The sequence below is a fragment of the Moschus berezovskii genome, chromosome 12, assembly GCF_049115385.1.
Source record: "Moschus berezovskii isolate FMDL1 chromosome 12, NW_MosBer_1.0, whole genome shotgun sequence".
Lineage (NCBI taxonomy): Eukaryota > Metazoa > Chordata > Mammalia > Artiodactyla > Moschidae > Moschus > Moschus berezovskii.
In genome coordinates this window covers 86559349-86631437 of record NC_142471.1, presented here as the reverse complement: position 1 = coordinate 86631437, position 72089 = coordinate 86559349, and positions in this window count along the sequence as shown.

Below are 72089 nucleotides of genomic sequence, written 5' to 3'. Positions count from 1 at the left end.
CATCTTTGCATGAAATGTTCCCTTGATATCTCTAATTTTCTTGAAGAGATCTCTTGTCTTTCCTATTCTGTTGTTTTCCTCTATTTCTTTGCATTGATCTCTGAGAAAGGCTTTCTTATCTCTCCTTGCTATTCTTTGGAACTCTGCATTCAGATGCTTATATCTTTCCTTTTCTCCTTTGCTTTTCGCTTCTCTTCTTTCCACAGCTATTTGTAAGGCCTCCTCAGACAGCCATTTTGCTTTTTTGCAGTTCTTTTCCATGTGGATGGTCTTGATCCCTGTCTCCTGTACAATGTCACGAACCTCCATCCAGAGTTCATCAGGCACTCTATCAATCAGATCTAGTCCCTTAAATCTATTTCTCACTTCCACTGTATAATCATAAGGGATTTGATTTAGGTCATATCTGAATGGTCTAGTGGTTTTCCCTACTTTCTTCAATTTAAGTCTGAATTTGGCAATAAGGAGTTCATGATCTGAGCCACAGTCAGCTCCTGGTCTTGTTTTTGCTAACTGTATAGAGCTTCTCCATCTTTGGCTACAAAGAACATAATCAATCTGATTTTGGTGTTGACCATCTGGTGATGTCCATGTGTAGAGTCTTCTCTTGTGTTGTTGGAAGAGGGTGTTTGCTATGACCAGTGCGTTCTCTTGGCAAAACTCTATTAGCCTTTGCCCTGCTTCATTCCGTGCTCCAAGGCCAAATTTGCCTGTCACTCCAGGTGTTTCTTGACTTCCTACTTTTGCATTCCAGTCCCCTATAATGAAAAGGACATCTTTTTTTGGGTGTTAGTTCTCAAAGGTCTTGTAGGTCTTCATAGAACCGTTCAACTTCAGCTTCTTCAGCGTTACTGGTTGGGGCACAGGCCTGGATTACTGTAATATTGAATGGTTTCACAGCTGCCTACCATGTAATTCCCTTGAGTCTCATCTAATAGGACTCAGACCTGATTCAGCTGTGTACCTCTTCCCAAATAATCCATAAACGTCAGGAGACGCTGCCTTCACTTCCCTTGACTGTAAGCTGGGCCTGATTGGTTCAAGTGAGTCCTCATCCTCTTTATCAGTGGTTGTTTCAGGAATTGACATGAAATATGCTTCTGCCTAGGCTTCCCATGTGACTCAGTGGTAAAGAACGCACTTGCCAATGCAGGAGACGCAAGATATGCAGGCTTGATCCCTGGGTCAGGAAGATCCCCTAGAGGAGGAAATGGTAAGCCACTCTAGTATTCTTGCCTGGAAAATACCGTGGACAGAGGAACCTGGCAGGCTATAGTCTATGGGGTCACAAAGAGTCCAGTATGAACAACTGAGCACACACACACGTACACTTCTGGCTAGTAAAGTATGAGAAGTGTTTTGCTGGAGATTTCTGAGAACATTCTTCCTTGGTCCTCGGAAAGACTTTGAGAAACACCTCTCCGTTTCTCCTCTTGGATATGAACAAGGGAGAATTAGTCCTAGTTACCGCTAAAGCCACCCTATGAGCAGGAGGAAAACCCAATTTAGGATACGACTGACTCTGGACATCAGAGGAGAGTCATGGAAAGAGTTTGGGGTCCAGTTATATCCTGAGCCTGATGTCAGGTACCCTAAGGCTCACCCTATCTTCAGACTTTCTCTTGTGTAAGTGGCTTTTCAGTTAAATCCAGAGTGAGTTGGTTTTGTGTTCAGTTCAGTTCAGTCACTCTTGTGTCCGACTCTCTGCGACCCCATGAATCACAGCTCACCAGGCCTCCCTGTCCATCACCAACTCCCGGAGTACACTCAAACTCATGTCCATCGAGTCGGTGATGCCATCCAGCCATCTCATTCTCTGTTGTCCCCTTCTCCTCCCACCCTCAATCCCTCCCAGCATCACACTCTTTTCCAGTGAGTCAACTCGTCGCATGAGGTGGCCAAAGTATTGGAGTGAAGCCTAAAACACCTAAAGGCTGACATCTTTTGACACTGAAAATAATACATACTCCAAAAGTTAAATCACAGCAATAGAATATTGGTGCAAGCAGTGTCTGAAAGCGTTCTTTGATAAGAGCCGATGAGCAGTCCACCCTCCCCATCAGGGATGTCACTAAATGCAGAAGGTACACACTGCCTCCTATCAGGAACCATCGAGCTCCTGTGAAAGCAATTCCTGCTCCTGTAGCATCTGAGTCTGGCAGACCCCATTTTGACCAACATTTCAGCCACTCAGCTATCGTCTGGACACTTAGCCTTGAGTTGTGCCATTGATTTTCTTAAGATCGCTTTCAGCTCTCCATTTCTCCACTACTATCCTAACAGGCCCAGGAGGGCAGCAATCACTTACGCTGAGAAGCATTTTCATTTATATTCATGATTAATTTGTGGGGAGCCAGCCGAGAGGCAGCAATAGAAAAGCTGTTGCCTGGGAAACAAGATTCTTCTTGGAATTTTTTGAGAAACGTGGGGTCCTTGATGCTTTACAAAACACTCAACTTCCTCTAATAGCTGAGCCACCAAGGTAACCCTGCCAATCCATTTTAGAATGCAGAACTCCAGAGCCTGAAGTCATGGCTGACGTTTTGCTCTGCCTGAGTGTGGCATCACTGACTCAAGGGACATGAGTTTGAGCAAACTCAGGGAGACAGTGAAGGACAGGAAAGCCTGGCCTGCTGCAGTTCATGTGGTTGCAAAGAGTCACACATGACTTAGCAGCTGAACAACAACAATAAAATGTGTCCAAACCTCCTGGAGGAGCACTTTGTACTTCCTACTCAGAAAGTTAAATCTATTCTGTAATAAACTCCACAACCTATAGGCATAACTGAAGATAACACATTCGGAGGCACTCCAGCCTGTTCTGTATTTTACCTGCTAGGCTGATGGTGATGAGTTCTTTGTCAGACACTCATGGCGAAGATAGCTTTTGGCCCTGGAGATGGAGGATTATACACCCCTGAGGAACTGCCAGTTTTCCCTGGAGGTAATAGCATGTTGCAACAGAAGCTGAAATTCAAGGGTAGCATGCTAGCAGATTTAATAAAATATTAAAAACCATGCCATCCCACCAAGGTGGACTAGGGTTCCAATTTCTCCACATTCTTGCCAACATTTACTGTCTTTTTTATTTTTTAAAAAAGAGACATCCTAGTAAGAGATGTGAGATGTGAGAATTGGACCATAAAGAAAGCTCAGCGCTGAAAAATTGATGCTTTTGAACTGTGGTGTTGGAGAAGACGCTTGAGAGTCACTTGGACTGTAAGGAGATCAAACCAGTGAATCCTAAAGCAAATCAGTCCTGAATATTCATTGGAAGGACTGATGCTGAAACTGAAACTCCAATACTTTGGCCACCCAATGCAAAGAACTGACTTATTGGAAAAGATCCTGATACTGGGAAAGGTTGAAGGCAGGAGGAGAAGGGGACGCCAGAGTATGAGATGGTTGGATGGCATCACCAACTTGATGGACATGAGTTTGAGCAAGCTCCAGGAGTTGGTGATGGACAGGGAAGCCTGGAGTGCTGCAATCCATGGGGTCGCAAAGAGTCAGACATAACTGAGTGACTGAACTGAACTGATCCTAGTAAGTGTGAGATGATACCTTACTGTGGTTTTGATGTGCAGCTCCTTGATGATGAATATTAGTGGCTGTAAACATGAGTTTGAGTGAACTCCGGGAGTTGGTGATGGACAGGGAGGCCTGGCGTGCTGTGATTCATGGGGTCGCGGAGAGTCAGACACAACTGAGCAACTGAACTGAACTGAACTGAACTGAAGCATATTTTCATGTACTTGGCCATTTAAAAATTTTACATATTTATTTATAAATAAAGACCTGCATCAGGTCTTAGTTGGCTCACGCAGGATCTTCATTGTGTCATGCAGATCATTCGTTTCAGCACCAGCCTCCCTGTGTGGTGCATGGGCTTAGTTGCTCCGCGGTAAGTGAGATCTCAGTTCCAAAACCAGGGATCAAACACCCATCCCCTGCATTGCAAGGTGGAGTCAACCACTGGACCACCGGGAAAGTCCCCATATACTTGGCTATTCGTATGTCTTTTTTGGAGAAATGTCTATTCAAGTCTTTTGTCCATTTAAAAAATCAATTTATTAGGGTTTTTTGTTATTTCTCTTGAGTTATAGGAGTTCCTTATATATTTTAGAGATGAAGTCCTTATCAGATATATGGTTTGCAACCATTTTATTCCATTCCAAAGTGACCTTTTCCACTCTATTGACTGTTTCCTTTGCTGTGTAGAATCTTTCTAGTTTGGTATAGTTCCACTATATTTTTGCTTTTGTTATCTGTGTTTTTTATGTCGTATCCAAGAAATCAGTGCCCAGATCAATGTCAAGAAGGTTTTCCCCTGTTTTCTTCTAGGAGTTTTACAATCTCAGGTCTTATCTTTAAGTCTTTATTCATTTTGAATTCCATTTTTTGATGGAATAAGATATAAGGCTCAATTTCATTGTTTTGCAAAGGGATATACAGTTTTCCCAAAATTATTTGTTGAAGAGCCTATCCTTTCTCTGTTGTGTATTCTTGACACCTGTTTCGGAGATCAGTTGAAAACACATTGTGAAAGTGAGACTGTCAGTCACTTAGTTGTGTCCTACTTTTTGCCACCCCAGGCACAGGCTCCTCTGTCCATGGAATTCTCCAGGGAAGAATACTGGAGCAGGTTACAATTTTCTCCTCCAGGAGATCTTCCTGACCCAGGGATCGAACCCTCATCTCCTGCATTGGTAGGCAAGTTTTTTTTTTAACCACTTAACCACCAGGGAAGCCCATGTTGTATACTTAGATATCTGTTAAGAGTTAGATATTATTTTAAATGTCCTTATCATAATAAAATAAAATGTAAAAATAAAAACCCGTACAAAGAAACAACCATGCCATCCCCAATAAACATGAGGGATGTTTGGATCAAATAAAAATGATGCTCCAAATCAGGAATTTTGGTTGCAAAGGACAGAAATTCAAGTCAAACTTGCTTTGGCCAAAAGAAAATTCTTTGGCTTATAAACCCAAAGAAAGGAAATACCTAAACTCTTAAGGAGGAGAATGGTGCAGGCAGGCATCTGGTGGAACTGAATTAGAAAGTCAAGTACTGGCTAGACTCAGCACCCTCCCTGCATCTTTGCTTTCTGCTTCTCTCTCTGTTGGCTTTTTTCTTTCTCTCGTTGCAGCCCCTTTTCCTACCAGACTGCTGGCAAGATGGCTGTCAGCAGCTTTGAGCTAAGTTTCATTGCTTCCTGAGGCTCTTTTTCAATTCCAGAACAACTTATAGAGATGAACTTTGTTTTGCTTTTTCTTTTGTTTTGACTGGAGATGGACTTTGATTTCCCTGTTTGGGTCAGGTGCTTGGAAGAATCCCCGCTGGCCAGGGGAAGCCAGGCTGTGTAAAAATGTAAGGGACCCCAGACAGTTGTGTGTATGGGGGAGATGTTTCTGGAAAAAAGGAGAAGTTTCATGCAAACGATCTCTGGAAGTTTCACTCTACAGAGCCTTAGCTATGAAGGCAGCAAATGACAGAGCTGGGAGGCAGCCTGGGGACAAGCTGGTCCAAGTAACCAGGAACCAGATTGCCCAAGGGGGCTTATCAGGGATCACACAGACAATGAGAGGTAAGAAAAAAAATTGAGTCTAATTCTCCTGGGAAGATCCTACTTCTCAGCTTCTTAGAACCCTACATCAAACAGGAATGTGTAGCCTGTGACAGTCTGTTATTGCTGTTTAAAGAGGAATTAAGAATCATTTCCTTCCTCTGTGTTAGAAAAGAGGAAAGGGGTGGGGACAGCCTGCAGGGGCCAGACGCTGCCTTGCTGTGTTCAGTGCTTCACGTTCCTGGCTTCATTCAGTCCTCAGAGCACACCCTGAGGAAGCATCCGCAACTTGCAGACGAGAAAACTGAGGCCCAGTGGAACAGGAGAACTGCCTAAGATCTCCTAGTAAGGAAGGGATGGAGTTTGCTGGCAGGTAGCAGGTTAGAGACCCTCTCCGTGGATCACCCTTGGGAGAAGGGGTGAGGATGGTGGTAGCTGGCTGAGAATCTGCTCAGCCCTGATATGGTGAAAATATAGTTCTTTCATCCATCCTCACAAAGGACTCTTTTTTTTTTTTTTAAATAATAGTTTGTCTGCTGTGGCTGAATCCCTTCACTGTTCACCTGAGACTGTCTGAACCTTGTTAATTGGCTATACCCCAATACAAATGTTTTTGGTGTTAAAAAAAAATAAAAACATAAATTAAAAAAAAAATAACTTGTATACATTCTTTAAAATTTTTTATTTAGTTAGGTAGTTGTTAGGATTTTTTTATTTTGGCCGTGCCGGGTCTTCATTGCTGCTCGAGCTTTTCTCTAGTTGCAGTGAGCAGGGACTAAGTACTCTTCATTGCAGACCATGGGGTGGCTTCAGTAGTTGTGGCTCCCGGGTTCGAGAGCTCAAGCTTAGTATTTGTGGTCCATGGACTTAGCTACTCCGCAGTATGTGGGATCTTCCTGGACCAGGGATCGAACCTGTGTCTCCTGCATTGGCAGGCAGATTCTTTACCACTGAGCTCCCAAGGAAGCCCTGAAAAGGATTCTCAATGAATTTATGGGGGATTTTTAGAGCTTAGGGATTACTTGCCCCCTATCTTCCCTGGCCCACTGGGTCAGGTCTGGATGGAGCATAAATACCCTTGCTTCCTACTTTGTTGTCCAGGTAACTAGAAGCCACCTCCGGCACCAGGCCCCAGAATCTGCCTGAGAGGGCTCTAACCCAGCCCCCCACACTACCTGGGCCTTGAGGTCAGCTGTACCTATATAAATCCTTGTTTGGAAATTGTCATGTATATTTTCTCTCTTAAAATGAGTAGGACTATTTCATTGATTTTTCAGAGATTTGAATTTCAACCATAAGCACATCATAATGAAAGGAGCAGATTATCCAGGCTGGACCTTATTGCAGTGTCTTCCAAATTATATTAAAATATTTATTTATACCCTGGATAGTCCACGGGGCTGCTAATTCCTCTCATAATGTCACCTCATGCCAAGGCTGACAAAACTAATGAAATAATCTTCTCCACTGCCCCCTCCCACAAAGCTATCATTTCTTATCATCGAATCTCAGAAACTGTGCAAACAAAACCCTTTGAAGTAGTTTTGGGGACTGTATTATAGAGATGGATTTCTGCTATGAGAGTGAAATTCAATTTAAATATTTTCAGCAGGCTGTCCAGGTATGAGAAGGCTTTCCCAGTGTTTAATGGAGCCATTTGTCTGTAGAAATAAGCACTAATGCAATGTGACATGTATAGACCCAGAGTTCTGCCTGTTTTTTTCCCCCCTCTGGCTTGAGCCGCCAGTGGGGGAAAGAAAGGCCCTAGTATCAGTGAGAATCACAAAAGGCTGCTTTTTCCTTGAAAAAAAAGGGGCCTGCAAGAATATCCAGGGGCCTGCAAGAATATCCTAGAAAAGTGGAACCTTATTTCCCCCATCAGGAATCAAACCCTGCATCTTGCAAGGCAGATTCTTAACCCCTGAACCACCAGGTGGTGAAGTCCCAGGAATGCCTGGAATTTAGACCTAGGAGAAAGGCTGGCCAGGAATATGGCTCCATCCTAGCAATCTTACAGCAATTATTGAGGCTGTGATGGTCACTTCAGTCTCATGTAGAAATTGGCAACATGCTTTGTAATCATTTTATGCCAAAAGTCAAGAGCTGACTCCGTTCCGTTCAGTCGCTCAGTCGTGTCCGACTCTTTGCGACCCCGTGGACTGTAGCCTACCAGGCTTCTCCGTCCATGGGGTTCTCCAGGCAAGAATACTGGAGTGGGTTACCATTTCCTTCTCCAGGGGATCTTCCCGACCCAGGGATCAAACCCAGGTCTCCCGCATTGGAGGCAGGCGCTTTAACCTCTGAGCCACCAGGGAAGCCCAAGAGCTGACTAGGATTTGCTAAAAAGCATTCCAAAGTTGCTGACAACTAAGGAAAGATCCACTCTGGTGAGGAAGTAAGTAGCTGGCACTCATTACAGAAATTTAAGAGCAGATGATATGTGCAGATGATAATAACACAGCACTGTGCTAGCTTTGCTCTATCATTTACCTCATGTGAGCCTTATCACTTCCTGCGGGGGCAGGTATGGGGAACCTAAGGCACAGAGACTAATTCAAGGTCACCCAGCTGCTTATTCAATCTCTTTTGTTTTCGCCTAGTTAACCTCCATTGCTGCTTTTGGTAACAATACTCCATCTGCCCTTGGGGGGCCACCCGCCCACCCCTGCTCTCACTGCCTGCGGTTTGCTTGAGGTTGCCGACTAATCCCAGTCCCGCCCTCCCCCTCCCCACCCCCCAGTGAGTGGGATGAGTGGGTATGTGACTCAGGCTCAAGGCAATCAGCAAACTCCACCTCCGCCAACAATGCCCGATTCAGGAAAGAGGGCCACGGGACCAGTCAAGTCCTGAAAACTTCTCTGCAATGTTAAGAGAACCCATCTTTGGGCTTGAGGCAGAGCACAGAGCAGGGAGGATGTGTAAACCTGGGGCTGCAGGAATCGCACCGCACCCCGCCCCACCCACCCCCGCCCAGTGAAAGGTGGTCTATCTACGTATGGAACCACCCACCCAAAGCAGAGCAGAGCTACAGAAGGAAAGTGATGGGGCTGACGGATACCGTGGAGGCCCCGTGCATCCTGCCATTTCTAAAGTCTGCACTGGGCTTGTCCCATCTTTCCTTTTTTTTTTTTAAATTCAGAGGGTTTTTTTTTTTTTTTTTTTTAACATTTGCAAGATTGTGCAGCCATCATCACTATCTAACTCCAAAAGTTTCATCAGTCCCAAAAGAAACTCATTAGCGGTCACTGCCCCCCTGCCCACCCCAGCAGCTTTTTGCAGTCATGAATCAGTGCTCCAGTCCTCATGCAGTTTGCAGGTTGGAACCATTGTTCACTTGGGCTTCAGGGCTTCCTCTCTCTGGCTTCCATCCCAGCCCAGCGAGAGCGTTGGTCTTCATGAGGATGTCTGCTGGGGATAATTCACACCAGGGATGCCTTCTCTGTTATACATAAGCACATTAGGAAGTAGAGAATCCACTGTGAAAGTGACAAGCAGAGAAGAAGGGAGATAGGGTATTTGTGACATGTGACTCTGATGCTGGGTAGGACCACGCCACCCTTTGTTGTTTGGATAAGATAGTCACTGAATCCCCAAATTTAGAGCCTTCCCAACCATTACCCCGAGTCACTGATGGTGCAGGGTCTCCAGGCCACCACCCTGGTGCCGGATCCTCCTTTTAGACCGTGTTACTGACTTGGCATCACTGGTGTCAAGCTTGAACTTGGCTCTTGTTCGGTTTCTTTTTCACTTAAACTCCACTTGCACAAAATTTGCTAGTAGAATCAACTTTAGGATAAATTGAGAGAGAAATAAAGTGATTTTGGGGCCCCACAAATAACTCCCAAATAAGCATCAAGCCCTCAAGCCAATCATAAGGTCTTCCCAAGACCAGTTGAACACTGAGCTGTGAGGCAGGGACACATGACTTCAGTGGGCCCTCAGCACTTTTACTTTCATGGGCCACCTCATTCATTTATCTATCTTTATATATATTGTATTTATATATATGTAATTATATTTATGACTGGGATTTTCCTGATGGCCCAGAGGTGAAGAATCTGCCTGCAATGTAGAGACACAGGAGACGCAAGTTCACTCCCTGGATCAGAAAGATCCCCGGAGAGAGAAACAGCAGCGCACTCCAGTGTTCTTGCCCGGAGAATTCTGTGGACAGAGGGGCCTAGCAGGCTACAGTCCAAAGGGTTGCAAGGAGCACAACACGACTGAGCACAGATATTTATGACTATGTTGGTATAAGAAAAATGTAATTTTAGCTGTATTGTATTTTTTTTAAGTTTTGACTTTAAGAAAAATTAAAACTTGCTAAGGAGATCTTCCCTTGTGGCTCAGACAGTAAAGAATCTGCGTGCAATGCAGGAGACCTGGGTTTGATCCCTAGGTTGGAAAGATCCCCTGGAGAAGGGAATGGCAACCCACTCCAGTATTCTTTCCTGGAGAATTCCATGGACAGAGGAGCCTGGTGGGCTACAGTTCATGGGGTTGCAAAGCGTCAGACACAACTGAGCAACTAACACACACACATGGGTCCTTGAAAGTTCCATGGGCCCTGGGCACCTGCCTGCCATTCCTATTGGCTAAGTTGGCCCTGCCATTAGGACAATACCTTCTTCTTCCTGCTTTATATCTGAGTGAGGTGGGATCTTCAATCAGTGGAGAGGGGTCGCCCACCTGCAAGGCCTCTCTCACAAATTGGCCTCCTTGGTGCTCAGGCTGGAGCTGTGGTGAACCTCGCCCTGCTGCCCCTTTTCTCTCTGCTCTGCCACTCACCTTGGAAAGGACAAGGAAGCTCAATCTAGGCAACCCAGCGTCCCCCAAAATGCCTCACTGAGGGTGTTAAAGGAGCATGAACCAAAGGGTGAGGGAAGGAGTGGGAGGGACACAGCAGGCACTGGTCAGCATTGCTTCATTTCACACCCAAGAGCATCTGAGAGGCAGATAGGCAACACGTATGTGTAAGGTCTTTAATGTATGTAGGCACCATGCCAATGAGCTTATTTAATATTCGCAGTCACCTGAGAATTAGGCATTTTCTGTCTTTATTTTACAGGTGAAGATGTCAATGTTCAGAGAGGGTTAAGTAAACATTTATAAGCACAGCCAGGTATAAAGGCAAAGTGCACAATTGGTCATGATAAGCTGAGTTTCAGGGGCTCTGCTAGGACCACAAATGGCTCACGCCCTCTTGGCATATCCCAGTCTGGAGCAGACTTCAATACGGAAAGACTGTCACCTGGAGCATGAGTCATTGTGTGTGACAGAGGGTTGACAGTTTCGTCCTGGCCTCAGGGTCTCAGTGACTGTCTCCCTGGTTGACCTTAGGCTAGATTTTGGGAGAGGTAGGGTTGTGCCATGGGGGCCAGGCTAAATTGAAGCTTATGCATCATGAGTCTCATGAATCGTTTAATACAATAAACATGTACCCACTTGTTCACCAAATCAGATACCTGGAAAGCCTACTATTTAATGTATAATTATTTTTCTTTCAAAGGGCCTATTCCTAAGAAAAATTGCCTTGTCCACAGTACCTTCCAGAATACAGCAGCCCATTCAGCCATCATATGACTGTCCAATGTCTAATAGAGCTTCCCAGGTGGCACTAGTGGTAAAGAACCCGGCTGTCAATGCAAGAGACGCAAGAGACGTGGGTTTGATCCTTGGGTTGGGAAGGTCCCCGGGAGCAGGGCATGGCAACCCAGTCCAGTATTTTTGCCTGTAGAATCCCAGGGACAGAGGAGCCTGGCAGGCTACAGTCCATGGGGTTGCAAAGACTCGGACATGACTAAAGCAACTTAACAGCCACACAATGTCTAATAACAATAACAATTAACAGCCACCATCATCATGGTTACAATATTATTGGGTTAAAATGCTTTGTATGTCATATCTCTTTTAATCCTCCTAAGTACCTTGGGAGATAGAAATTTTTTTAAAAAATCTATTTACATATGAGAAAACTAAGACTGAGAAGGGTTGAGTAATTTACACAAGGCTACATAGTAAGTAGTTCAGTTCAGTTCAGTTCAGTCGCTCAGTCGTGTCCGACTCTCCGCGACCCCGAGCCACATCAAATCCAGCACTGTCTGATTCTGAATCTTGAGTTCAAGATTCTTCTAAACCCTAAAGGTAAGTGTTTCTCATCCTCTGTTTGTGTGCTAGGTTGTGTCCAGCCCTTTGTGGCCCCATGGACTGTAGCCCACCAGGCTCCTTTGTCCATGAGATTTCCCAGGCAAGAATACTGGAGTATTCCATTACTGGAGTATGCCATTTCCTTCTCCAAGGTATCTTCCTGACCCAGGGATCAAACCTGAGTTTCTTGCATCTCCTGTAGCAGCAGCAGGTAGATTCTTTACCACTAGCGCCACATGGGAAGCCCCTCTGAAGTCAGTCCCTTCATCCCCTAAAGTCAGGTGCTATTTCAGATAGCCATGACTATCTGAGGCTTGACTCTACTCAAATTTGTACATGAAATCCTATTGTAAGGATCTTCATGTCAATGGTTTTCAAACGGGGGTGACTTTACCTCCCCAGTGGCTTTGACAATGTCTGCAGATATTCTTGGCCATCACAAATGGAGCAGGGGAGGAAAGCACTACTGATAGCTAACAAGAAGAGGCCAGGGATGCAGCTTAATATCTGTAGTGCACAAGACAGACCCCACAGCAAATAATTTTTATCCAGCTCCAAATGTCAACAGTGCTGAGGCTGAGAACTCCTGCACTTCTACATAAAATAGCACTTGACTCTAAAATATACAAATCATCCTATTTTGTCCCTCTTAATACAGTGTGTCATTTGCCAGTAGTGCAAAGTACAGTCTTCGAAGCATCCATCAGATATGACTCTTAAATGAATGTTTTTTCAAGAGTCCCACTGGGTAGGATGACCAGATATGTTATCCTGCTAATCAGGACACTGACTATGAAAGAAGATCCTATTTACAGTTACTCCATGATATCAGGTGTATACCTGGACAAATGGCCCCCTTACTATTGAGTTCACTATTAAAACATGCTTGTGGCCGAAGTCAGTGCAGCAGTAAAGATGAAATGCTGCCTCACATGTTTTGGCAATAACTTCAGACCTTCACCTCCCAACTTAAAGGTGCATTTTCCTCCAAGATCTTCAGAATCCTTCAGACACCTAGAGGCCATTCTGGGTCCCTCTGTCACCCATACAAGTGGCATTCAGCACCATCCATTGTTTTTTTCAGACACCACTCAAAAGCTTTTGCTCTGCAGCCAGTTTTCTTGCTAGTTTCGAAAGCCCATCACTTGAACTTTGGCAACTGTGTATCTTCTACAGGTCATTTTCTTTTGGCAAAGCACCCTGTGAGGGAGGTCATGTGATATGGTCACCTTTAAGAAATGTAAAGTGAGGCACAGAGAGCTTGGTGGTTCTGGGGAGCAAAGCAAGTCCCCGTCCAGTAACTGTCATAAGACAGGAGACAGATGGCGTCATACTCTAAATGCACCCCTGTGGGTTTACCTGGACTCTGAGAAAAACCTAAAAAGCTTCTTTACAACAACCCTATCTAACTACCATCTTTGTTGACAGGTGTCAGTAAAGACATGTCCTGAGCCGAGGTGATGGAAGGGCCCTGACTCTTTTCCCTTCCACTCAACAGCACATATCAGAATGTGAGTGAAAGCAATTTCTTTGGGAGGATAACCTTGACTGCATTCTGTTTTGTTAGAAAAAAGATTTAGTCATAAGCTTTAATTTGTCACAGGAATTGCCTATGACCCATCTCACGCTCAGCCGTGCCTCACCGGTGCACTGGGCTCTGTGCTCCGGCTTGGGGCTCTCTTCCACTGCGCTCCATCTCTGGGGAAGTGAACTTAAGAAGCAAGCAATAAAATAAAACACTATCATTAGTTGAGTTCTTATCTTAGAACCGTTTCATCTCGATTTCTCTTTTGAATCCAAGATCAAATCCCCTGGTTAAAGCTTGTGGGTTTGGGGAGAAGATAACAGTAGATAATTTGAGGCATAGTGTCTGTGTTAAGACTCTTAATGGATAGAACATAGCCATGAAAGGTAAAGAAGCTACAATTCAAGGTGAGGTCTTGTGAAAAGAAGTGGACTCCCCCACCCCAATGGGGAGGACGTGATATTGATGAGGTAAAAAAATTAGTTTATGAGATTCATGTAGAGCTTTATCACACATCCTTTTAATTCTGCAATTAAAAGAGGGAAATATGTGTGCTGTATTTCTTTCTCCTTCAGAGACACGATGGAAGCTGGGGGCAGAGATGCCCACTGACAACCAGAAGAGGAAGATGGATGATCCCAGCTCCTTGGAGAGGTCGTAATGGAGTTTTCTCCTCCACTGCATTCCATTTTTCCTTGCCACACATCCTGAGTTCTCCCTGTCCCCAGCTGAAATACAGTCCCTTCTGTTTGCAGATGGCAAATGTGACAGTGCAGTGAGCTGTGGGCCATCATCCAGTCTGACAGGCACCCAAGTCTGTGAGGGGAAGCCAGAAATAGGAAGGTAACACAGATCATGGAGTTGAGATGGCCTCACGGAGTGCTAGAGAGGCCCTGGAGAATGCTGGAGGGTGGCTAGGCAAATCATCTTTCTTCTTCTTGCCTTCCATTTTGGGGGGGCTTCTTTTCCATCTCCCATCTGCCCTTCCCAGGCTATTCTCTCCCAGTGATTCGGAGCAGAGCTGTAGCACTTCAAGAATCACCTAAATTAACTTCTGTCTGGGATTTATGGGAAGAAGTGTGTCTTTCCATAGAACTCGCAGGGTCAGCAGAGGCAAGGTAGCTGGGAGAAGAATGCGCCTGGGAACTTCAGCCTGCTGGAACTCCGTGTGCAAGAGCTGAAAGCACAACTTGTTTGCATCAGTGAATGTGCGGTGGGTTTGAATGTTACCCTCCATCTGTGCACATAAGAAATGTTGCTGCTGCTGCTGCTAAGTCACTTCAGTCGTGTCCGACTCTGTGTGACCCCATAGACGGAAGCCCACCAGGCTCCCCCATCCCTGGGATTCTCCAGGCAAGAACACTGGAGTGGGTTGCCATTTCCTTCTCCAATGTGTGAAAGTGAAAAGCGAAAGTGAAGTTGCTCAGTCATGTCTGACTCTTAGCGACCCCACGGACTGCAGTCTACCAGGCTCCTCCATCCATGGGATTTTCTAGGCAAGAGTTCTCCTACATCAACTTTAATTGGCACTGAGCTCCCACCAACCAGACTGGCAGGAAATTCAGTCTTGCTCATGGGACAGGGGTCCTCATTTCCCTCCTCTGGGTTGTACCCAGCCTTGGAAGGCATGGAAGAGTCCAGAACATTCATCGAAGGTGTCTTTGGCCTTTGGATCATATTCCTTATTTAAGGGGTTCACTGAGGTGCCTTTGAGGACAGAGTTTCCTTGTGGAGCTTAGTTCAGAGAGCTTTGCTGGGACCAGGAGGCTTACTTCTGATTCATTCCCATGGGAAGTCCTGCCTAAGCCCCACCCACAACCCCAAACCCAATGTGCTACATGGGAACAGGATTCAGGATCCAAGTGCCCATTCAGTCCTCCAAAGCCCCACCTCCTCTCAGAGCCTAGGGAAGCTCTAAGTGATCTTGTTCCTTCTCTGTGTCTTCACCAACCTGAGTCCTCAAATTCTACCCCATCCCTTCCCTTGTCTGCAACCATCCACCATGACTGCAACATGAACCCAGACTTTTGCCAAAGACCAAGCTGTCATCAGGTTTGATTTCTTTTGAGGGCTGGAATAGAGAATCTGCTCCAGGCCCCTCTCCCAGCTTTCAGTGGGTAACTAGCTAGCTTTGACTGTCTTGACACTTGCTGATGCCAGCTTTCTCAGCCTTCATCTTCACATGGTTCTCTGTGTGCTTCCTTGTCTCCAAATTTCCCCCCTTTATAGCAACACTAGCCACATTGGACTAGGAGCACTACTCAAGGATGAACTTCTCTAATTACTATTAACTAATTGCAACTGCAATGACCTTATTTCTTAAAAGGTCATCTTCTGAGATACAGGGAATTAGTGTTTCAACATATGAATTTTGGGGGTACAGAACTGAACCATAAGAGTGACTAGTTTGCCTCAGTTTTCCTGAGATTGTCCTGCTTTTAAAGTTCCAGGCTGGACTTCTCCGGTGGTACAGTGAATAAGAATCTGCCCACCAGTGCAGGGAACACGGGTCCAATCCCTGGTCTGGGAATATCACATGCCGTGAAGCAACTAAGCCCGTGCATTACAACTCATGAGCCCAGGTACCCTAGAGCCTGCGCTCCACAAGAGAAGCCACAGCATGAGAAACCCACACACGGCAACTGGAGAGCAGCCCCCAGTCTCCTCAACTAGAGAAAGACTGTGTGCAGCAATGAAGATCCAGTGAGACCAAAAATAAAATCAAGAAATAAAGCAAATTATAAAAAAAGAATACAGTTCCCAGTCCTGGAAACTTCCTCAGTCCCAGGCAAATCAGAAGATCTGGTCCCCTTATTTAGAGACAATGCCAAATTAGTAACAAAAAGTGTCCAACAGTTGGTCATTTCCTGGAATCTATTTTTTGGGAGCTGCAAAGCAAAGACCAGTTCAGTTCAGTTCAGTCTCTCAGTCATGTCTGACTCTTTGCGACCCCATGAATCACAGCACGCCAGGCCTTCCTGTCCATCACCAACTCCCAGAGTTCACTCAAACTCATGTCCATCGAGTCGGGATGCCATCTAGAAGCAGATGGATACTAAATTTGGATAGTCCTAGATTCCTTGGATGACTGTCACTTCTTTAACTGTTGACATATAGCAGATATTGATTAAGTGTTGATGAAGCGTGAAGGAGAGGTGCAGAGAGAGCTGGGCCAATGGCCTAATGTGTGTGAACAAGGAGGGGGTGGAAGCTGAAGGATGGTGGAGAGATTACCCTTGAAGAAGACGAGTCTGGATAGTTGAGGTGTCTGTTTGAGATGCTAGGGTGCAGAGAGGAGGGCCTGTGGGGTATGGACACCTGAGCCCGCCCCTCACCTTGTTGAGAGTGAGCCATCGTGCCAAGGAAGCCCACTATCCAGTGGCTCTAATCTTCGCCATGTTTTCTAGTTGCTGCAGAGGAGTGGGAGCAACTTTTTAATTCTCCCATAAATTGAAGGTGATGAGGGTCACCTCTTAGAAGGTTCTGGTCATGCTTAGAACACATATGTGGTTTGCAAGTTACCATCCAGGACTGATTACAGAAAAGAAGGAGAATTCAACTTTAAGAAGGAAATCCATTTTATTTTTTAAATTTTGTTTATTTATTTTGGCTGCATTGGGTCTACATTGCATTTCACAGGCCTTCTCTAGCTGTGGTACATGGGCTTCGCTTATGGCATCGTGCAGGTTTAGTTGCCCCGTGGCAGGTGGGATCTTTGTTCTCCAACCAGGGACCACATCTGCATCCCCTACATTGACAGGTAGATTCTTAACCACTGGACCACCAGGGAAGTCCTTCAGGAAACCCACTTTAGAAGAGCAGAAACTGCATCGTGATAAGAGGAGGGTCCCCCACCCCCAACCTGCTCCCACAGTGGTCGGCTGTTACTGCTGTTTACAAGTTAGGTTTTAGGAAGCTTATGTGAATGCCTCCCAAAGGATCTGTGTGTTATCTGACATGATATTGAAATAATCCCCACAAAATAAGTTTTCTGATTACTGATCCAGCTTATAGAGAAACAAAAATGAACTCTCTTTTGTAAAAACTGCTATCATGGATATGCAAAGGTGTCCTGAGCACATAATTTCAGAAAAAGGTATGATTTTGACAAATCAGCAACTGCTCTTGTTAGATAATCATTCTCCTTTCATAAGACCAAAAATAAGTCACAGCTCAAGAGAGGCACAGTTGATTAGAGAAGGATATGTTCTTGTTTACAGCCATCAATAATACTATAATCAAGCAACTATTAGGTACAGAGCAAAAATTTTAAGGATTCCAAATATTTGGCCTGGAATAGAGTTTCCCTACATTATCAGAAATTTATGCCACTTTCCACATTATTAATGACTCAGTCCTAAAAGAGAGTCTCCCTGGTTTAATGAAAATAGCTTCAAAATTGCCCTGGCCAACCCAGAAACCTATTTTACAGATGGAAACACTGAGGTACTTTGTACCTTATACAAGTATGACTAGAGAATCGACAGAAACAGAGTCATCTCTAAACTGAGCCTCAGAGTTCTGGGGACTCTACACCCCACTAATGCTGGGAGGGGTGTCTGGACAGTGTCTGTGGGTCTTGGCTTCAGAGGGGTTCACCCCATGCCATCTGGTCATTAGTTTTGGGGTTAGCACAGCACGCTCCCCTTTCTGATTAGCAACCATCACCTGCTGTTGGAAGTCAACCCGAAGACTCTGGCTGCTGTTCTGTGGCAATCTGTCACATGGCCTGACAGAAACACCTGCAGCATTGTAAGAGTTCTCCAGGCGACAACCTCACCCTGCCCACCCTTCCCTTGTCTCTCCTCCATGCCAGAAAGGGTCACAGGGGGAACCCCAAGAAAGGGGAGGAACAGGGATGACCAACAGCTGCCCTGTGGGAGGCACATGTGCAACTTAGAGGCACCAGGTTTCTCATGGCTTTTGCTGCATCACATGAAGGGCGCTTGGGCCTTGGGTTTTACATATTTATCTGTCATCTGTCTGTCATCTATTTTTATTGAGCTATGAAAATGAAAGTTGCTCAGTTGTGTCCAACTCTTTGCGACCCCATGGAATTCTCCAGGCCAGAACACTGGAGTGGATAGCCTTTCCCTTCTCAGGGGATCTTCCCAACCCAGGGATCGAACCCAGGTCTCCCTCATTGCAGGCAGATACAAGTCAGTGGGTTTTAGCATATTCACAGAGTCACTAATTCCAGAATACTTTGATCACGCAAAAGAGAAACTCCATACCCAACAGCAGTCACTCTGCACTGCTGCTGCTGCTGCTAAGTCACTTCAGTCGTGTCCGACTCTGTGTGACCCCATAGACGGAAGCCCACCAGGCTCCCCTGTCCCTGGGATTCTCCAGGCAAGAACACTGGAGTGGGTTGCCATTTCCTTCTCCAATGTATGAAAGTGAAAAATGAAAGTGAAGTCGCTCAGTCGTGTCCGACCCTTAGCGACCCCACGGACTGCAGCCTACCAGGCTCCTCCATCCATGGGATTTTCTAGGCAAGAGTACTGGAGTGGCTTACCATTGCCTTCTAGTTTCCCCCAAACCCTGGCAGCCGTTAACCTACCTTCTATGGCATGGATTTGAACATTTTGTTATTAAAGTCCTGCTGACAGGGTCCTTGGTACCTGCCCATTAACAGCCAAGAAAGGGAAAGATTAAGACCCACGATAAAGGATGGAAGGCCACTTTCCATGAGCTTTCTTCTTGACTTCTGAAAGTAGCAACACCCCACTCTTCCCTTCACTAGTGGGTCATGTCTTTTGTATCCACTGCCTGCACCCCACGGTGCTGTCTGGGGTTCAGCCCTACTCTGGGCATCAATGTGTCACACCCTTCTTCCCTGTCATCCACTCCATCCATTTCTGTGGCTTCAACCATCCCTCATGGCCATGATTGCACTGCTGGTCCCTCTGAGCCCAGTCCCTCCTCTGAGCTTTGGTTTCACCAGACACACTCATGGGTGCTTGAATTAATTTCCTCTTGCTGTAACAAATAACCACAAACTTGCTGGTGATGGACAGGGAGGCCTGGCGTGCTGTGATTCATGGGGTCGCAAAGAGCGACTGCACTGAACTGAACTGATACCTAAAGAGGAGAGCACGACACATATTCCCTCTAAACCCAAACCTGAACTGTTTCAGCTGCTGTTTCTATTCTACTATGTATTAGCGTCGAGGCAGTAAAATAAAATAAGAAAAACAAAATGTGTAAGAATTACGAAGGCAGAAACAAAATTGCCATTATTTGCATTATTATTAGCTTCTCTGGAGCTGCAGAGAAGCTACAAGACCCAGTAAGTCAGTTCTATATGATTGCTAGACAGAAGAGTAATACAAAAATCAATACCATCCTCATATCCTAGAAACTATTAAGTAGAAATGTAATTTTTTAAAAAAAAAAAGCCTAAACTTCACATTTCTAACAAGACTTTTCAGATAAAAGAAAAAAAAGGAAACAAAAAACCTTCCTTGAAAGTTATAGATCTAAATATCCAGTTTGTAGGTGGGAAGATTTGATATTATAAAGAAGGCTTATTACTTTTATTATTTCATTGCTTATCTAATAAAAGTCTTAACATAGTTTTTCACAGAATTTGATAAAGTACTAAAGACAAATTTGAAGAATGTGGCCATCTGTGAGGTAAAGAAGAAAGTTGGGGGAATATATCTTGTCTTATTTGATAGTAAAGCAGGCACTGTGAATAAAATGGTGCAGCATTGGACTGGGGGTGTATACAAAGGCCAGTGAACCTGTGAGCAGCCTGGAAACAGAGCCACATATGGATTTGACCTGGTACCTGACACAAGTGGCTTTAAAATCGGCAGGGAAAGAGTAGCCCAAACAGCTAGTGTGTTGGAGGACAGACGGGAGGAAAAGCGTCCACTGAACTGAGACAGCATCTTGAGACTGAAAAGTGGGGCAGGCAGCTCCGTAATCAATGGATCAGTTTTTTTGAGGGCATCTTACACGGTGGGATGGGGTAGTTGGCTGTTTGGAATCATTAACAGCTGCACTCTGCACTGCTGAGGAGTCACTGGGATAATTTTACCATTATCCTCGGCTGTGGTAGTAGGGGCTTGGAAACAGGAAGTGCATTCCTAAGATTTATAAACAGTAACTAGTCTCATGGGTGTCTGGAATAGCTCAGTGAAAGTTTTCATCATTGTTTGGGGACTAACAGAGCATAAAGGCAACCTGGTCCCAAAGATTATTAAACAGTATCTATTAACTACAAAGCCTTGATGACAGAGAAGTGATTTAATTCACAGTAAAGTCCTGGGTAGGGTCAGTTGAAGGACAGGAGAAACTCTAACGGCCAAAGATGGTGTTGGTTATGCTGAGAGCCATACATAGTGATTCTGGAATAATGAGAAGTCTTTATTTTGGAAGAAGATAGTAACAACATTGAGCTTCCATCATAGTTAAGTCAATAAAAAATCTACCGGCAATGCAGGAGACCTGGGTTTGACTTCTGGGTTGGGAAGATCCTCTGGAGAAAGAAATGGTAACCCACTCCAGTATTCTTGCCTGGATAATCCCATGGACAGGGGAGCGTGGCAGGCTATAGCCTATGGGGTCGCAAGAGTTGGACATGACTTAGTGACTAAACCACCACCAGTAATAACATTAATTCATTATTTCTTACCATATTAAAGTTAAATTCCATTGTGTAAAAGTTATTCAAGTCAAAAACAAAACTATAAAATTTTGGGAGAAAGTGAAAGTCGCTCAGAGTCCATGGAATTCTCCAGGCCAGAATACTAGAGTCGGTAGCCTTTCCCTTCTCCAGGGGATCTTCCCAACCCAGGGATGGAACCCAAGTTTCCCGAGTTGCAGGCGGATTCTTTACCAGCTGAGCCACAAGGGAAACCCAAGAATACTGGAGTGTGTAGCCTATCCCCTCTCTAGGGGATCTTCCCGACCCAGGAATCAAACCACGGTCTTCTACATTGCAGGCAGATTCTTTGCCATTCTTCATCAGGGAAGAAAGCACAGGCAAATATCGCTATGACAGTGGAGAAGGGACTGATTTTTTTAATGACAGAAAAAGCATAAGTTGCAAAGAAAAAGTTTGATCAAATTGTCAATTAAAAAAATTAACTCTCATGCCAAGAAGCAGGAAAAATCACGTAAAAACATGAATTTTGCAATCCAAGTAATGACAAAATGTCACTTTTGAATACATAAGGAATTTTTATTTAAAAAGATAAACCCAGTAGGAATATGGGGAAAATAACACGAAAAGACAAGTTTTCCCGAAGGAGGAAAACTTCATGGTCATTAAATACACAAAAATATTCTCACTCTCTCACATGAGTGATCAAATTTACACATGAAACAGCAATGAGATACCATGACACATATCAGTTTAGGATAATTAATAAGCCTGTTCCAACCAAGTGTTGGCAGAGGTGTACAGAAATGGGGGTTCTGTCCCAAAGCTAGTGGGCACGCTGACCAGTGAAGTGACCACTCCAGAGAACAATATGGCACCTCCAGTACATTCTCCTCAAGAGAAACTCACATTTGCACACTACTGATGTGTACATGGTGGTCTCCGCAGCTCTGTTATTTCATAGGATATAAGTGGAAACCACCCAAAGTAGAGGAACTGATAAAGAAGGTCTGTTAGTTAAATGGAAGCTTGAGCTAGATCTGTTAAGGCATGGAATCAAAGTGGGCACATTTCTGACATGATGTTGAATGAAAAAAAAAAAGCAAATAGCAAACTGAAGGAACAGTGTTATCCTAAATATTTGTCTAAATGCTTAAAAACATGAAAAACAGATGTGTATATGCTATTGCAGGAATGGTAAAATTCATTAATGGCAATGATTCATATCAGCTTTAGAATGGTGGGTACTTTTAAGGAATCATGGCAGGAGGCTGTTCTGGAATGATAGGTGCAGCTGAGATTTAGCTATGTCTGCCATGTTTTGTTTCTGAGAGTTTGGAGGCCGAACATACACGGTAAAGTGTTATGTTTAGCTTTGGCGGAAGACACTGCGTGGCAGCATGTGGGTGGCCGAGAGCCTGGGCTCCCTGTGAGTGAGTCCATGTCTGAGAGGGGACTCAGGTGGGTTGGTGGCTGGGGCAGTTGGCTGTGTCCAGCCGGGGGTTCAGCCAGTGGCTTCAACAAGTGGTGTTTCGGGATGCTTACAGCAACAGGCCTTGCTGGGCATGTAGAGGAAAGATACAGTGCAACCATCGAGAGAGAAAACCACAGGACCACAGCAAGCATAGTTCAGTGAAGGAGTTTTGTATAAGAGCAGCTCTAGAGCATCGGAAAACAGGTGGTGAGTGGAGTTAGGCTGGGATGGGCAAGGGATGGACTTCTGCTTTGAGGGGAGCCTGTGCTGGCTTTTGAGTTTGTTGTAATGCGGGAAGTGAGTAACTCTGATTTGTGCTTTGAGATTACTGTGGTGTCATTTCCCCCTGAATTTCATTTTATTCAATATATTAAAAAAAAAAAATCAACCTTGGACCAGCACTGTATTCAATTCTTCAGTGCATCTCCTTACAAATTCAAAGAGGTCCTTTGCTCTTAAAACATAGACACACACACACATAATTTTTTAACACAGTTTTACAGAGAGATGTAAAGTTCTAGGTGATCTTGTTTCCATACAATTAAAAAAAAGCCAAATCAAATTATTTATCAAAGGTATTCTTTAGGATATTGTGCTTGTCTTTTGTTTTTTAACTGTCCTTCTGTGTCTACTCTAATTATTCAATACAGGCTTTAATCTAGTAAAGGCATGTTGCTGTCCCTTTGAAACATAAAAGTGTCTAATGTCAGGAAACCATAAAGAAAGAGTACTCTCTACCCTAGATTTTGACCTCTATGATTCTTTTCTTCTGTTTGGTTTTACTTAATTGAAAGACTGTTTCATATATTTTTCTAGTCTCCTCATAACTATTTTCATTCTTTCTAGTCTCATTTCAGAACTCATTCAACCATTTCTGCTTCTGAAAGTGATGCTATTCTGTTGGTAATAGAGAAAGCTCCAGGTGCAATGCTGTAACCTTATTTTAGGATATTATTGAAAGCATTTAATTCACATAATTGTGTTTGATTTGAAAAAAATGACTAAATCTTGGATTGAATTGACTGGGGCATAACTATTTTAGGGCTTGTTATTAAGAATTTAGATATTATTGGGCAATTTCTTTCAACTGTTTGAAGTATCTATTTTCACTTATAATAATAAATCTCCTTGTAAAACCTTCCACAGATAGCATTTTATACTTATTGGGGACTGGCTTGTTTTATTTGATAGAATCACTTTAATGTCTTATTTCAGATGTTCTTTCATTATTTTCATTTTCAGGTTGGGGAAACAGAAGCCTGAAGCTTAAATGATCGCCAAAGTGCATTGGTAGTGAGCGGCTCCTTCACTTGTCTCCAGGTTTAATAGTCAATGTTGTCATGTGAATTCCAAGACTCCATCTTATCCCTAAACTTGTTTTTCCATTTGTCTTCATGACCTCTGAGGATTAAGCTGTCTGCCTACCAGAAATATGCTGTGATTGGTTGCTCAACAATTTCTAAAATTGAAAAAGGAGGGCAAGGAATGATTGTATTGGATATAGATAACTCTGTTCAAGTTGCGATCTTTAAATCATGTTGCACTATCATTCATTTCAACTGATTCTTAATATTATGGTGTGCACCAATGTTAAGTTATGGGCTTCCCAGGCAGAGCACTGGTAAAGAATCCACCTGCCAATGCAGGAGATGCTTTAGACTGGAGTTTGATCCCTGGGTCGGGAAGATTTCCTGGAGGAGGACATAGCAATCCACTACAGTATTCTTGCCTGGAGAATTCCATGGACAGAGAAGTCTGCTGGGCTTGAGTCCATGAGGTTTGCAAAAAGGTGGACATGACTGAGCATACACACACACACACAACGTTAAGTTATAACTCTAAGTTATTTTCTCTACTGTGGAATCAATAACCATTTCCCCCTTTATTATTTGTATTCTGTAGATGGGGGTTTCTATGAGGAGGTAAAGCTTCCTCTGTGGGGGACAGGGGGAGGCTGTCCTCAGCACTGCAGGATGTTTAACGGCATCCCTGGTCTCTCCCCACTAGATGCCAATAGCACCGCCCCCACCCCGAGTTGTGACAAACAAAACCGTCTCGGTGCTGCGTCTGCTCAGTTGCTGTAGTCGTGTCTGATTCTGTGCGATCCTATGGACCGTAGCCCCCCAGACCCCTCTGTCCTCGGGGATTCTCCAGGCAAGAATATTGGAGTGGGCTGCCATGCCCTCCTCTGATCTTCCAGACCCAGGGGTCGAAGCCACATCTGCATCTCATGCATTGCAGGCATATTTGTTATCCACTGAGCCACCTGGGAAGCCCCCAGAATGTTTCTAGGCATTGCCAAATATTCCCTGGGACAAAGTCATCCTTAGTTGAGGACCACTGCTGTCAATGATACTGGCAGTGAAAATACCTTATTCTCTTAAATTATTGAATCCTCTAACCTAAAGAAGCGTTATTAATTACTTATAGATGTACATTTATCTATTGATCCTTGTAAAATCAATAGAAATCAGTTGAGAGAGTATCTCAGAAGAAAGAAAACAAAATCTAGTTTATTCAAGCATAACCCTTGGGACCAGGTAATTAAAGATGTAATTAACTGGTTGTCTTACCAAAATCAATACAAATTGCAGTTTCATTCATCTTAGCTATAGACCATGTTTTTTTCTAGTGATGTTCCTGTTAGAGATCTTAGGACTAGGAGCTGAGAAAACAAGCTAGGGATGGCATCTTTGGTTGCATAATAAATGTGTTTGACTCACATCAGTAGGATTGCTCTGCAACTTTGATCATTCTACTGATTCTCCTTTATAATTTGAAATGGAACAGTCACTTACAATCAGGAAAAATGAAAGGAAGTCTCTGGGTAGAAAGGCATGAATAGGAAAGTGAGGATAAAGCAGTTCATTTCAACACAAAGTACTTCTTATTTGTCTGTTCTGTTCAGCACATGGGCTACATTGCAGGCAAGGCAGCAAGTTCCCCGTCACTGGACATGTGCAAACCGAGTTGTAGCTCGGGAAGAGATTCAGTCAGGCCAATCTTGATTTGAAAGTTCAGCACCTTGTATATAACTTGACTGAGCCTCAGTTTCCTATCTGTAAAATGAGAATAGCAGATGCCATTTACAGAAGTTCTGACTCAGGCTACATAGTCAATAAAGAGCAGCTTTGTTTCTAATTTCTGTGTAGGCTCATGCTTCTGTTGGAGGGTTGGGTGGTTTCACTTCACTTCTAGGCTCCACCCGGGAAGACACCCAGGAATCATGGTTATGCAGGAATTGTTCCAAAATGGCTTTATCCATCACCATAAAGCAAACATTTTGCAATACCCATTAGATGCACATTGTTATTAACTTCCCTGAAAGCATCCTTGACTGTTTCATGGTTTGAGAAAAAGAACGAGCAAGAAGAATAACAGTTAAACGCTCCATCCACAGAATCCTGGTTTATGGCGGCAATAAAAGCAGCGTGTTATCCAACCATAGAGTGTCTATTTTTAAGTAAGCTAAGCTTAGCTTACATTATGCAGAGCTACGTGGAAATGTGGACTTGAATGTCTGGAAGCATCTCGGGGTGGGTTATGCCGGCTCGGCTTCCCTGCATGAGAGGGGGTTGAAGGACCACAGGCAAGGAGAGTGTCCTTTTACCGCTGGGGAACTTTGCCTCTGCACAACCCTCCAGAGCTGAGAAGGGGTGCCAGACCTGGAACACAAGAAACCAACCTGACAGTATCGACCACAGCCTGGGTCTTTGTCATTATTCAAAATGTTTGCTATTTCAAAGTATGTTGGTCCCAAAGAGAATACTTCATCAGCAATACTCTCTAGCATGCTGGAGCAGGCTGCAGGCTACTGGTTTTCAGTTACTTTCAAAGATAGGTAGTCTTCTCCATGTATAGCATCTCCCAGAGGAGAGTGATCCATAAGACAAATGAAAGGAGACCCCTCTGGTTGAGGCAGGAGTTGGAACTGGAGCTTTGCAGTGTCTCCGCCTCCGGAACCACCCTGCACAGCTCCCCCTAGTGGCCTAGAGGCATCCCTTTGAGCCTCTGAAGTGTAACTGTGAGTGATTCAGTTGTATCTGACTCCTTAGGACCCTGTGGACTGTAGCCCTCCAGGCTCCTCTGTCCATGGAATTCTCCAGGCAAGGATCCTTGAGTGGGTAGCCATTCCCTTCTCCAGGGGAGTTTCCTGACCCAGGTATCGAACCCATGTCTCTTGCATTACAGGTGAATTCTTTACCGTCTGAGCCACCAGGGACAACCAGCTGGACTCAGCCATCTCAGATCCCTTTCTTGTTTAAGAGCCATTGACTGCATTCTTCTGTACACAGTGGGCTTATAAGCCTTTATAACATGAACAGTTGCAAAAAAAAGAGAAAAATCCAAAGCACTTCTGTGCCAACTTGGTCTTCAGAGTCACCTAACCCAGTCTGTTCTTACCGCAGAGAGTTTTCTGTAATGGTGTTTAGTAAGAGCACTGCTTTGTTTATGTTGCTTCCAATGCTTTTCCCTGGCTTACCATTATTTTCAAAACAGAAAGAATGTGGTGGACTAAATGGTTGCTCACTTGATGTTGCTATGATTTTCACTGTCTGGGAAAAGTCAGCACAAGTACAGAGTCTTGAATGTAAACAATGGTTCTTCCATCTTTGGGAAGTTGGGAACTGCTCTCATGGACACTCTACTGACCCTGCTTAGATTCTGAAGTGTCTAGAACAGGGTCTGGTACATGGTAGGCACTCAACATGCATTGGCTGAGTAAAAAGGAAGCCAGGGCACTAGAAGCATCCCAGCTTGATAATGCTCTCCATCACACTGCTAAAATTTAATTCTGGTGTGGGCATTGCTGGATTTTGCTGACTAATGATTTTCCACCCTCTCTTCTGGCACTCATCGCCAGAGAAAATGAGGAGACAATATGAAATAAGATACATTTGCATTTTTAATTTTCTTTTAGCAGAATAGCTTTTTAATTTTTTAAAAACATGATCGTGGTGGCAATTGGCACAAGTAGATGTTGAAACCAATTAGTGGGATGACATGAAGTAAGACCAAAAAAAATGTAGATTTAATTGAAGAAAGTTGCAGTGTAAAATCCAGCTGCCAGGCTTTAAAATTGTAATTAATTCTAGGAGGAAGAGAAAGCTCATCAAATCATTCTGGCTGCATCCTCAATAGAGTGTTTGCACAACCATTTTTCTTTAAGGTCCTTTCAGGCGTCTTCTGATCTGTGATAAACATTCTTCTCTGGATGATAACTGGACAACTCAGTGACTATAGGGAAGCTTTTTCCTCTGGAGATGTTTTGGGTACTTCCTGTATGAACAGAGCCACATTCTAAGTTCTTCTGGCCACTTCCAGAAGATGTGGAAGGTGGCAGCCAACACCATCGCACTAGTAACTAGCATTCCAGGCCTATCTGAAGTCAGAAACAAGGGTTTTGTTAGAAATGATAAAAAAAAAAACCGCAGTTAATCAGAAAGCCAATGATATCAAATTTCCAGTCAGGACTGGCATTAACCCTGGCCTATGAGAGAGTTTGGAGAAAGCAACAGCACCCCACTCCAGTACTCTTGCCTGGAAAATCCCATGGACGGAGGAGCCTGGTGGGCTGCAGTCAGACACGACTGAGCAACTTCACTTTCACTTTTCATTTTCATACATTATAGAAGGAAATGGCAACCCACTCCAGTGTTCTTGCCTGGAGAACCCCAGGGACAACAGAGCCTGGTGGGCTGCCGTCTATGGGGTTGCACAGAGTCGGACACGACTGAAGCAACTTAGCAGCAGCAACATGAGAGAGCTGACACTCAAGAGACTCACTAAACAGGGAAGGAAGTCTGGAGGGAAACAGTAAGGATTCAAGTCTGAAAATTTTCCCCACAGCCCCCAAATCTCTCCCAACCCAGCCTCCCCAGTGATTGATATCTTTCCATCCCAAACTGGTACCACAGTTGATTTTTCCAGGTAATTTCTGAAAAAGGTAAAGACTCTGAGAAGGCACCTCCATATTCCAGCGTGAATTAATTGATCAGATACATTTCCACTCTGGCTGTAGAGACAGAGGCAAATGGGAGTTTTGAGTGGCAGGTCATTGACCAAGTATAGGGTACCCTTCTCATTATGATCTTCCAGCACATGCTAAGTACAATAAATAATGTTCTAAAGATGACCCACTATATTTCTGGGAAAGCCATTCTCTGTAGCCTTTGTTCCCTCAGGATGCGCAGAGAAAGCGGAAACTTAAATCATGGGCTTCTTTCTCATGATTACTCTTCACAAAAAGCTCTGCATAGTGGAGAGTGTTAAGTAATGTATTCCTGACTAGGAAAGGAAAACAACCTTTGTTTTATAAGGTAACAAAGAAGCTGGAACAAGTACAGAGATGATCATTCGGGGCAATAAACGGATCCTAAGTTTGTATGCAGACTTCTCTGGTGGCCTGGTGGTAAAGAACCCACCTACCAATGCAGGAAACGTGGGTTTAACCCCTGGGTTGGGAAGATTCTCTGGAAAAGGGAATGTCAACACACTCCAGTATTCTTGCTTGGGAAATCCCATGGATAGAGGAGCCTGGTGGGCTAGAGTCCATGGGGTCGCAATAAAGCGGGACATAACTTAGCGACTAAACAACAACAAAGGTTGCATGCAATTCTTGGAAGTATTAAGGACACATCGGTTTTCATTTCAGAAATGTTATCTACATTCTCACAGATCTTTAATACACAGTAGTTAATGGTTTTCACTTTCATTGTTTCATTGTCCCTGAGCTTGTCAATGAAACAATGATCTTCCACAAAACAGGTCCATAATCTGCCCCCTGAAGATTCTTATGCAAAATAAATCCTGATCCTCCAGTTCATCTGTTATATATGTTTTTGCTTTAATGCACTGAAATGTTTTATTCACCAAGAAAACCAATAGGATAATTTGATGTGATTTTCTTTTTTAATGTAAACCTTTCTCCAGGGAGCACACACAACTAGGAAATGCTGAGGGTAAACAACAAATAAGGCTGAGCTTCTTTTTGTAAGTGTCTGTAAAATCTACATGTCCCCTCTCTCAGTGTTGATACTGGCAATCTGCATTTTCTCTCTTCGTTTTCTCAATCACTGAGGGTATGGACTGTGTCAGGCTGTCCAGGCAAAACGGTGTTTCCCGGTTTTGGAGAAATTCATGTATTTGGAAGGCATAAGGAAACAGCACCCAGCTCATGGGCAGGCAGGCACTGGTCAGCTCCTGCTCCTTGCTGCTTCTTGGCCAGCTCACCTGATGAGTAAGGACAGCAGTCCACTTGTCCTCCAGCTCCTGCTGGATCTCCACTTCAGCATCACTGAATCCTGGTCCAAGTACTTCCGCAGCTCCAAGGCAAGCGCAGCAGCGGTTGGTCACTTGAGACACTGAAGTTGGACGCTGAGCAATGGTGAAGACGGATGCAGGTGGTGCTCCTGTGTTCCAGATGAGCCTCCTTGTTAGTCCTGGGCTCTCTCACTTCATGTCCTCTTTTCATTCCTGATGGAAGTCCCTGTAGGCTTCAGTCACCGAAACATTGCTCAAGGACGGTTGACCAGATTCGTGAAATGAATCTGACGTGGTTGGGGGCTCCCCACCTCAACACTCTGTGGATTTAAGAGGCTGTTCCTTCCGGAAGTGTATAAATTAGCCTGGGATAGAACCTGCACGCTGAATTTACTAATTAAGAAATGAGAAACCAGAACTATAAAGGTGGCACAGAAATACAAGAAACTATTCTTAAGTAATCTTTTAAAACTTTGAACAGAGTTACAGATTTTACCATTTGTTATAAACTGGTATATGTAATTTAACCAGAACCATGAGAAAGTTGGTATTGTGTGAATTCTGAGGCACTTTCGACATGTTGTAGGAGTGATGTGGACTTTCTTGAGTGTTACACATTCGTAAGTGAATGGTCTGTATCTCGTGCCTTTGCTGGTTTTCTGTGAGCTGTGGTTTCTGGGAAATGAGCAGCTCTCACTCCTGTAACTCTTGTAACCCAGTCATTCGTGCGCCTCCTTCATGAGGATTCAGCGCGGCTGTGGCGCTGTTATCCCTCTGATAGGAACTCTAACTCAGTGCAAAGCCCCAAAGATCTGTTACTTATTTTTATTTTATATTGTACTATATTTTATTTACAGTGTTGTGTTTGTTTCAGGTGTATAGCAAAGTGATACAGTCATATATATATATATATATAATTAACAAAAGCAGTTCCCGTCTTTTGATGGGGAGCTCGTGGTTTATAATATAAATGGCATTATTTTGAGAGAGGGATAACTTAGGTATGGCATTGGGTTTTTTTTCTTTTTGCAGCTTGAGGCAGTTGTAAAATAACTTAATGTAGCTTTTTGCAACTGTGTATTCTATAGTATTTTTTTCATTTGGTGAAATTTTAACTGTTAATGTTTTTGGCACTGTGCTTTGTACCATTTATTAAATAAAAATTAAAAAAAACATAAAGATTGGCTCAGATTCTCTGATTAACCCTCAACTGATAAGACCAGTGTTGCTAAGTGATAATGTTATCAAAGTTTTCCAAAGAATCGACTGTTTTCCTTGTTAATTTTTGTATCATTTGTCTAATTGTTAAAAATTTCTTCAATTTCTGCTCTTATCTTTATTTCTTTCCTCCTTTCTATGTATCTGGTTTTAATTCACCCACATTTTTCTAGTCCTGGACATCTGGAAACTTAAGTTCAGAAATAAGAAAGATTTCAAATCAATGATCTGAGATTAAAAGCTATGCATTTAAAGTTCACACTTTAGTGGAATTGTTGAATTTTTGATATGTTGCATTTTTATTATCAACTTTCAGTGCAAATGTTTTCTTATTGCTTATGCTTCTTTTTTGACCTATATGTCATTTAGAGGTGTGTGGTTTAATTTCCAAGTATTTGGAGACTTTCTAGATATCTAAATTTTTCTAGGTATTTATAATTTAATTCTTTTGGGATTTTAAAATGTGGTTTTTAAAGATTTCAATATTTTGAAATTTATTGAGACATACATTATGACTGAGGATATGGTCTCTCTTAGTATGTGTTCCACGTGTTCTTGAAAAATGAATGTGTATTCTTCCATTGCTCAATAAATGCCAACTAAGTCAAGTTTGTTGATAGTGTTAGTCAAATCTTCCATATCCTCACTGAATTTTTTGGACTACCTTGTCAGTTACCGCAAGAAAGATGTTAAAATCTCCAACTGTATCTATTTCTCTCTTTAACACTATTACTTTTTGTCCCTCATAAATTTTGAAGTCTGTATATATTTGTGCTGATTTTGAAGACCATGCGCATTTTATACTGTTATATATCTTGATGAATTGACCTTTCTATTACTACGAAATGCTCTCTGTATCTCTGCTTATAGTCTTTGCCTTGAAATTTATTTTGACTTATCTTAAGATTTCTGGGAGAAATATCAACAACCACAGGTATGTAGATGATATCACTATAATAGCAGAAAGTGAAGAGGAACTAAAGAGCCTCTTGATGAAGGTGAAAGAGGAGAGTGAAAAAGCTGGCTTAAAACTCAACATTCAAAAAATGAAGATCATAGTATCCAGAAACAGTGACAGATTTTATTTTCTTGGGTTCCAAAATCACTGCAGATGGCGACTGCAGACATGAAATTAAAAGACACTTGTTCCTTGGAAGAAAATCTATGACAAACCTAGACTCTGTATAGTCAAAGCTATGGTTTTTCTAGTAGTCATGTATGGATGTGAGAGGTGGACCATAAAAAAGGCTGAAAGCCGAATAATTGATGCCTTTGAACTGTGGTGCTGGAGAAGACTCTTGAGAGTCCCTTGAACAGGGAAACCAAACCAGTCAATCCTAAAGGAAATCAGAACTGAATATTCATTGGAAGGACTGAGGCTGAAGCTGGAGCCCCAATACTTTGGCCACATGATGCAAAGAACCAATTCATTGGAAAAAACCCTGATATTGGGAAAGATTGAAGGCAAGTGGAGAAGAGGGCGGCAGAGGATGAGATGGTTAGATAGCATCACCAACTCAATGAACATGAGTTTGAGCATACTCTGGGAGACAGTGGAGTAGCCTGCCAGGCTTCTCTGTCCATGGAATTCTCCAGGCAAGAATACTGGGGTGGGTAGCCATTCCCTTCTCCAGAGGATCCTCCCAACTCAGGGATAGAACCCAGGTCTCCTGCATTGCAGGCAGATTCTTTACCATCTGAGCCACCAAGGAAGCCGAAGAACACTGGAATGGGTAGCCTATCCCTTCTCTAGGGGATCTTCCTGACCCAGGAATCGAACCAAGGTCTCCTGCATTGCAGGCAGATTCTTTACCAGCTGAACTACCAGGGAAGTCCTGGTATTATGTCTGGATAATGATAAACCAAATATTAGCTTTCATGAATTTAGGCAAGTGATTGATTAAAAATATAATTTCCCCCTAATTTGGCAGTTGCTTAGTTCACCCATATCCCTTTGACAGCTGTTTCTTAAACAGTAGAAATATGAGACTGTCAGAGACAGTTTGGGTTGCTGGTGCTGCATCTTGCAATAATGGCATAATTTGAATGAAATGAGAGGATCATTACTGTTTACTGCTCTCTCTGAACAAACACCGTCATCTTGTAACATCCCAGAGGCTCTGCAGACAGAATTTGATGATGCTCGTGGAAGCACTTGTCATGAGAATTGAGATGAAAAGACAAAGAATGGAGAACAAAGCAATTATTGCACTCAACAATAAGTGCCTTAAAATTAAACAATCGTTAACAGTTAAATGACCTTATGGACCCACACTCATTCCTATCTGTCACCAATGTGTGCTGTCTAATCTTTCAAATTGCTCCACTGAATTAAAGTTTTTCTCTACACAGAATTAGAAAAATACAAAAATTAATATATTAATTTTATATAAATATTCTTATATAGTCATTACTATGATGATAATTATACTTTGTATTTATTCTTTTCTATTCTGCTCCAGCTTCGTTATTGTGGAAAACTGTTTCCTGTTCTCCCTCACAACTAGACTCTCCCGTTAAACGGGACCGGAGACATCCCTGAAGTCTAGGGGGAAATGAAAGAGAAATGTGACACAGAGAATGACTAGTCACCCAGCCTGCTATTGCAGGGCATTTCCTGGCCCCCTGACCACGTGGACATTCCAGATGCTCCTTGGATTGACAGAGAGGAAAAGCTGGTTCTCATTTCCCTTTTTCAGTAGTATCTAAGTATCCTCTCCTGAGTGTTTGTTTCCTGGACCAACTTCTTCGTAAAGTAGCTGACAGTGGGAATCTCGATCCCACCTGCAGGGCTGTGGATGAATTCTCTGGCCTGCACAAGGGACCCTTGAAATTGTCCTATACCAGGGACATTCTGTTTCTAAGTTGAGCAGTCTCACGTGATCTCACCAATGGGATACCTCATAACCCAGGTGAGGCAATACTGAGATAAGTTCAATCCAGTTTCTTTTTAGACCCTTCATTAGTGTTTAAAAATCTTGGGCTTCATCTTCATGAAGGTACTGTCATGACCATTTTACAGATGAGAAAACTGAGAAGCTAAGAACTTGAACAGGGCCACATCTTAGGAAGTGCCAGAGATTTCTGCCATTCCTACAAATTCAGAATTCCTAAAGTAAAAATCATCCTGACCTGCCCTTCCAACCAGACAGGAATAGCCAGCCTCGACCCTCACCCCATCTCAGCACACAACTCACTCTTCAGCGTCATCAGATTGAACTGACTCTCCTAATTCCAGAAGGAGGCCTCAAACAAATTTCCAACCATCCTATCAGGACAGAGAAACATACATAAATTATTTTTAATAGCATTAACCTACTTTATAATGACTCTCCAAAGCAGGGAACATATCCATGGAGACTAATTCCATTCGAATAGAGTTTTAGAAAACACCACTCTTAGATAAGGTAACAGGCTCCAGTTTAGACAATACAGGAGGAAAAAAAAAGAATAAGCTATGCCCTAATGAAAGGGGCTGAGGATGGAGAAATGGAGAAGACACAAAAATTGGAAACGTTTACTGTGCAAAATGCTGATTTTACACTTGGACAGGATCACAGATGTAACTGTGTCTTAAAACATGCCCTCCCCTAAAACAAACAAACAAAAAACCCAGCCATGATGACACAGTTGTGTCACAATGTTCTGCTTTGGATCAGGGACTGATTAGAAAGCAGGAGGTGGGATGGATCAAGGGGCTGATTCGGGACAAGAAGGATGAAGAGGGTGAGTGCTGGGGGCTTGTTTGGATTCAGTGCTAATATATCCTTTTCTCTGGGGCTGCTGACCAGACACTTGGCCAGCAGGACAAGAGGACATGCAGGTCTCTGATCCAGGTCTTTTCCAGCACTGAGTCAGGACACATAGCAGGTGCACAATGGATGCTTATCAAGTGATTGCATTTCAAGCTTGATAAAAGGGTATCTATTTCTCTTACCAACTGCAACTAATATTTCTTACCTTCTCTTTCATGGTATAAGATATAATCAATAAGAGTATTAACAGCAAGGGGTGAGTCCAGAAAGTAAATAAGCATGAACATGATGGATTGAGGATACATTAGATTTAATTTTCTTTCTTTAATTATATGTGTCTATGGACATACATTGGAGAAGTAAATGGCAACCCACTCCAGTATTCTTGCCTGGAGAATCCCAGGGACGGGGGAGCCTGGTGGGCTGCCATCTATTGGGTCGCACAGAGTCAGACACGACTGAAGCGACTTAGCTTAGCATGGACATACATGAGGTTTCCCTGGTGGCTCAGAGGTTAAAATGTTTGCCTGCAATGCTGGATACCAGGGTTCGATCCCTGGGTCGGGGAGATCCCCTGGAGAAGGAAATTGCAACCCACTCAACTATTCTTGCCTGGAGAATCCCATGGACAGAGGAGCCTGGTACACTACAGTCCACGGGGTCGCAAAGAGTCAGACACGAATGAGCAACTTCACTTTCATATGGACATATAATTCATTCTTTAGAGGGAGAAAAGGAGGGAGAGAGAAAAATAAGTGAGAAAGGGAATTGCTAGGAGTGGCCAGTTTTGCGATTCCCCAGAGTGTTTTCCATAAAGAAGGAACTGAGGGGGAGTGCTGCAGAGTCAAGAGTGAGGGGGTTAACTGGGGTGACAGTCTCTATACTTAGGAAGGTCTCAAACTGGCTCCCCAACTCCAAGGAGGATAAAACTGCCAGCCTTGTGGGTGGGATGACTCCACCCACCCGGGACTGCAAGCAGGTTCAGGACACGGAGGTGGTACCCACTCAAGGGCAAGCATGATCACTGGTCCACCCCATCACTTCCCCAAGGGCAAGGTCCCAATCTTGCTCATCCATCTACTTTCCAACCCTGCACAGTTCGGTGCAACGTAGAAGCCCATGAACCTTTGTTGAATGACCAGATGAACAAGCTATTCACAGTGAACACACTCTTTGTTCTTACACTTGTGCTTTGTAGAAACTGCTTTTTTGACTTTAGGAACCATTCTCTTTTGTTGTTCCTTGAATCATTTCCTCTGTGTTTTGTGACATTGCAATGCACAACTGCCCTCACACCCCACATTCAAACCCCACCTGAAATCCTTGTGCTGGGGACAAGTGCAAAAACATTTTTAAAAACACTCCAACCCAAGACCAAATGAAGCCCACTCATCATGGCATGGCTTAAGGGTTTGTGGGAGGGAATTGATGTTTATTTATGCATCTGTGATGTGAGAGGTTTATAACTTGCATCAGAAAAGACCCTGGTTTGGGGAAAGATTGAAGGCAGGGGGAGAAGGGGATGACAGAGGATGAGATGGTTGGATGGCATCACCGACTCAATGGACATGAGTTTGAGTAAGCTCTGGGAGTTGGTGATGGACAGGGAGGCCTGGCGTGCTGCAGTTCATGGGTTTGCAAAGAGTCAGACGTGACTGAGTGACAGAACTGAACTGAACTTAGCCTCAGGAGTTTCTGACTAGAACTCTACCTTTCAAGATATTCTCATCCACAGAAATTCCCTCCTTATACACAGCCATTTTGAACGACTGCCCTGACCAGCTTTCTGGATTCGATATCCTTATAGCCATAGACAGCATTTCTAAAGGACAACAGAAAGAGCACAATGGGTCTTGACCACCTAGTTTGCAGAGAAGGCTTCAGTGACATCAGTCTGAGGGTGTGCTGGGGCTGAGAAATGGTGTTTGGGGCCAGAAGCCCATCTCCACCCTCTCTTGATAATGACATCAGGTGAGCGATGAGAGGTGACCCCAGCTGAGTTTATCCACTAGTGAGGCAGTATAAAAGGCCAGCCGGCTAGCCTGAACCTATTACATAAGCTGACCTATGACACACAGCATTGATTATGTGCCCAAGCTGTTCTAAATGCTTTACACATTACCTCATTTAATCCGGAGGATCCGATGGGCTTGTCCGCATCATCATGCTCATGTTACCTGGAAGACACTGGACCAGGAGCACTCAGTTCATCTTTCTGTTCTATGGCTTGTAGGCAATAGGGCCAGGATGGTGCTTGAGTTAGGTCATGGCAATGTTGCAGTTCAGTTCAGTTCAGTTCAGTCGCTCAGTCGTGTCCGACTCTCTTGTCAAAGGCTGTATTATCTCTCCAGCTACAACCTCCTGGCATGAGACTTCACCTCTGACATCCATTACTTCTGTTACATGGGGAAATAATTTGACAATAATATCTATTTCATTAGGTTGTGCTGAGGATGAAAATGAATCACATCTACTGATGCTTGGCCCGTAGTTTCTATTTGAAAAAATGGAACCATTTTATTAAGCAAGACTTAGGGATGGGAGAACTATGAATTTCAATGTTAATTTCCTTTATATATAAATACAGGTTGGACTAACTAAAAATGCACACCTGCTTATATCCATTTTCCATTAAAAATCACTTTTATAAAATTAATGTCTTAGGGCTATTTCTTAAGACACATAGTTCCCAGGACAACTTTGGGTTTCCATAACTATTAGTCCAATGTATCAGTGCATTCATCCATTGGCAAGAAAGTTTAGCACTAAACTTGGTAGTCAGCTCTCTCTGGGGAGCTCTTTTTTTAAGATTTTTTTTGTCCACTGAAAAATAAATTAAATCTCGGAACTTATGTAAACCCGGGGCGAATTCATGTCAATGTATGGCAAAACCAACCAATATAATATTGTAAAATAATTTGCCTCCAATAAAAAATAAATTAATTACTTAAAAAAAAAAGAGACTATTCTATTTGTTGATTGTCTAACGTGTCCCAGGCAAGCTCCTTATCCCTCGTATTGGGTATGGTCCCCATCACAGCCCTGTGAGGTAAGCATTATTAGCCCCATTTTGTGGAGGAGAAGCCTGAGACTCCACGTGTTTCTTGATCTGTTCAAGGTTACACAGCTAGTAAAGGGTGGTGTTGGGGTCCCAGCTCCCTGACCGATGGCTTATTCCCTCAAATGTATACTGTGCAGTATGCCAGGCTTTCTATATCTTTGGATTTTGAAAATTGTAAAATCTTTGGTGTTTAAGCCCATTTTTTAACAGAAGATTCGAACAATTAAAAATCACACACTTTCCTATCCTGCAATAGTAAGTAGGGCAAACATGAACCATTTTTTCATGATCCAAGATTATCATTATTAATCATCATCTTATCTCACAGGGGCCCATTTCTTTGATACACAATGCCCCAATTGCTATGATTTGGAATACTTTTGCCTTTATATTTCCTTTATCAATTTTTGCGGAATTATTGTGAAATGCACTACAGACAATATTATGGATTATTCTTAAATACTTCAGTATATACCTATAAAAATAAGGACATTTTCCTATCTAACCATACCACCATAATCAAAGCTAACAAAGTGAATGTCATCTTATAGTCTGTCTATATATTCAAACTTCCCAAGTTATCCCAGCTATGTCCTTCTGTAGCTGGTCAAATTCTCTTGAAATTCTTGCCCGTGGGAGAAAATAGCTGATCTTGTCTGAAAACTGGCATTTAGAGGCATGCCCCCATGCAGAGGGAGGTCAGAAGAGGCTTGGGTGACCCCAATGAAAGCAGCTTGTTGAAACACAGCAAAACCAGATCTCATGGCCAGATAGGAGATGCACCTATAATCGGGCAGTGTCGAGTGTACAAGTTAAATTTAGTATTTAGCACTCAGTGGGGTTTTCCCTGGGCTTGTTACCTATTGCAGCTGGTGCTGAAATGTCTAATCACTCCGGCTGCTGGAAGCATGAGTCATCTTCCCTCTGGTAGACACTCAAGGTCACAGTGAGGTGTCAACTAGAAAGGGAACAGCCCCCTCCCAGCTCTGACTGCCTGCAGGGAGAAGTTCAAGGGCTGCCAAAGCTGAATCTCAGTGCTCTAGGTAGGCAGGTATAGATTCTGCAAAAACTCATCTGTCTACCCCATCCCTACCCCCACCCCATCAGCAGAGTGACCAGCATCTGCTTTCCCTGAGATTGAATCAACATGGGACTTTTAAAACCAAGCGGGACCCTTTGGGATGCCTGGGCACAAAAGTCTTTCTGTGTCCCCCCATTTCTTAGTTACAGGAAATAGGCTTCATTCAACCTCCACGACCTTCCCTGGGATCCAAAGGGCAGGTTCAAACAGTTGCTAATTCTGGAAGGGAAGGGATGCTAGAAAAGGCGCTGATGTTAGGAGAGACCCCGATGCTGGGAAAGATGGAAGGCAGGAGGAGAAGTGGATGACAGAGGACGAGATGGCTGGATGGCATCACTGACTCCGTGGACATGAGTTTGAGCAAGCTCTGGGAGGTGGCAGAGGACAGGGAAGACTGGCGCGATGCCGTCCATGGGGTCGCAAGAGTCAGACATGACTGAGCCACTGAACAACAACAAGAGCAAAGGGAGCTAAGACGAGGGAGGAGCAGTCAAGAAACAGCAGTGCAGCCACAGGGCCGGGTCCGCATGGCCCCTCAGTTCAGTTCAGTTCAGTTGCTCAGTCAGGTCCGACTCTCCGCGACCCCATAAATCACAGCACGCCAGGCCTCTCTGTCCATCACCAACTCCCGGAGTTCACTCAGACTCATGTCCACAGAGTCGGTGATGCCATCCAGCCATCTCATTCTCTGTCGTCCCCATCTCCTCCAGCCCCCAATCCCTCCCAGCATCAGAGTCTTTTCCAGTGAGTCAACTCTTGCATGAGGTGGCCAAAGTATTGCAGTTTCAGCTTTAGCATCAGTCCTTCCAATGAACACCCAGGATCGATCTCCCTTAGAATGGACTGGTTGGATCTCCTCGCAGTCCAAGGGACTCTCAAGAGTCTTCTCCAACACCACAGTTCAAAAGCATCAATTCTTCGGCGAACAGCTTTCTTCATAGTCCAACTCTCACATCCATACACGACCACAGGAAAAACCATAGCCTTGACTAGACGGACCTTGGTTGGCAAAGTAATGTCTCTGCTTCTTAATATACTATCAAGGTTGGTCATAACTTTCCTTCCAAGGAGTAAGCGTCTTTTAATTTCATGGCTGCATTAAGCATCTGCAGTGATTTTGGAGCCCCAAAAAATAAAGTCTGACACTGTTTCCACTGTTCCCCCATCTATTTCCCATGAAGTGATGAGACCAGATGCCATGATCTTTGTTTTCTGAATGTTGATCTTCAAGTCAACGTTTTCACTCTCCTTTCACTTTCATCAAGAGGCCTTTTAGTTCCTCTTCACTTTCTGCCATAAAGGTGCTGTCATCTGCATATATGAGGTTGTTGATATTTCTCCCGGCAATCTTGATTCCAGCCTGTGCATCTTCCAGCCCAGCGTTCCTCATGATGTACTCTGCGTATAAGGAAAATAAGCAGGGTGACAATATACAACTTTGATGTACTCCTTTTCCTATTTGAAACCAGTTCGTTGTTCCATGTCCAATTCTAACTGTTGCTTCCTGACCTGCATATAGGTTTCTCAAGAGGCAGGTCAGGTGGTCTGGTATTCCCATCTCTTTCAGAATTTTCCACAGTTTGTTGTGATCCACACAGTCAAAGGCTTTGGCATAGTCAATGAAGCAGAAAGAGATGTTTTTCTGGAATTCTCTTGCTTTTTCCATCAAGGGACACACATAATAATATCTTTGAGCTGACTTACAGATACTGAAACCCCCAACAGGTGGGAGAAATTAACTGTGAGCTGCCCACAAGCAGTGCCTGGTTCTCCAGTTGGAACCAGAAGGTTCTTTATGCTGACTCTTAGCTTTCTCACCACCAGTGAGAAGAATGTCATTGAGCTGATCACACCCCCTTTAAAACTCTTCACTACCCACTCCAGGTTGGGACACACGGTTTTGGGGGCATTAGTCCACTGTGGCCCCCTCTGTGTGGCAAAGCACTAAAGCTATTCTCTTCTACTACACCCAAGATTTAACTTGGTGTCAGGGTACAGAGGTCAGATTCGGTTTCACTTTCTGTTTTAAAACTAGGACAAGTTGGCCAGTCTACTCCAGGGGACCTTCTGTTGGTACCTGGTGGTGGAGTTCTTACCTTTCACTTGGGCTGACATGTTCCATATGTCATGTCATGATTTGCTGAGCCCTCTTTCAACTTTAGTAGAGCATTGAGGGGGATACTGAAAGTAGGGGGATGGGAACTGACATTGTTGACAACCAGTCTAAGGCCCAGTGATTCACAGAATCAACGGATTCACCCAGGTGTTACCCCTGTGGGGAGGGGAGTGGGTGTGCATCTCTCCTGTTCAGCTAGTCTCCTGCCCATATGTTAGAGTCACTGGGCAGCTTTTAAAACAACTCCAGCATCTCATCCCCCAAGAGTTATTTTTCAATCAATTTGGAGTGAAGGCCTAAAAAGTGCTTCCCTATGATTCTGGATACTTTTTATCCATAGATTCCAGATTAGGCTTGTAAGTTTCTTGGTGCAAAACTCTAGGCAACCAACCTAATTGGGATACACACGATAAGTGATTTGCCCAACTGACATGCAAGGTGGTTCCCTTCGAATAGAATCATACGAGAGCAGCCTTGCCAGTGAAGGACAAGCTCATGGGTGAGGACCAGGCACCCTGTTTTGAGATACCAGCTCTTTGTAGGCTGCCCAGAATCCTTCCCCCAGAAAAGTGGGGAGGAAGCTCTGGGTCCAGCTGGCTCTTTATCTGCTGCTGCTGCTAAGTCGTTTCAGTCGTGTCAGACTCTGTGTGACCCCATAGACAGCAGCCCACCAGGCTCCGCTGTCCCTGGGATCCTCCAGGCAAGAACACTGGAGTGGGTTGCCATTTCCTTCTCCAATGCATTAAAGTGAAAAGTGAAAGTGAAGTTGATCAGTCGTTTCCAACTCTTAGCGACCCCATGGTCTGCAGCCTACCAGGCTCCTCTGTCCATGGGATTTTCCAGGCAGGAGTACTGGAGTGGGGTGCCATCTCCTTTTTTGGCTCTTTATCTAGCCAACTCCAAGTGAGCTACTGTGGTCATTCTCAGACAAATGAGCTTGTCACTTCACACTGTCTTGTAGGAAGAACTGAAGGTCACTGTGGGTGCCTGATACCTAGTAGCCACACACGTGTCATGAATAAAAGTCAGTAAAAGATGACAAGTGCTCATGAAAATATAATCAGTACAGTTAGATAGACAATAACCAATATAGAAACAAAGCACAATGGATTCCTTAGGGCTGGGGTGGGCTTAGAAGTCTTCCTGGAGGAGGTGGTATGGATAGGAGAAGTCAGGTCCTGCTCAGAAGAGAATGGATTTCCCCATCATTACAGAAACTCATTTGGAGGAAAAAATATGGGTGTCACTTCATTTTCAGACTCTTATATTTTAAGGTCACTGACATTACCAGTGACTATAACTTAGAAATTAAGAACATAAACTCCTGAGATGAACTACCTACATCTAAGTCTGGGTTTCTGGTTGTGGAAACATGGGTAAGACAGAGTCTTTGTCTATAAAACTAGAAAAACAATAACAACAAAATCTGCTTAATGTGATCTTGTCTGACTCTTTGTGACCCCATGGGGTGTAGCCCACCAGGCTTCTCTGTCTATGGAATTCTCCAGGCAAGAATACTGAAGTGGGTTGACATGCCCTTCTCCAGGGGATCTTTCCAACCCAGGAACTGAACCTGGGTCTTCTGCACTGCAGGTGGTTTCTTTAGCATCTGAGCCACTAGGGAAGCCCTAATATGACTGTGGGATGGTGATGAGATAATACATGTGGGGTGTGCAGTACAGAGTGTGGGACATGGTAAACTCCCAATAAGGCCTGGCGATGACTATTGCTATCATTATTCATCAAGTGCTTAATACGTTACATATGGGGCCCATATCATCTCTCAAAAATATTAAGGAATGTTCTTGGTGAAATCATTACTCACAGAAGATGGCTCTCCATTTGGGGGATGGGGACTCAGTTGACACTGACATTTTGCCATGTTTTAAGGGTCATCAGCTTAACTCTACATCTATTTGATGTTTTAGTTTGCCAAGAGGAAGAATAAAATACCACAGACTGGGTGACCTAAACCACAGAAATTTATTTTCTCATAGTTCTGGAGGCTGGAAATTTAAGATCAAGATGTTGGCAGGTTTAGTTTTTCCTGTGGTCTCTCTGACTTGTAGATGGCTGCCTTCTAACTGTGGTCTTTCTTGTGTATGTGTATGTCCATGTCTTAATCTCTTCTCATAAAAACGTTAGTAGGATCGGTCTAGAGCCCATGGTAATGGCCTCATTTTAGTTTAATAACCTCTTTAAGGACCCTATCTCCCAATACAGTGCTGAGGTGCTGGAAGTTAGGGCTTTAGCAAATGAATTGGAGGGTGGGTGGGTATATACAGTCAACTCATAATTATTGAGTTCTGTTTTCCATTCTGCTTCTATTGATATAGAGCATAAGGAGGTTTCAGTGACTTTTAAAAAATTTATTTCCTGATTGGCAGGAAAATCTGGATTCCTTTAAGCGCATATAACACATGGTTCAATATGCCTGCTCAGCCTGGTGAGTCTGTCTGAAGCATTCATAGAAACAAACCAGCAACTATTTCCAGCATAAACAAACCACTCAGTGCTAAAGTGCTTCTGAGAAGTGAAAATGAGTTTTTAAATATGAATCATTTGTTGAACACAGCCTCTATTATCTGCAGCCAATAAATCTCATTAACGGATGGGCCAAAAAATGAATTTATAACCAATCTTGCATAATGAAATATTTATACTCTTTATAATTACTAATGATTTAAAGCAGATCATTCCCTTGCTTAGTACATGGAATTTTCAAGTCTTTTATCTTAAATTAAATAAAAGAAAACCATGCTGATGATATTCAACCAAAAAGAAAGGCAGAATAAAGTGACCTTTTAAAAAAAACAGGTTTGGGGTGCACATGTGTGTTATGAACATGTTTTTTCAACTTTTACATTGCTGACAACCTGGGAAATTTTATAATGAATCATTCACTTGTGGTGTTCAAATGTAGAAGAGCTGTGCAAAATTATTGAGTTACTAAAATTTAGCCTTCCCTGGTGGCTCAGACAGTAAAGGATCTATTTACAATGTGGGAGACCAGGGTTCGATCCCTGAATCGGGAAGATCCCCTGGAGAAGGGAAAGGCAACCCACTCTAGTATTCTTACCTGGAGAATTCCATGGACAGAGGAGCTTGGTGGGCTATAGTCCATGGGGTTGCAAAGAGTTGTACACAACTGAGCAACTAACACACACAAAATTTAGTCTTGCAGGATCTTTTAGAGGTTTTTTCTGCTTGGTTTTGTTTTTAAGGTACTCGGGTGTTCAAAATGTTTAATTTACATGACTATTTTCTTCAAGGCAGCACAAGAATGAAAATTAAATTTATTAAAAATAATTTTCTGCCATAATAGCCTGTTTGCTTTATCTTCACCAACACACATGTACACACAGACACACACACACACACTCTCTCTTAACAGCTTAGAAAACCCAGAAAGTGAGATTTGATTCCAAGATTATTTTGGAGATGCTGTCAAGTTCATTGGTAAGCTTGAAAATGTTGCCCCAATGAGGACCAAATGGTGCACCTTAGGCCTTTGGATAGTTTGATTTACTTATGAAAAGTATTCACCATTGATTATTTTATTCTTCTATCAGTTTTCTTTTCTGGGAATGTCTCTGACATGGATTTTAAGTGTCCCATTAACTAGAATCTAATTTATGGCCAGCCATGAGAATTGGTATCAGCAAAAAAAACTTTGTGATATAGGCTTAATTTATGTAACTTTATTGAGTTAAAGTATAGATTAGACCTTAAAGCATAAATCTGCCCAGTAATAGGATAGTCATAAAGAATTGCTGTGTTCATAAAAGTAATGATATTCCCTTTCTTCTCATTTATATTATGTAAATTATTTTATGCCATAGCATCACTGAATACACATGCACTAAAATGCTGGGATATTTAATCAGGAACTCCCTTTCTTTCTTGGCAAACATAATTCAGTCTGACTTGCAGTAGAGAGGCTGGGGGAGTGGTAGGAACAACAGTATGGGTGTTGGGCCCTGGGGCTGAGCTAGGCGGATGCTTTGATATTGCACCCTTGCTGGCAACCTTTTGGGAGATTTTTAATCTGTCTGCACTTGCCCTCTCAAGTCCCCAGGAAAAGAATGAGTTTATCAATCAGCCACCTCCGTAAAGGTCACATGTTTTGGGAAGGATTGTGTAGGGATGGGTAGGTGAAAGATACAATTTCCCAAGGTAGGTTCAAGGGTAACAGAACAGAATGGTGATCTCAAACCCAAGCCTCTGGACTAGGACCACTTTGGAGGGATTAAGAAACTCATCCAAAGCCACACAGATAATAAATATCTGCTGCATGAAGTAATGAGGGCTAAATGCCACCATATTAGTGTCTGGTACACTCAGTGATGTGGCTTTAATACTGTACTCTTTCAAAGGGCACAGCTCTGTGGAAACTTAGCCATCATTTGACGTTAGCAACATCGATAGACAAGGCAGTGAAATCAACCAGTTTGTGATCAACGTGATTGTCTCTTGCCAAATTTCCACTTCATTCTGTGCCAGGTAGACACACTTAACCACAAAGAATTAGAGATGCTATAATTCACTAATGTCCACAAGCTGTTCCAAGCCTTTTAGAAGACTTGATGATTTCCAATATTCACAAATTAAACATCCTGCTCTGATGCCCATGATCTGAAGAGTTTCACTTCTGGGCAATAGAAGCCAGTTGGTGATTTGCAGGACCTGCTGATGAATGCAGGGGAAACAGCTTTGCCTGGGCAGCCTGTGCTGCTTGCCAATCTGAAGGCTGGATGGGAATCGTGATCCTTTACATTTGGACCGGCTCTAGATTTTTAGGGCTTCACTCTCTCCCGGTTCCCCCGTGAGAGAAAGCTATTTTGCTTCCACAGTAAGGGGTGAATAAAGCAGAGAAACACATTCCTTTTCTTAAGCATGGAAGTCGATGTCGGGGCGAATCATGAAAGGGGAGTGTGGAGAGCTGGGGACGCTAACGTCACGGGGTTCTCCAGCTGGCAACTCAGCGGTTCTTCCTTGCTGGGTCCTGCGTGGAGCCTGTGCAGTGTTACAGCAGGTCCCCACAGGGCATCATTTATCAAAGCAAAGACTGCAGACCTCCTCCTCCCCACTGTGAGGCTTGCTCCCCTCAGCGGCCCCCACCATCCCAGGAAGACCTCTGTGAACAGCAGTTGGCACTTCTCTCTGCTACCAAGTCTCAGGGTTCAGACAACTCAGCCATACTCCACAGAGGCCACCTCTGTGGCTGGAGGGGCTGCAGTTCCCAGCTCATGACACAGGTCCTGCTGAGGGTCCAGGGGCAGCTCTGGAGCCTTACAGCTCCTTCAAGGGACCAGGTACAGCCTCCTAGGCAGCAAGACAGAGTCATCAACACACCTCTTCCTGCCATTCCTTCTAGCTCTGCCCTGAAGCCTCAATGATGTGGTTAAAACATCCTTTCTCTATTGCCCCCTTACCCCGCCCTTGGGGGCTCCTAAGGGAATTTGAATTCTGGCCCTCATATACTTTGACAGGTCACTGGGAGCAGTGAATTTGAGGAGATGGAGAACAAGTCAACTTTTTATCATTTTTCTTGGCAGTCTGCTTGTGTGTGCTGGAGATTACATCAGGACCAACGGTGAGAAGCAGGAAGGCCAGAGCAAGAGAGGGAGCTGGGAGGGCCCCTAGGATGATGCTTTTGACTGTAAGGAATAGACCTCCTGAAAACAAACTAGACACAGCTTATATAGTAAAGGTTTTTTCCTCCCATAATAAAAAATCCAAAAGGAGCTAATCTGTGGGAGTTGGAAGGCTGGCCCAGCAACTCAGTGGTGTTTGGACACTTAGTTGGTGTCCCTGTTCTTTTCAGAGTCCAAAAGTAAGAGTAGGGTGAAGCTTCAACGTATATCTCTCAGGGAGGGAAATCTTTCTAAAGAGACTCTTAGTATATTTCCTCTAAAGTCTCTGGACTGGTTCAACAACAGACTGGTTCAAAATTGGGAAAGTAGTATGTCAAGGCTATATATCATCACCCTGCTTATTTGGATGGAGGAGCCTGGTAGGCTGCAGTCCGTGGGGTCGCTAAAGGTCAGACATGACTGAGCAACCTCATTTTCACTTTTCACTTTCACACATTGGAGAAGGAAATGGCAACCCACTCCAGTGTTCTTGCCTGGAGAATCCCAGGGACGGGGGGAGCCTGGTGGGCTTCCATCTATGGGGTCGCACAGAGTCGGACACGACTGAAGTGACTTAGCAGCAGCAGAATACATCATGCGAAATGCCAGGCTGGATGAACCTCAAGCTGCAATCGAGATTGCTATCATCTCAGATATGCAGATGACACTACCCTTATGGCAGAAAGTGAAGAGGAACTAAAGAGCCTCTTGATGAAGACGAAAGAGGAGAGTGCAAAAGCTGGCTTAAAACTCAATTTTCAAAAAACAAAGATCGTGGCATCCGATCCCATCAGTTCAGTTCAGTCGTTCAGTCGTGTCTGACTCTTTGCGACCCCATGAACCACAGTATGCCAGGCCTCCCTGTCCATCACCAACTCCTGGAGTCCACCCAAGCCCATGTACATTGTGTTGGTGATGCCATCCAACCATCACATCTTCTGTCATCCCCTTCTCCTCCTGCCCTCAATCTTTCCCAGCATCAGAGTCTTTTCAAATGAGTCAGCTCTTCGCATCACGTGGCCAAAGTATTGGAGTTTCAGCTTCAGCATTAATCCCTCCAATGAACTCCCAGTACTGATCACCTTTAGGATGGACTGGTTGGATCTCCTTGCAGTCCAAGGGATTCTCAAGAGTCTTCTCCAACACCACAGTTCAAAAGCATCAATTCTTCAGCGCTCAGCTTTCTCTATGGTCCAACTCTCACATCCATACATGACTACTGGAAAAACTATAGCCTTGACTATATGGACCTTTGTTGGCAAGGTAATGTCTCTACTTTTTAATGTGCTTTCTAGGTTGGACATAGCTGTTCCTACAAGGAGCAAGCATCTTTTAATTTCATGGCTATAATCACCATCTGCAGTGATTTTGGAGCCCAGAAAAATAAAGTCACCACTGTTTCCACTGTTTCCCCATCTATTTCCCATGAAGTGATGGGACCAGATGCCATGATCTTAGTTTTCTGAATATTGAGCTTTAAGCCAACTTTTTCACTCTCTTCTTTCACTTTCATCAAGAGGCTCTTTAGTTCTTCTTCACTTTCTGCCATAAGGCATATCCCATCTGATCCCATCAGTTCAGTTCAGTTCAGTCGCTCAGTCGTGTCCGACTCTCCGCGACCCCATGAATCACAGCACGCCAGGCCTCCCTGTCCATCACCAACCCCCGGAGTACACTGGAAACAGTGAGAGATTTTATCTTTTTGGGCTCCAAAATCACTGCAGATGGTGACTGCAGCCATGAAATGAAAAGACGCTTGCTCCTTGGAGGAAAAGCTATGTCCAACCTAGACAGCACCTTAAAAAGTAGAGACGTTACCTTGCCAACGAAGGTCCATATAGTCAAAGCTATGGTTTTTCCAGTAGTCATGTATGGATGTGAGTGAAAGTGAAAGTTGCTCAGTCATGTCCAACTCATTGCGACCCCATGGAATATACAGTCCATGGAATTCTCCAGGCCAGAATACTGGAGTGGGTAGTCAGTCTTTCCCTTCTCCAGGGGATCTTCCCAACCTAGGGAACAAACCCAAGTCTCCCACATTGCAGGCGGATTCTTTACCAGCTGAGCCACAAGAATGAGATTTGGACCATAAAGAAGGCTGAGCGCCCAAGAACTTGATGCTTTTGAACTGTGGTGTTGGAGAAGACTCTTGAGAGTCCCTTGGACTGCATGGAGATCAAACCAGTCAATCCTAAAGGAAATCAATACTGAATATTCATTGGAAGGACTGAAGCTGAAGCTTCAATTCTTTGACCACCTGATGTGAAGAGCTGACTCATTGGAAAAGACCCTGATGCTCAGAAAGACTGAGGGCAGGAGGAGAAGTGGGAGACAGAGGATGAGATGGTTGCATGGCATCACTGACTCAATGGACATGAGTTTGAGCAAGCTCCAGGAGTTGGTGATAGACAGGGAATCTACATGCTGCAGTCCATGGGGTGGCAAAGAGTCAGACAGGACTAAGCAACTGAACAGCAACAACAACAAAGTCTCTAGACCAAATTAGGTTTTATGACTGCCAGCAGATCAAAAGCGGCTTAAAAGCGACTTTCTGACATATTCAGCCTCAATTTATCATTGATCCAGCCCCCATCAGAAAGGAAATACAGTAGGGGGTGGTGACTGTAGAAATGACAAACAGCAATGATACTGACACTGTCATTTGTGAGGTCTGAGTGATGGCAGCATATTTTTGCTCCTTGGCCTCAATATGATCTAAGAAGAAAATGCTTGCAAATGCCTATCTATCTTTCCTCCTATCCTCTCATTAGGGATAATATATATTAAATCATACAGCACATCTTTATGTGTGCATGTATGAAAATTCCATGTCAGATGTGGTTTATATATATGTACAAGAATTAGCTTCATTTTCAAGGAAGCAACAAAATAGCATCCATAACTAGTGGTAGAATATAAATGCTTTTATCCTTTTGTTGAGTCAGAGGATTTGGACCTAGGATCTGCTACTAATTTAAATACTTTGGCAAATTGGTAACCAGCGATGAGAAACCCTAGCATCTCTTCCCAGTTCCTTTTGCCATTAGGCAAGGAATCTGGATTAATGTGGAGAAGAGTTAATATCACATGGGTCAGAAGATGTTTGAAAGAAAATATAGAAATATGTAAAGCATAGAAAGTATTTATAAGATGTTATAGACCATACCACTGAATTAAAGGGACCTAAGGTTAGGCCTTGGACAGCAAGAAGATCCAACCAGCATCCTAAAGGAAATCAGTCTTGAATATTCACTGGAAGGTTGATGCTGAAGCTGAACTGATGTGAAGAGCTGGCTCATTGGAAAAGACCCTGATGCTGGGAAAGACTGAAGGTGGGAGGAGACTGGGACGACAGAGGATGAGCTGGCTGGATGGCATCACCGACTCAATGGACATGAGTTTGAGTGAACTCTGGGAGTTGATGATGGACTAGTGCGCTGCAGTCCATGGAGTCGCAGTCAGACGCGACTGAGTGGCTGAACTCAACTGAAGGTTATCCAAAGAAGGGGAAAGGAACCTACTTGGCAACCATTTTACAGATGAACTAACTGAAACTCACTGTCAATAAGTATTTGGCCAAGAGCTAGTAAGTTGATCTGTCTGGTTCTAAGCACTGTATTTTTAATCTCATCACGCAACAAAAACTCAACACCTTAAGAATTAATAGAGATTTTCTTTAAGTTTCTGAAGTGTGTAGAGAATGTTCTATTTTATGTAAATTATATTTGAAAATTAGACCCAGTAACACTCACTGTTATTTTTATTTTTTCATTTTTGCATGTGAGATGCTTGATATTTTTGAAGAATGCAAATGAAAAGGCATTTCAGGGCATGGAATCTACCTCTCAGTCTGCATAATGGCTTACTGGACTGTTCAGTCAGGCTCAAGTCACCAAAGCTACCTTGGGACAGAAAACCACTTGGCATTACCCACCAGAAAGGGGATGGGCTCAAAGGATGCTAACTCATCTGAAAGGTGCCAATTTTCACTTGATAGCCCAGGCATAAGTGCACTGGATAATAATACCCACCTGCTCATGGCCAGAGTCACAGTTTGAGAGCTCTTCTATTTGTCCCAAATTTCCAAGACTCAAAATATCTAGCTGTCACTCTTTTGTTTATTATTTCTGAAGCAAGATGCACATAATTGTTAACAAAATATGTGATTTTTCTATGGAAAGTCATCCGGCTGGGAAGGTAAAAGCTTTTAGGAATGGGTGACACTCTATTGCTTGTAAGTTAAAATTTCACTTTCTAGAATAATAGGGTTGTTCTAAGAAAGGTCCTCCTATAGCAAATATTTGAATTCCATTGCTTTGAAGCTGAAGACACTAAAGCAGTGAAGGTGAAAAATTACCACAAAAGCACACACAAATCTAGTACTTACATTGTCCTGAGTATTCTCAAACAAAATTATTTATTACCAAGATATTATAACCTCATTGTGGCCAATTTTAATATGTAGAAACAAGAAAAATAGACTCACCTTTAATTGTGTCACTCTTAGTAATTATTTGGGATGTTTTTCTTGTAATCTTTTTTTTTTTCTCTATTTTTACTGTCAGGTTTTCCAAGACCTCTAATTCCTATAATATATTCTTACTTAGATGCCAGGATCATTAAATAAAAGAATATGTAAAGCATGTAAAGCTACTAAAAGGTACTATAAATGGAATGACTTTTAAAATTTAATCTTTATTTTATATTGGAGTATAGTTGATTTACAATGCTGGGTTAGTTTCAGGCACACAGCAAAGTGGTTCAGTTATACATATACACATGTCCATTCTTTTTCAGATTCTTTTCCCATGTAGGTTGTTACAGAATATCGAGTCAAGTTCCCTGCACTATACAATAGGCCCTTGTCGATTATCTATAAATGGAACAATTTTGATTGGATTTGTGTTGGGTTCCTAAGGTTCTCTCTCCACCTGGTATAAATCGACTTTTGAAATTGCTTTCCCAAATCAATGAACATAGTTGGGTATTAGCACGTCAGCAGGACTCATTTTAAAACCCAGACCCTGTGGGATCACTCATCATATTGGTGTTTCCACGCTAGGCCTCTTTCCTCTACACTGAACCGAGTGGGTCCTGGGTCAGCATGTCGACTCAGTCCAAGCACACAGGGTTTTGAGTCTGTACTGATGACTCGAGTCGGCACACACAGTTCTGTCATGTCATTCGGTCCTTTCACAGACATTCTGAGCTGTGGCTGCTGTGACCTTTTTCCAGAAGAGGAACCTGAGACTCAGGGAGCAAGACTTGAACACTCAATGAATGTTCGGGGGCCATGTCTTTGGACACCGAGGCATAGCCTTTTCAAGCGTTAGGGGGGTTCTCAACCAGACCTGAGGTCCTCGTTCTTAGAGTCTTTCCAGCAGAGGTGAGGTGAGGAGGCAGTAGGAGGTGTCCTGAACTCATTGGGAGGCTAGGCCAGGTTATCTCTACTGGGCCTCATCCTCTGAAAGCCTGAAATTGTATGTTCTCACCCCTTCTGATTAGCGCCGGTGCAGGAGGATAGGTGAGCACCGAACACTCGGCAAACAATTCATTCTGCTCATAAAACCAGGGCCCACGTGGACCAGTTTCAGAGGAAGATACCACAACCTTATAGGAGATTCGAGTTTGTTTAGGTCTTTCCCCGGTGGCACGGTGGTAAGCAGTTCACCTGCAAAGCAGGAGACTTGCAGGAGACACAGTTTCGATCCCTGGTTTGGGAAGATTCCCTGGAGAAGGAAATGGCAACCCACTCCAGTATTCTTGCCTGGAAAATCCCATGGACAAAAAAGCCTGGTGGGCTACAGTCCATGGGGTCGCAGAGTCAGACACAACTGAGCATGCACACAGTGCAATGAAAAACAAGCACTCCTGGGGTTCCAAGGGCAAAGTCCACACCTTTTTATAACTTCTCTTGCTTCCTGCTCACCTCTGCTCACCTCTGCCACCCCCAAATGCTCAGGGCTTTCTCACCCTCCTACGCCAATGAGTCCTTTCCCTGCCCCATCCATGCAGTCCTGTCTGTACTTCCACGTGCTTGTCCCCCAGTCCTAATGAGCCCTTTCCCTGCCCCACCCATGCAGTCCTGTCTGTACTTCCACCTGCTTGTCCCCCAGTCCTAACCCATTTGACCAGTCACATCTTTACCTTTCCCGTGACGGTATCTGAGGGTATGTCCTGCCTGATCGCCTTTCTCAGGAGGCTCTGCATAGATTTCACCCTTTCTACTCTTAGAAGTCAGGGAGAGGGGTGAGGACAGACAAAGCCACATGGGCAATTCTGAAATTGTTATAGGTTGGAGAAAGATGGGGCTTCCCTTGTGACTCAGCAGTTAAAAAAAAAAAAATCTGCCTGCAATACAGGAGATGCAGATTCGATCCCTGGGTCAGGAAGATCCCTTGGAGGAGGGCATGACAACCCACTCTAGGATTACTGCCTGGATAATCCCGTGGACAGAGGAGCCTGGCAGGCTATAGTCCATGGGGTCACAGAGTCGGACCTGACTGAAGCAGCTGAGCATGCACGCAGGCAGGAGAAAGATAAAATCTGAAGATCCCCACACATTAAAACTTATGCGTCCTCTCACACAAAGGAAGGTATTGTCTCCGTGCTCTGTGTCCTGCAAGAACTGTCTAGTGCCCCCGAGTGCCTGTGGTACCTCAGAGCTGCCAACCTGCCATCATTAGCACAGCACGGACCCTCCGAACAGGCTGCCTCTGCAGTGATTATACCAGTGGAAAGGAATGGGGGTGAGGTGCCCATGCGGGTGAAGAGGAAGTGGCTTTTCACCCTGAGGCCGGCCTCCGCAGCTCAGTGGATGGTACCACTGATGAGACCTTGATGTGAGCAAGACAACCACGTGTGCAGAGAGGCTGCGTCTGTGTCCACAGGGACCGAGACGGAATCAAACTGCTTGGCTCCCGAAGTGGCGTGAGCGGGCTTTGAAAGTCTTCATTAACCGAGGCATTAAGGTAATGGAAAAATAATGACACACACAGGACTACTGCTATCATTACAATGTAGGAATTAAATCAGAACATCTTTTTTCCTCACCCCCCTCTGTGTAGCTCAGAGAAGGCTCTCTAAGCTCTCTCTCAGATGGAGGGATGTTTAAATATTTCTATAACTGTAGTTCATTATCTGCGCTGTGCTGTGCTCAGTCACGTCTGACTCTTTGCAACCCGCCTGGACCTCGCCAGGCTCCTCTGTCCGTGGAGTTTTCCAGGCAAGAATACTGGAGTGGGCTGCCGTTTCCTTCCCCAGGGAATCTTCTTCTTGCATCTCTTGCATTGGCAGGAGGATTCTTTACCACTGCACCTTCTGGGAAGCCCCAGGTCATTATCTACCAAAGCTTAAGAATTTTATATGTGTGACAAGATGGGTTAGCTTCCTTCTCTGCCCTGTTTCTGCCTACCTCCATCACCACTGACAGACTGCCTGGCAGTCTTTGGCAAGATGGATAAAATGATGGAAAACTTGTTTTGGTGGAGATGGGGTGGGCTGCATAAGAGCACATTAGAATTAACCAGGTAGGTTCCTTTGTTCTCTAAAAGCTCCAGTCTGAAAAATCAAAAGGAGTCTAAGCTTCCCACAGCTAAGTGCCTGCCACCTCCTTTGCAGAATGGAGCCTTGGGTGATGCCCAGACCCTGAGAACTCAGCTTACAAATCTGGGATTTGCAACCAGGACACCTACGTGAGAAAGGATGGTAGGAGATCACCGTGGTGAGACCAAGAGCGAGTCGGGGAAGAGAAGGAGTGGCCAGGTGCTTGCCAGGTTGAAGTGCCTGCGCGGCCCTTGGACACTGGGTGGCTGGCGAGCCGAATGGAAGGTGACAGCTCAGGTAGTGCGCGTACCTGGTGCCTCTTGTTGCCCAGTCGCTCAGTCGTGTCCGACTGTTTGCGACCCCGCGAACAGCACACACCAGGCTGCCCTATCCTTCATCTTCCACTGGAGCTTGCTCAGGCTCACGTCCACTGAGTCAGTGACGCCATCCAACCACATCATCCTCTGCTTCCCCCTTCTCCTCCCACCCTCAATCTTTCCCATCAGCAGGGTCTTTTCCACTGAGTTGGCTCTTCGCATCAGCCTAAAGAGCATTATAACTAAGCATGTTACAAGCGCTCAGTTAAGTTTTACTCCATCAAGATGTTAAACTAGGAGAGCGATAGTCTAAGGGCAAAGGAGATGGGATTAATTTCTGTGTGTGCCATGTCGTGCAGCTGCAGTATCTTAGTTCCCTGACCAGGGCTTGAATACTCACCCCCTGCAGTGGCAATCCAGAGCCTTAAATACTGGACCACTAGGGAAGTCCCAGGATTAATATTTTAACGGTCACATTGTTGATAGTGGTCCATTTTTGTTCTTGTGAAAGACTCTGACTATGAAAGTGTTAGTCACTCAGTTGTGTCCAACTCTTTGTGACCCCATGGACTATAGCCCACCGGGCTCCTCTGTCCAGGGAAGAATACCGGAGTGGGTAGCTTTCTCCAGGGGATCTTTCCGACCCAGGGATAGAACTTGGGTCTCCTACATTGCAGGAAGATTCTTTACTGTCTGAGCCATAAGTCCAGCCCCAAATCTTTGATAACAGCTCTGGCTCTGCACTAGTTGACTTGTTGACCTCTTGCAGGTTCAACTGTATCCTCCTCTGGGAAGGATAATGTTTATGCCTTAACCCCTGGTACCTTTGAATCAGATTTATTTGAAAACAGGGTCTTTACAGATATAATCAAGATAAGATGAGATGATACAAGATTGAAGTTGGCCCTAAATCCAGGCTGGTGTCCTTATAAGGAGAGGGAGATCTGGAGTCAGGGACACACACAGAGATAAAGGCCATGTGATGATGGAGACAAAGATTGAAGTGATGCAAGCCAAGGATTGCTGGCCATCACCAGGAGCTATGAAGAGGCCAGGGAGGATCCTTCCCTAGAGGCTTCAGAGGGAGCACAGCCCTGCTGATACCTTGATTTCAGACATCTGACCTCCACAGCTGTCAAAGAACAAATTTTTGTTGCATTAAGCCAAGCAGTTGGTGATGATTTGTTATGGCAACCTCAGGACACTGACACATGACCTTAAGGAAGCTGCTTAACTTTTCTGGTCTCCTGCCTCAAGCCTGTATTAGGAGGGCTCCCTCTTCTCTACATCCTCATAGCTCCCTGTGTGAACTTCCCCCAGAGCCACATGCAGCATTCAGCAGTCTTTCTGTTCTTATGTGTTCAGTTTCCTTTCTAGAATCAGTCAATAGTTCTCTGATGGCTGGGCTAATCTGTTGATCTCATTTATTTCTCTGTCCCTGTGGCCATCCCAATACCAGGAACACAATAGATGGTTGGCAAATGTTTGGGGGTGTGTCTAACTATTGACAGCAATGCATAAGAGTAGTTTGTAATGACAGCAACAGAACACACCTGGCTAATGATTGTTACCACTGCTGCTGCTGCTAAGTCGCGTCAGTCGTGTCTGACTCTGAGTGACCCCAGAGATGGCAGCCCACCAGGCTCCCCCGTCCCTGGGATTCTCCAGGCAAGAACACTGGAGTGGGTTGCCCTTTCCTTCTCCAATGCATGAAAGTGAAAAGTGAAAGTGAAGTTGCTCAGTTGTGTCCGAATCTTAGCGACTCCATGGACTGCAGCCTACCAGGCTCCTCCATCCATGGGATTTTCCAGGCAAGGGTACTGGAGTGGGGTGCCATTGCCTTCTCCAATGATTGTTACAGGTAAGGTTAAAACAGGACACTGGGCTATTAACTAGCCTTGGGTGGAGGCTGAAACAAAGAGGAAAAAGAGGGCAGCAAGCAGTGAGTTGTTGGAACGTGTATAGAAGTTGTTCAGGCTGAAGACTCTAGAGGCTGATAAGGAACATCCTCTGTGATCACAAAGGAGCTGCCAAGTGTTAACAGCTTGGCCAGTCTTATCTCCACAAAGTGACATGTGTCAGGAGTCTTCACACACTATTCACCTCCCCAGGCCTTTGTCTCACCAACCTGCTCAATGATCTCAGGAAACTGTCCTGTGGACACTGGTGATTAGAGCACCTTCATCCCAAGAGTAACTCTTTTCCAACTCTACCACATGTCAGTTTTACTGAACACAGAGCAATGAAAAGATATGTTGGAAAGAAAATAGAAAACTATGGGATGAGACAAGTCAAGTCAAGGTCTAGTCAAGACTCTCGGATAGTATGAAGCAAGAAGGTTGAAAGTGGTCCAGCTTGAATAGATTATGTCATCTAGTTATTGTTTGTGCAGGAAGATGTGTGGGCAGGAAATACGGAGACTAAGGATGAGGTTCCATGTGCCGAGCCTTTCTCCTTTAACTCTTGCATTGGTAGATATATTTCCTCATTTCATCTTATAACAGTAGGGAGAGAATTTATGCAAAGAATATATCCTCTTAACCATGTTAATTCAACTTGGTTTCTGACCCCCCAAAACAAAAAGTGTGTTTTAGTTCCTGGGATAAGAATATATTTGATCTTTGCCCCCAGTTCCTGGCACAGAGCTAAAATTCTTGGATTTCCTGAGTGTTAAGGGTGAGAGGAGAGTCTTCCTCCTATTAGGCCCCTTTAAACCATACCTGAGGGCTTCTCAGGTGGTACGAGTGATAAAGAACTCTCCTGCCAATGCAGGAGACATAAAAGCCACAGGTTCGATCCAGGGGTGGGGAGGATCCCCAGGAGGAGGGCATGGCAGCCCATTCCAATATTCTTGCCTGGAGAATCCCATGGTCAGAGGAGCCTGATGGGCTACAGTCCATAGGGTCACAAAGAATCAGACTCAACTGAAGCGACTTAGCATGCAGACACACACGCACACATACACACACACGCAAAAACACCTGAGCTTAGAATAATGAGGTGATTTTTTTTTTTTGTCCGAGGTTTATTGAAAATATTACAGTGCAGCAGAGTGATTCCAGTGGCTCCGACTGGTGTTCTGAAATCCATCCCAGCTGTAGGCCGAGTTCAGACTGCCAAAGGCCAAGAGCTTCAGCTTTTTCCCAGTGTCAGGTCTGAGTGTGGGACTAATTGAAAGTAGCCACTGCAACCAATGACACCGTGGGGATGGAATAGGAATCTTAGAATTCTCAGAAGCTTGGTTGGTCAACATTTGAAAATAGGGATTTATTTCTATAAATAAATCTGCTGCATCTGCCTTTTCATTACCCACTCACTCCCCAGCTTCTTTTGTTCTGTCTTGGATTTCTGAATTACTCTACTGAATTACTTCCTGGACATCACACATGACCTCCTCTACGTCCAATGGAACAACTTTTACATCTGGTATTAATACAAGTTTTACTATTATCATTGTGATTTTCTTGTTGTTCCTGAGAAGGACAACGCCTCCTCCCCCTCTCCTCCTCCTCCTCATCTGTCCTCTATAGATAAACCATCCTGGGGCCTCCCACTGCCCACCCAGGGCTTCCTACCTCCACTGCTCGGCCTCTCATTCCATGCCAGGCCTCCAGCCCGAAGCGCTAAGCCTTCTCCCAGTAAATGAGGTAAGAAGGTTCCCCAGCAAGGAAAATAGCAGTTCCAGAGCAGGAAACGCAGAAGGCAGGAAAGGATAAAACCTCCAAGCTGAGATGCCAGAAGCACCATCAGAGAAAGTCTGGAGCCCCAGGGACTATAGACAGCATGGGAGTGCCCTGCTAGAGAGGGTGCTGGGGATAAAACCCTCACACAGATCGGTAGGAGACAGAGGACCACATCTTGAGGTGGGGCCTCTCCAAGGGGACAAGGGGCATCCTTGAAAGAGACAAGCAGGGGGCCTCAGAAGTGATGACGACCCACTCCTGTGCCTCTCTCTTGAGAAGTTTTCTCTGGGTTTGAGTTTCCTAGCTCAGGTTTCTAAGGCCCAGTGCTGGAAGGAGGGTGCTTCACTGCCCCAGCCCCGGCCTGGACCTCGCAGATGGCACCCATGAGCAACCTTCTCAATCCTGAACACGTCTTTCTGCGAGAGGGCAGGGTAGGCTGGCAGTTGGCTCCTCTGCCAGTTCCTTCCAGCTCTGTACCTGTGGCTTAAAGATTCTCATGGAGTCTTGTTCTTTGATCAGACTCTCCTTTTCTCTTTTGAAGTGTACTAGCTCAGTTTTAGAATTTTAGCCCCAACTGTGTAGGACACTGAGCACCAAGGAATACAGGCACTCCCAGGCCTCTCACTGAAAGATGAAGAGACCCAGCCAGGAAGGAAAAGATTCTGAAGCTAACCCAGAAAATGAAATTCAAACAAGGGCCCATGATTTAGTGCACAAATTCCACATCGAAGAACTCAGGCTCGGGCTTCCCAGGTGGTCCAGTGGTTAAGAATCCACCTTGCAACGCAAGGGACACCAGTTTGATCCCTGGTCTGGGAAGATCCCACATGCTGTGGAGCAAGTGAGTGCACGCATCACAACTAATGAGCCCACGCTCTAGAGCCTGTGCTCGGCGAGAGGGGAGCCACCGCCATGAGAAGCCCATTCACCACAACTAGAGAGTAGCCGCCGCTCGCTGCAGCTAGAGAAAGCCCACATGCAGCAGCAAGGACCCAGCACCACCAAAGAGATATACAGATTTTTTTTTTAAAGAACTCAGTCTCCCGCCAAGCCATGATTCTGTCCCAAACTCCAGAAGAGCCCAGCTCTGGCAGTTGAATGAGACACAAAAAGAATTATTGAATGCAGAAATGCAGGACTCCTGTGTATTGCATGCTTTGTAATGGCGGGGGATGGTCAGTTTGTGTTCAAGTATATTCATCTCCAAACTCTCTGGGATGACTGAAGGAGCTCAATGGGAAGCTGAGTTGAGTCAAACTCAGATTTGAATTTCCATTCTTGTCCCATGACCTCCTTCCATCTAATTGTTCCATCTTGGGACATTCTCCAAATTTTCTAAACCAATATTTTTTAATTGCAAAATAGGGGTGATTCTCACCTCACAGAGATCTTAGGGAGATTTGATATGATAATATCATGTGATGATACAATGCTATGTACTGTAAATCTAGGAGGCACTGAACAGCCAGGTCCGTTCTATACAGTTGCACAGGTTGTACACTGTGTAATGCCAAGGATGTCACTTATACAGTTTTCACATCACCATTTGCTACAGCCTTGCCCCCAAATATTAGTTGCCTTCATCTCCCTTCCTCTAAATCAGAGTAAAGATTGAGTGAAAAGATTATAGGGAAGAGCCAGGGCAACTTTATAACAAAACAACCAGAAGAGATGTATTAAAGCAATAAGGGATATTCTTCTGATTCCTTTAATTGACAAAAAGGAGTCCATTCATTCATCAGTCCAACGTTCAAATATCACTCACTAACTGCTAGGCATGCTAGACCCACAATAGGGGTTTCGGTCTACTTTCTCTTTTTTTCTTGGTCTTGTTTCTGTAGAGCTTTTTTTACACTTCTTCCCTGCACCTCACCACAGAATGAAAGCAAAAACTATTCCAAGACCATGTTATTGGCTCCGTGAGGGGTCTCTTCCCAAACTCAGTCTGCATCTTTTCCCTGATCTCACACCAAGCCCCCTACTGTGTGCCCAGTCTGTCAGTGCTCAGGGAGCAGACCTTTGCTACTTGTTAATAAGAGAGATTTTGGGGGTCACTGAAATATTCAGAGCTATAGAATCTGGGCGCCAGGAAAGTCTGCAGAATTCCACACAGGTTTGACTTTCCATCTGTCTCTTATGAGCCTGGCCATCTGCACTTACTCATGTTTTTTCCTAAAGCTGTCAAGAGATGCTTACAGTCAGGACTTTCATTTTGGACATTAGTCAAATGTGTGAGAGCTGAAAATAAATAATATATTTTGGAAGCAGGCTTCTCTTCGCTGAGAGATAAAGTAGGAAATTTTACTTAGCCCTGCACTTTGGGCATGGAAAAAATATAGGCAATTATTTTTCCTCCATTTTATACATGCTTTTCAAAATCAAATATATATTGCTTTCTCTTTGTCTCAAGTGCAACACACTTATAAGATCAATAATTCTTACCATTAATAATCAGACCTTTAGTTTTTCATTTCTACTAATTTTTTCAAAAATTTATTTTATTGAGATTTAATTGATTTATAAAGCTTCCCAGGTGGAGCTAGTGGTAAAGAATCCACGCCAATGCAGAAGACTCAAGAGATACAGGTTCGATTCCTGAGTCAGGAAGATCCCCTGGAAGAGGAAATGGCAACCCACTCCAGTATTCTTGCCTGGAGAATTCCATGGACAGAGGAGCCTGGCAGGTTGTTGATTTATAATATTGTGTTAATTTCTGCTGGAGAGCAAAGTGGTTAAGATATATAAATATATATATATATATATTCTTTTTCATATTCTTTTCCATTAGGAATAGAATAGTAAATATTCTATTTTTACTATGGTTCCCTGTGCTGTACAGAAGGACCTTGTTTATCCAGCCTATACATAATAGTTTGCATCTTCTAATCCCAAACTCCCAATCCATCCCTCTCCAAACCCTTTCCCTTGGTAACCACAAGTCTCTTCTCTATATCTGTGAGTCTGCTCCTGCTTAGTCTGTAAGTTCATTTTTGCATTTTAGATTCAAGTTCTCTGCGTTGCATTTTAGATTCCACATACAAATGATATAATATGGTATTTGTCTTTCTCTGCCTGACTTACTTCACTTAGGATGATAATCTCTAGATCCATCCATTGTGCTGCAAATGGCATCCTTTCTGTCTTTTTTATGGTTTCTTGTGTATATGTACCACATCTTCTTTATTCATTCATCTGTCAATAGACATTTAGATTGTTTCCACTAATTTCTGTGTAACAATTTTAAAATGCAACTCATTGCATCAATACATAGAGATGTAGAAAGACATCACTCAAACCCACCTGGAGTTTGGCAGGTAGTGCCACCATGCTCAGTCCTACCTAATAATTTATCAAAAACTCATGTGATGGAATATTATATAGCCATTAAGTTAGATGAAGTGGTATGCATGCATTTATGCAGACAAATCTGTACAACACACTATTAACTAAAAAGCAGGCTATAAAACAGTATAGAAAATAAAGTCTCACTCAAATTGTATACTGTTGTTTAGGATGTAAACAGCTAATATTTACTGAACACTTACAAGGTACCAGGCACAAATTTAAGATTTTACTCATGTTATCTCATTTGATCCTCCTAGAATACTGTAAGGAAGATACTGTTTTTATCCCAATTATATGGGAGAGAAAATTGAATCAAAGTTTAAGTGAATTCTCCGGATCACAGAATCTGTAAGTGACGAGCTCCGCTACCAGGCTATATAGACATATAAACATCCTGAAAGTTTAAGGTGAGATTAATAGTGGTTTTTTTCTTGAAATGGGTCATTTTCTTTTTTAAGCTTATCTGTTTTATATATGTGTGTGCAGGTCTCTGTGTGTGACTCTTAAAATATATAAAAATGTCTATAATCCATACATGTGGAAATAGAGAAAATTATATATGTATATTTGGCTCAGAGGTTAAAGCGTCTGCCTCCAATGCGGGAGACCCGGGTTCGATCCCTGGGTCGGGAAGATCCCCTGGAGAAGGAAACGGTAACCCACTCCAGTATTCTTGCCTGGAGAATCCCAGGGACGGAGAAGCCTGGTAGGCTACAGTCCACGGGGTCGCAAAGAGTCGGACACGACTGAGCGACAGAACGGAACGGATATATTTGTGAAGTGAATATCTTACATTGGAAAAATAATTCCAATTAGGAAAAATAACACAATCTGAGAAAAGAATTTTATAAATCTTTTTGTCTATTGAGTTCTAGATGCATTTCAGGGTCACTTTGTAGCACTGTATGTCACCTGCCTGTAATCTTTTTAAATACTCCAAAGCCTAACTGTTTAGTTGCTTAATGAAAGAGATTCCCTTTGAGATTCTCTAACAAGTTATAATGCCTTTCAAAAAGAGCTGAGTAACCAGTTAAGTGGAATTACAAAGGCATGACCATTTGCCGTTATAAGTCAGTTCTGATATTTTCAGACTTCGTAATTGGCTGTGCTTTTTCCGACTCTGGGGCAAACGAACAACTCACACTTCTCAGTTTGTCAGCACAAAAGAAAATCGTTGTAAAGCTTCGTGTCCTGATATGTATTTCATTGTGAGAGGCTGGAAAACATACCCTTTCAAATGCTGAACCGACATTTTTACAAAAGGTCATGCTGACCATTGGAAAATTAGCTGGTGTATATAACTCTATTCATCTTAGCAGTTCAATTAATCTTACAGTTTTCGGGTATGTGAGTGAGATGGAAGGGAGCAAAATCAATATGATGCCTAGAGTACAGTCTCTGAATTCGAAGCAGCACTGGCTTCTGAAGATCAGAGGAAAATGATTCGTGAATGTACCAGCACTGTGACTTTATGGAATGTTATCATCAGTGGGTCTGTCCATGGCCATTACCTAATAGCTAGTCATCTCTGTATGAGCTTAGGGCTTAGATCCAGGAGTCTGGCATCATCCTTGGGCAGGTTACACTTGGAGACAGAGTTCTCATTCCTTGGTCCATAGCTTTAGCTCATTTATCTTTAAGGTTTATTGCCAGAGATATAGGACAACTGTATATTTTTAAGAGGATTTGGGGGCATGAAAATAAGGTTCTCAGGATTACTGCTCTTTGTCACAGCAATTGCCTTCTTAATGCTGGAGGAGATGTGGGTACCAGCTGAGGCTCCCAAGCAAGAAGCCTGCCCAATAATAACAGCTGCATTTATACTTCCATCGTAGCAGTCATCACAGCCTGCCTGGTATTAGCTATGTGTAGTTGTGGATCACAGCTTTAATAACAGTAATAAGAGCGGCTATAATGATTTCCTGCTACGTGCCACATGCTAGTAAGCTCTTTACATATGCTGCTTCATTAATTTCATCTCATCACCTGATGATACACTCCTCCTTATTATCCCCATTTGTTCTTGAGAACGTGGGGGCTCTGACAGGCAAAGTCACTTGCCCAAGGTTACCAAAGCTGCCACAGAAGAGCAGAGTCGAGACTCATAACCACATCTGCCCAAACCCAAAGCCCTGAGTGTTCAATCTCTAAGGCACATTGTCTCGGCAGAGCACCCAGGTGCGGTATGCTTCAGCACAGCTAGTGGCAGGGGGTGATGTGGCAGGTGGGAGAAAAACAGGTCATCATAGCACCAAACCTGGCAAGTTTCTTTCCAATCTATCGTCCCCTACCTCCAACTCCTACGAACCCAATACAGTTCTGGGGAGAAGTTAGGGGCTGACAGTTACTCTTAACCATAAGAGAAAAGTTCTGCTGCCCTCTGTAGGAAAGGAATAGCAAAATAGGGAGATAGATTAAGATGTGTGTGTGTGTGCTAAGTTGCTTCAGTTGTGTCTGACTCTTTGTAACCCTATGGACTGTAGCCTGCCAGGCTCCTCTGTCCATGGGATTCTCCAAGCAAGAATACTGAAGTGGGTTTCCATCTCCTCCTCCAGCGGAGAAGGATCTTCCCAACCCAGGGATCGAACCTGCGTTTCCTACACCTTCTGCATTGGAAGGTGGGTTCTTTACCACTAGCGACCCCTGAGTTAAGACACTATTTTGTTGTTTAGTTGCTAAATCGTGTCATCATGTCTGACTCCTTTGTGACCCCATAGACTGTCACCCATCAAGCTCCTCTATCCACGAGATTTCCCTGGCAAGAATACTGGAGTGGGTTGCCATTTCCTTCTCCAGGGGATCTTCTCGGACCAGGGATCAAACCCACATCTCCTGCATTGACAGATATATTCTTTATCACTGAGCCACCAGGGAAGTTCAAGACACTGTGTGCCTCCATTAAAATGCAACTATCAAATGTGATGATGATCTTGAGCAATGGTTTAGCAACATGACTGTCAAGAACCATGAAGAGCCAAGATTTTTCTCCCCTTGTAAATTAACAAGTCTCCATCATTTAGTGGTTGTTGGCAGAAGATACATACCCCTGGGTCAGAGACAAGGGACTTCATTACTCACAGCAATAGCCAGAATATCAGGATTTGTTTTCCTGCCAACTTCCTGAGCCCTAATTCCCAAGGGGTGACAAAAAGAGCAGAGGTGATGCCTGCAATGCCATCAACAGAGGGCTGCATTTTGGGAGAATTCTGAGCTTAGGAAACCCCTGCTCTTTGCTCCTGGGAGAGAAGCCACCTCTATCCTCCAAGGCTGTAAGCACACCTGATCTTTGCTCGAAGGAGAGACACTATCTCTATCCTCCAAGGTTGTTTGAGGTATAAATGTCCTTGAAAAAATTATCTGGGACAAAAGAACAAAGTGCCTCTGTTCCCAAGATGAGCAGAAATGTGAGAGATTCACAGGGAATTATTTCCCAGTGATGGAAACACTAACAATATATTGTTTAGGAGGAAGTCAGAGAGCAGTGTAACCTCATTTTTGTAAAATGCTTAAATTTGTGTATATAGCTATGAAGAAAAATACGGAAGAAAATTCATCCAGATATCAATGGAAGATTTTTGTTGTTATTTTTTCTTAGTTATAAAATCAAATTTTTCTAATGAACAAGGGTTACTTGTGAAATAAAAAAAATTTAAATTTTAAAAGGTGGCTCTGAAATGTCAATTTAATAACTGGGGGAGCCCCTAGCCTGTCCCTACTCATTTCCATTCGGGCATATAAAACATAGCGTCTAGGCCTTACAAATAGCTGTGAAAAGAAGAGAGGCGAAAAGCAAAGGAGAAAAGGAAAGATATAAGCATCTGAATGCAGAATTCCAAAGAATAGCAAGGAGAGATAAGAAAGACTTCCTCAGTGATCAATGCAAAGAAATAGAGGAAAACAACAGAATAGGAAAAACAAGAGACCTCTTCAAGAAAATTAGAGATTCCAAGGGAACATTTCATGCAAAGATGGGCTTGATAAAGGACAGAAATGGTATGGACCTAACAGAAGCAGAAGATATTAAGAAGAGGTGGCAGGAATACACAGAAGAACTGTACAAAAAAGATCTTCACGACCAAGATAGTCATGATAATGTGATCACTGACCTAGAGCCAGACATCTTGGAATGTGAAGCCAAGTGGGCCTTAGAAAGCATCACTACGAACAAAGCTAGTGGAGGTGATGGAATTCCAGTTGAGCTATTTCAAGTCTTGAAAGATGATGCTGTGAAAGTGCTGCACTCAATATGCCAGCAGATTTGGAAAACTCAGCAGTGGCCACAGGACTGGAAGAGGTCAGTCTTCATTCCAATCCCAAAGAGAGGCAATGCCAAAGAATGCTCAAGCTACCGCACAATTGCACTCATCTCACATGCTAGTAAAGTCATGCTCAAAATTCTCCAAGCCAGGCTTCAGCAGTATGTAAACCGTGAACTCCCAGATGTTCAAGCAGGTTTTAGAAAAGGCAGAGGCACAAGAGATCAAATTGCCAACATCCGCTGGATCATGGAGAAAGCAAGAGAATTTCAGAAAAACATTTATTTCCGCTTCATTGACTATGCCAAAGCCTTTGACTGTGTGGATCACAATAAACTGTGGAACATTCTGAAAGAGATGGGAATCCCAGACCACCTGACCTGCCTCTTGAGAAACCTGTATGCAGGTCAGGAAGCAACAGTCAGAACTGGACATGGAACAACAGACTGGTTCCAAATAGGAAAAGGTGTACGTCAAGGTTGTATATTGTCACCTTGCTTATTTAACTTATATGCAGAGTACATCATGAGGAACGCTGGGCTGGAAGAAGCACAAGCTGGAATCAAGATTGCCGGGAGAAATATCAATAACCTCAGATACGCAGATGACACCACCCTTATGGCAGAAAGTGAAGAGGCACTCAAAAGCCTCTTGATGAAAGTGAAAGAGGAGAGTGAAAAGGTTGGCTTGAAGCTCAACATTCAGAAAACAAAGATCATGGCATCTGGTCCCATCACTTCATGGGAAATAGATGGAAAAACAGTGGAAACAGTGTCAGACTTTGTTTTTTTGGGCTCCAAAATCACTGCAGATGCTGACTGCAGCCATGAAATTAAAAGACGTTTACTCCTTGGAAGGAAAGTTATGACCAACCTTGATAGTATATTAAAAAGCAGAGACATTACTTTGCCAACCAAGGTCCGTCTAGTCAAGGCAATGGTTTTTCCCGTGGTCATTTATGGATGTGAGAGTTGGACTGTGAAGAAGCCTGATCGCCAAAGAATCGATGCTTTTGAACTGTGGTGTTGGAGAAGACTCTTGAGAGTCCCTTATACTGCAAGGAGATCCAACCAGTCCATTCTAAAGGAGATCAATCCTGGATGTTCATTGGAGGGACTGATGCTAAAGCTGAAACTGCAATACTTTGGCCACCTCATGCGACGAGTTGACTCACTGGAAAAGACTCTGATGCTGGGAAAGGTTGGGGGCGGGAGGAGAAGGGGACGACGGAGAATGAGATGGCTGGATGGCATCACCGACTCTGTGGACATGAGTTTGAGTGAACTCCGGGAGTTGGTGATGGACAGGGAGGCCTGGCGTGCTGTGATTCATGGGGTCGCGGAGAGTCGGACACGACTGAGCGACTAAACTGAACTGAATCATGTCTTAGGGGAGATAAGTACACACTGAATATTCTTACAAAAGACCTGTCTGTTGACAGCACAGGGGGAGCTGTTGATAGGCGCACACCTCCTCAAACAATGCAAATCGCGTCCGTATCAGAGCTGCCTGAGAATTCTTGTTTTTTGTGACGCCATGCTACTTCCTGCCTGTGTGAAAGAGTAGCGAGTATAACGCAAGGGTATTAAAGGACTTTCTCTCTTTTACCCATTTTTGCCAAACACGGCAGAAATGTTTAAAATCTTTTTCATATTTACATTGGCTTCATGAATCTAAATAGATTTCTCCAAAGTAAGCTTTCCTTTTCCTGCGTGCATTTGCTCTGTATGATTGTAAGTGTTGTGAATTGCTTTATAGTAACCATTACGGTTTTCCACATTTTTTTAATGTTTAGTCCACACTGAAAACTTTGGTTTGGTTTAATGGTTTGGACACACACACACACACACACACACACGTACATACACAGAGTTTCTCGTATTTACACAGGAATAATAATTATCTTACAAAGAGTGGGTAGGTGGGGAAAAAAAGAGATAAAATTCTCTGGCACAATGTCTGGCACATAATTGTTACACGATTCCAAATTTTCTACAGCTGCTAAATAGTATTTCATACTTGACAGAAAATATATACAAACTTTTATTTTAAAATTTCAATTACTCCACAATTGACAATTCAATTAATGGGTCTGTGTGTGTGTGTCCCAATTGTTGCTGTTCAGTTACTAAGCTGTATCCAACTCTTTGTGACCCCATGGAGTATAGCACATCGGGTTTCCCTGTCCTTCACTATCTCCTAGGGTTTGCTCAAACTCATGTCCAATGTACATACGTATATACACATACACATATATTGTTTGAAAGCATAAAAAGTGTATTTTCTAGTAGCTGCATTTAAGAGCTATCAAACTCTTTATCTGAAGAAAAACGATCACCTTTAAATAAGCATTTCAGCTTATGATGGGTACCTGCATAAATTGATCATTCATTTTTTAAACTGATTTCCTGGGATCAACCAGCACTTAATTAACTTACTCCATCACAGAAGAGCATCAGGAGAGAGAGTGTGTTTATCATTTTCCTGGGGCTCTCTCACAGTTTTGTTAAGATATTTGATGACAAATATCAGAAATTGACTTTGAGTTAGCTAAAGTACAGGGTGGGGTTTGCTTGAAGACACTGAGGTAGTTACCTCTGAAATCAAAGACGAGGCCAGGAGACACAGAGGTCAGGAGGGAGGAGAAAAGGAGGACTCTCTCAAACTTGTTCGTGGGCTTTCCTGCTGGAGCCTCGTCATCCTCATCACTCAGCTGTCTTTTCCCATTTGCACTGTTTCTCAGTTTCACTTCTCGAGAGAGTGGAGCTGAGTGGTCCGGCTTGGGTCGGGTGTCCACGCCTGTTCCATCATCTACGGCCAGGAAAGCAGGGTCTCATCATAGAACCATGGCTGCGGGGGGGTCCCAGCGTGTGTGTACGTGTTTTTGTGTAGGTGTGCGTAGGTGTGAGTGACCAGGGTGCTGTGATGCAGGTGGTGGTTCTCAGGGATCTGTGACTGGACTGACTCCCCAAAGTCTTCCCCCCACACACAGTTTTTGCTCTGGAGGGGTAGAAACTTCCCTTCCTCCTATAATTTAATAATATTGTTCCTCGGTCACCTCCCCTCTCTGGATCTTGGTATCCTAAGAGGGAAGTTGCATAGGTGATACCTAAGCACCCTTTGAGCTTGAACCAAGCACACCCACAATACTTCATCCAGCACCTGGGAAGTCTGTCTCAGCGGAAAAGTGAGCTGTTCAGGGTGGGTGACAGGTTCCACTTGGAAATACCTACTGCCTTTTGTAAAGGGATAACCAAGAATGAATCATGTTTCAAATAGATATTCTTTTAAAAGAATAACCTTTAAATTGCTTCCATGTCCTAGCTATTATAAATAGTGCTGCAATGAACACTGGGCTGCATGTGCTTTTTTGAATTATTATTTTCTCAGGGTATATGCCCAATAGTGGGATCGCTGGGTCAGATAGCTAGTGGAAGCTGCTGTGTAGCACAGGGAGTTCAACTCAGTGCTCTGTGATGACCTAGGTAGAGGGTGATATGGGGGTGGGGAGGGAGGGAGGGAAGCTCAAGAGGGAGGAGATATGTATATACATAAGACTGATTCACTTCATTGTACAGCAGAAACTAATACAACGTTGTAAAGCAACCATACTCCAGTTTAAAAAAAATAGTACTTCCCTCGTGGTACAGTGGGTAAAAATAGGGGACATGGGTTCGATCCCTGGTCCAGAAGACTCCACCTGCTGTGGAGCAACTAAGCCCATGCACCACAATTACTGAAGCCCTCGCACCCTAGCGCCAGTGAGCCAGGACAAGAAAAGCCACTACAGTGAGGAGCACGTGGACCATGGCAAAGAGCAGCCCCTGCTCGCCGCAACTAGAGAAAGCCTACGTGCAGCAATGAAGATTCAGCATGACCAAAATTAAAGTTAATTAATTAAAAAATGATAGCAAAAGGATAATCTGCTGTAGTATGCCTATGATCGCCTGCATGCCTGTACCAGGTCATCTTTGCTGTAGTCCACTTCCCTGCGATTAATTAACCCTGGCCTGCAATGGGCTGGAAGGAGATGAGTGAGACTTAGCCACTGGCTGGCAGTCAGGGACCCAGGTATTGATCCTGCGTCTGCCGTTATTACTGATGGAGACTTGGGTACATAGTGTCAACTGTCAGGACTTTGATTTCCTCATCTTTAAACTGGGATCCAAATTCCCCTCTTTTCAAGGAGCTGGGAGAAGGCAGATGAAATAATACATGTGGACATACTTTGGACGTCATAAAGTTCTATGCAAATGTTAAATATATTCTCCATTTTTAAATCTGCCTACCATGTCTCTTGGGTGTGTTAAACCACATGCATCTGTGCTTCTAATCAACCAGAGACCCCACTTTCTCTGGGCCATGTGGCAGAGGAACAAAATCTGTGGTTATTTTCTTTGAACTACTCTTTAATTTTAGAAACTGCGACATCTTCAGAGAAAATAAATATTCTGTGATATTCACAGCTGTACCCCTATGAGAGTAATTAAGAGAATCTCAGAGGGAAAGTTATATATAAAATATCCCCAGGAGAGTCATTTTTCCACTGAACTATTCCATAAAGATGAGAACCACTCTTCATACTCCGACCTGCCCCAATCTCGTTCTCGCAGACACAAAATATTTGTAGTATTATTGAGGTTACTTGTATTTTGCTACAAATATGAATATTACTTAGTTTTCTAGGCCCTTAAGATTTAATATTTATACATATAGGGTCAACCTTTCTGATGGCTCAGTGGGGAAAGAATCCGCCTGCAATGCAGGAGACACAGGAAACATGAGTTTCATCCCTAAATCAGGAAGATTCCCCTCGAGAAATAAATGGCAAGCCACTCCAGTGTTCTTGCCCGGAAAACCTATTGTCAGGGGAGCCTGGCGGGCTACAGCCCATGGGATCGAAAAGAGTCGGACGCACCTTAGCAACTGAGTGTGCACATGTATACTGCTGCTGCTAAGTCACTTCAGTCGTGTCCGACTCTGTGTGATCCCATAGACGGAAGCCCACCAGGCTCCCCCGTCCCTGGGATTCTCCAGGCAAGAACACTGGAGTGGGTTGCCATTTCCTTCTCCAATGTGTGAAAGTGAAAAGTGAAAGTGAAGTCGCTCAGTCATGTCCGACCCTTAGTGACCCCATGGACTGCAGCCTACCAGGCTCCTCCATCCATGGGATTTTCTAGGCAACAGTACTCATATGTATAGGGTCACCACAAATAATACTGTCCAGAAAAGGTAAATTTGTTTTCCTGCAAAAAGTAGCCTTAAACATCAAAGAGCCTTCCCAGTCCATGCGGTTGCAAAGAGCAGGACACGACTGAGCGACTGAACAGTGACTCTGAAGAGAGTTCATACCACTTGACTCTGAAAGGAAATTAAAATTTCGGACCATGGATTTGAAGTACATCCTTGTGTGATGAACCCATCTGTCCTGGACCAGCCCATCCCATAGGGAGTGTGAATGATCGTGCAAATTGTTTCACAAGCCTCATTGTCTGGCAGCTGAAATTCCAAAGACAAGATCATTGGCATCATCAACAGCTACAGAGGGGTTAAGGAGGGTTAGAAAGGGCATTTGTGGGACTTCCCTGGTGGTCCAGTGGTTAAGAACCCAGCTCGCAATGAAGAGGACACAGGTTCGAGCTCTGATCAGAGAACTAAGATTCCACGTGTGGTGGAGCAACTAAGCCTGCACATCACAACCACTGAAACCCGGGCGCTCGGAGCCTGTGAGTCAAAACTAGAGAGTCCATGAGTCCAAATAGAAGATCCCACGCGCCCCAACTAAGGCCCGACACAGACCAATAAATAAAATGATTAAAAATATAAAAGATACGTCTTTCTTAAAAAGGCATTTGTTTGTAGAGGAGGTGGCCATTGCTGATTTCAGTGGCATCAGTCCACAGTGGCCGAATAACAGGGCACAGAAGCCAGAGCCCAAGGACTTAGGGCTGGTTGGGATGCTGAGGAAATGGAGGCAGAGGTACCCACTTGCTTGATAGACACATTAGCAGTGAAAGGAAGGAGAATAATATAAGAAAGCCTCAAGGGAGGTGAGGTATTTATTTGGTTAGTTACTTACAGCCAAAACATGTCCTTGTTTCAAGGTCAAGGAGAAGGAGCTAATGAGATCCACCAGCTGTAAGCTGTGCAATCTTGGACAAGTTACCTGACTTTTCTGAGCCTAAAAATCTGCCTCCATAAAGAAGGGATAATGATACCGCATATTGATACTATATGTTTCATTGGTAATGTGATAATTCGTGAATACTTAACTTTACATTGTATATGGCACCCTTTAAGCGATTGACAAATAAGGTGAAGGAGCTGGAGGGGGAAGAAAAAGAGGCAGCCTGAGCAGAAACTGGGAGGGTAGATTAGAAGGAGATGGTACTGGGAAGGCTGAAAAGGATGCTCCACAACCAGACGGAAAAGGAATGGATGGCAGTTTACACAAAGATGTTCTCTCCGGCAAAGCTGGGGGC